At 44.8% G+C, this 71,875-nt stretch overlaps 2 protein-coding genes and 2 pseudogenes across 3 annotated transcripts in view; all 4 read right to left on the reverse strand.

Annotated features, from left to right (window-relative positions):
- Positions 1 to 10,860: 10,860 nt before the first annotated feature.
- On the reverse strand, positions 10,861 to 11,514 carry LOC114202968 (large ribosomal subunit protein uL1 pseudogene; annotated as a pseudogene).
- A 3,262-nt stretch (positions 11,515 to 14,776) lies between these two features.
- Positions 14,777 to 39,073, reverse strand: TBX19 (T-box transcription factor 19). 2 transcript variants are annotated; one of them, XM_088016803.1, is made up of 8 exons: positions 38,871 to 39,073; positions 28,461 to 28,725; positions 27,029 to 27,163; positions 24,001 to 24,062; positions 22,712 to 22,773; positions 20,877 to 21,065; positions 18,988 to 19,123; positions 14,777 to 15,585 (listed from the first exon to the last, which is right to left on the reverse strand). In XM_088016803.1, exons 1-8 carry the CDS (start codon positions 39,071 to 39,073, stop codon positions 15,300 to 15,302), a joined length of 1,338 nt encoding a protein of 445 aa, XP_087872929.1. In that variant the 3' UTR covers positions 14,777 to 15,299. The 2 variants fall into 2 exon arrangements, with proteins under 2 accessions (XP_087872929.1, XP_087872928.1); XM_088016802.1 differs by having other exon boundaries at positions 20,877 to 21,100; positions 22,708 to 22,773; positions 38,871 to 39,067.
- On the reverse strand, positions 23,377 to 23,534 carry LOC114203753 (U2 spliceosomal RNA; annotated as a pseudogene).
- A 31,236-nt stretch (positions 39,074 to 70,309) lies between the features above and the next one.
- The window catches only part of SFT2D2 (SFT2 domain containing 2), a 15,138-nt gene continuing 13,572 nt past the window's right edge, over positions 70,310 to 71,875 (reverse strand). The window contains exon 8 of the mRNA XM_028111620.2: positions 70,310 to 70,660. Coding sequence (XP_027967421.1) covers positions 70,621 to 70,660 — 40 coding nt within the window. The 3' untranslated portion in view covers positions 70,310 to 70,620. The remainder of the gene's footprint in view (positions 70,661 to 71,875) is intronic.

The following is a 71,875-nucleotide window of genomic DNA, read 5'->3' on the forward strand; positions in this document are numbered from 1 at the left end:
ACTGGTCCTCAGCAAGAAGATTGTTTCTTCAAGTGCAATTGGCTCAGCTGAAACAGGCTGGCTTCTTGGGGTGCCCGGGTGGCTCAGTCGCTTGAGCGGTGGACTCTTGGTTTCAGCTTGGGTCACGGTCATGGTCTCAGGGTGGCAGGATCGAGCCCCACATCCAGCTCCATGCTCAGCACAGAGTCGGCTTGGGATTCTTTCCCTCTTCCTCTCCCTCCTGCTCTGCCTTCCTGCATGCTTGGTCTCTCTTTTTCAAATAAATAGAATCTTAAAGAAAGGAAATAGGCTGGCTCCTTAAAAAAATCCTGTTGAAGTAGTAGTAGTACGTGTGAGAGTGGGGAGCAGGGATGAAGGGGGTGGGTTTACTAATTTCTAAGAACCATTTGGCCTTTGGGAGACAGAACTCAGGTGTTCTGGGCCCTAGCAGAGCACTTGTTTTCACACACACCCCTGCGCACCCCCCTTTGGTCCTTTTCCTTCCTCTGGGATGCAGCTTGATGCGATGGGGTCAATCATCTACTCTCTGAAGGCTCTGCCTTAGGAGTAGATGGATTCTTCCTCCTGAGCTAATCCTTGTCAACTAGAAAACCCATCTTGACATCTGTCTGGGGTCCATATATTATCTACAAGATGCCCATTAATACTGCAGGGCCTGCGGTCATGGATCAGAAGGCGGACATCACTAAAGCATGCAGAACGACCTCCTCTACAGCCGACTAATTATCATGAAACTTTCACATTTAACTGCCAAGCTGCCAGAAGAAAGGGCCTCAGAAAATCACAAGTTCTGCCTCCTTGCCACCTCCAATATCAAATGGTCAGCTCCGGAGCATCAGGACCAAAATTGTATTGTATGGTCCTCAGAGGTGTTTCATAAACAATGGCCTGTTTGGGGTCTTGTTTGTTTTGTTTGCCTATCCTATTCAGAAGGCAGCTTTTGTCCTGACAACGTTTCACTTATGGCTATTGCTGTCTTTAGAGCTGCTCATCTTGCATGGGTAGGTCTCTCTCTACAAGGAAAATCTGCAATAACACTTTTTTTTTTCTTAAGCTCTGCGGCAGAGGACTGCCGGGCGCAATAGGGTCGGCGCTTTGCTGCCACCTAGTGTCAGACCTCGAGGTTGCAGCGGGAAAGAGGCAGGGGCCGCTGGAGATTGGGATCCGCAGACCCTCACAGCCCGTGGTGGTCCCAAGTGAGGCCCGGCAGGCTCCCGGGCCCAATGCTGCATGGAGACAGGGGTGAGGGATTGTGCAGAGTTCTGGGTCACGACTGATTTCAGGAGGCTGACCATACATACCCAGAGGCAGAAAACCCAAGCCTGCCCCCCAAGTCCTCACCAGGGCAAAGTCGTTGTGGCCACCACTCTCCCACTCCCCGGAGACCTTTCCTTTTTTTTAATACTGTGACTTTTTTTAAGATTTTATTTTATTTATTTGACAGAGAGAGAGAGAGCACAAGCAGGGGGAGCGGCAGACAGAGGGAGAGGGAGGAGCAGGCTCTCCGCTGAGCAGGGAGCCCGACAGAGGGCTCGATCCCAGGACCCTGGGATCATGACCTGAGCTGAAGGCAGACGCTTAACCAACTGAGCCACTCTCACCCACAGACTTTTCCAACTGGCCTCGGTGATTTTTTCCGCCTGAATCCCACGCCCCTCCGCCATTGGTGAATAAACGGATAAAGGCAGAGGAGAGAGGGAAAGGTTAGCAGTGTGATATTTGGGCTCCGCAAGCCCCTACAGAAAGTTTGAGCACTAAAACCAAGACTGCTGAGGGAGAGAACACAATCTTAATTAAATCCGTGCCCAGAAATCTCCAGGACACACCAGCCATTAAGGTGATGTGCGTGGTTTCTAGGAAAGGCTGGACAGGACCCCGTGACCCAACTACAAACAAGCACTCAAGGAAAGAAGCTAAAGCTAATTTAACTAAACATATGTCTGATGGTTGTTTGTGGTCCGCCTGCAAGTCCAAAGCCCCAGGAGCACCTGATGTGTATTCTGTATGGGAAAAAATGGAGAACACTCACACAAGATTTCCTCGAACCTTTAGTAATAATGCTATGAACTTCACTTAATCAGAAGGATGGGGGTCGGGAAGGTTTAATTATGTTTTCTAGTGAACTGAGAGTAAAGACAGAAATTGTCTCTTATCCAAGAAAGTGGTTTCTGGTAGTTACAATGCCCACAGTCTGTGTCCTATGAATATTTCTGTTAATACATGGGAAGAAGACTCTGAGATGTGCTGATCAAATTTCATACTGCGTAGGCTGGGGAAGATTGATAATGTGCTAGGCGGCAGAATTTCATTCAAAAATCGTTCAACAGGCGAAAATTCAACAGACTTCTAAGAGATGAGACTAAAGCCTGCAAATAGCTTTTTGTTTCACAAATTTGATCACACAAATAAAGGATGTGCAAACTTGGCTCGATAGCAGCGGATATGGGTTGCTACCCGCAGGTGACCTGGCACTGCTGCTGAAAATGCCAAAACAGTCTTTGGCGACACCCACAGAGACAGTTGTCAAAGGTGAACAGAGGCAGATGCTAGTTAAAGTAGTCAGGACGGATTGAATCAGGAAGAGGGAAGAGTCTGGCATGAACTGAACTGCACTTCAGCTTGCACAGAGGTAACTGGGTGTCTGAGGGAATGCGGGAGTAGAGTTGGGGAAGGAAAAATGATGAAAGGGGGAGGGGGTTGGTCCGTGTGACACCCCCGTCTGGGGGTCTGTGTGACACTCCCACCTGGGTTTGCAAACTGGCACTTCCTGAAGTTAGGCTCCTACCTCTCAGAGGCTGGGAGACGGAGTATTGCTGGAAAAACAGGAAATTCCTTTGAGAGCCTTGGGTTTCCTAGCACTCCATCTCCTATCTCATCCTCTCTCTGTTGCTCTGCTTCTCTCCCAACTGCCTGGATTTCTCTGCCTCGCCAACAGCAGGGGAGAGAGGGTGAATGGAGGACCCAAGGGCAGAAGGTGGCCCCTCCTCAGCAACTTGGGTCATCGCTCTTCCATTGTAGACTAGCTGAAATTGAACTGGAATCTGAAGACTAATGCCAGATTCCTGGGAAAGAGAGGGCAAAGAGCCTGGTTTGGGTCAGGAGGAACAGGGGAGGCAGAGGGGTTAAATGTAAGATATTACTAACACTGCTTCAAGGTTTTCAGCTCCCCCGGGGGGTGAAGGAGTCCAGAGCTATGTGATTCACCCACACTGAGTGAAGAGCGTGATTTCAGCGATTTCACCCGCAAAGGGGGTGGGTTTACCAGGCCCTTTACCAGCCTCCTGCAGGACGGTCAGGACCAAGGACACCTGATGCCATCTCAGGGAGAGTAGTTCACTGGCTCACATGCTAATCAGGTTCCTATTTCCTAGAACTTATTTGGGGAGTTCTAAAAACCCCTCCTCAGAGTTTCAGCGCTAGGCGAGGGCCAGTATGTGCTGGCTCTCAGAGATCCCCACCGTGGTTCTTTTCTCCCCAGCCAACATTCATTCAACCTGAGAGCACTCGTCTGCTCTAAATCTGTGTCCTCACCTGGCTTTCCTGTCTCCTCTTTATTACACAGACGGTGATGCCCTGGTTGTTTTGGTCTTTCCAAGTCCAATACCTTTTTCTCTCAAAAATACTAACTTTTTACAAGTCGTGAGAGCCTATTTTGGATCACAAAAGCTGATGTGTGCCGAGTGCTTGCGACAGGGGTCAGTAATGCACGCCGACAGGGAAGGTTCAGGTAGTGACTTCAGGGGCTGTGGAGAATCTCAGTTTTATTCTGCTTCATGTTAGAGATAATTTAGAAATAAGGGAGCTATGATGTATATGACCAGTGCTCCTTCCTCAGAGACCAGAGATACAGGAATCCCAGAGACCTTTTAAAAGGGGGGAGTGGGCAGCAGAGGGGGAAGAAAATAGATGGTGTGACCATAGCCAACTCTGGCATTCCCACAGGGCACGGCTAAACGTGAGAACATTCAGCATCAAGGTTGCACAAAAGGTAACTCTACCCTGCCCTTCCCCACAGGCTCAGGAATTAAAGGTGTGAAATATGGTCAAGCCCAATTTCACCTTATCAATCACCCTAGATTCACATAGCTCCTTCCCTCTCGTTACCCAACTACCAGCCCGTGTTATATTCCCCTTAGAATCTTGCCCATGCAGTCTCTGGGCCCATTTGCTGGATACCTGCCTTGGCTTCAGTCTTGAATTTGCCTACAGAGATCCCACTTGGGAGCAGGGGACCGGGGCTGTCTTTCCTTTGGAACACTGGAGTGCCATATGTTAAGTTGACCCTTTGCCCCATGCTAAGAGGATCCATCCTGGATCATGGAAGAGCCTCAGCCAAATGAGCAGCAGGCTCACATAGCCCAAAGCCTGGCAGCTGAGGGGAGCTGGGACCATCCCAAAGCCCCATGGCACTGAGGCTAGAGCAACTGCCCAATGACACGAAGCTCACTGGCAGACAGCAAATCTGGGGAAAGTGCCTGGTTCTCCAGCAGAGGGTTCTCCTACCAAGAAGTGCCTTTCCAGCTGGATCCAGAGGCCCCAAGTGTTTAAACTTTCTATGAGCAAGGCATGCTGATGGGCCACTTGAAACACAAAGAGACATGATCCCTATCTATAAAGAGATTACAGAGCAGTCCAAGAGACATGGTGTACTCATTAAGGGGTGAATAACAATCTAAGGTAGCAAATAGAATAAGTGAAAAAATGTCTGTTGATCACAGATCACTTCACATAGATTACCTGATTGGGTTCTTGCTGCAGTTAAGTCCTTAAAGGATTGCTCAGGGACAGCACTGGCCCAGATCTCATTCCCTTTCTAACTCCTCTGATCCTGCTGTTAGAAGTTCCGTTCCCTTCTCAGAGATTCCTTGAGGAGTCCAGTCTGCCCTTGGGCAAGGCTTTGCTCTTTGGGACACACTCTCAGCTTCTCCAAAGATAAGAATGTATGACTGGCATGATGGTTGATATCCAGGCTAAGATGTCCATCTAGTGGCTAGAGAAATAGGGATGAATCTTACCATCAGACACAGAATCAGCTCCTGCGTGGATGAAGGTTTCCAGATCTGCCCCAGAAGTCATCGCCGCGGCCTCCATGCTCACCACGTTGTGCACAGCACCACTGCAGGGTATGCCCGGCCTGTTCACAGTGCACCTGTCTCCCTCTGTGTGAACGGGAATCGGGTTTATTTCAGCTCAGAGTCACCAGCACCCATGCCTGGCAGGGCCAGTGCTCAGTGAGCATTTAGTGCACCGTACTGTGTTTAGTTGAAATCAGAGGTATTTGTAGGTATTTCACCTTCCTTTCCTTTTAGTTTGTATCTACTTTAGAATTTTGTACAGCTTACCTAAAGAGATGTCTTCTGTTGTTGACCAGTGCTACCAGATCCATTTGTTCAGTCCTTCTTCCATTCAGATGCCCCTGATTTGGCACAGAGTCAATATTCAATGTCTGTGATGTACCATGAGAACAACCTGCCTACAACCCCACAGCATGAGAGGATGAAGACCTAAGACTGTCCACACTCACCTGACTTTACTATTCCAGGATATTCTTTCCCAGGAAGATGAAGTAGCAAATTACATTACTGTTTGCTTCAGAAATGTCCTAGGGTGCCCGGGTGGCTCAGTTGGTTAAGCATCTGCCTTCAGCTCAGGTCATGATCCCAGGGTTCTGGGATCAAGCCCCACATCGGGCTCGCTGCTCAGTGAAGAGCCTGCTTCTCCCTCTCCCTCTGCTGCTCCCACTGCTCGTGCTCTCTCTCTCTCTCTCTCTTTCTCTCAAATGAATAAATAAAATATTTAAAAAAAAAAAACACAGAAATGTCCTAAAAATCCATACATCGAATAACACATCATTCAAATAGTCCCTTTCTGAGGCAACTAGACAACTAGCAACTAGACAAACTTGCTTATTAAACTATTTATTCATCAAGACCTGCTTCAAAAGCCTCATGTCACTGTTGCTGCCAAACTTAAACTGTTATATCATGGGCTTTGTCCAGTCCAAAATATCATCATTGAGACGCCCACTGTAAATCAGACCCTCAAATTCTATAAACATCCATCCTTGATCTTTCTCTTCTGAGACCATGAAGACTCTGTCAAGGTGGTGTGTACTCCTTTACTGCCATAAGTAATAAACTCAATTTTGCTTTGTCAGCAAGTTTTCCTGGTGGTCTTTTGGGGGGTTGGCACACTGTGTTTTGTTCAACTGAATCCTGTCCCAGGCCTGGCCCTGAAGCTGTCCTCAATTCAAGATCAAAAAGCCCCAATCTTCTGTTGGGTTCCTGCCAATTAAGGTGCATCTGAAGTCCACAAGCCAATGAATTGGCACATAAATAATATTCTTCCCAGTAACACAGGGCATTTGTAATGGATTGGGGTTAAATTATCAAGATTGAACTGTTAATAGATTCTAGTTGCTACAAGAGAGAGGGCCAGATGTCTCTAGGGGAGCCGATTATGGTTGTCACTCGGATGCATCAAGATGACATAACTCTTGCCAGTCCCGAGAGGCCTGACAAGAACGCCAGCCATCTCTGTCATAGGGTTTAAGGGCCTGCAAGCAGAGGTGTCACAAGCCACCTCTAAGCACCTGAATTGCCACAGTGTGAGCCCCATTCTTTTCATTTCCAGGACTTTATTTTTTTAAGCAGAGTTAACATCTTATCATCATTTTAGCCATGTCCTATGAAAACCTGCAGTCGGAAGTAGCTGCCATGTTGTTGAGAGCAAAGCCCTTCCTTGGAACAGAGAAGATAGTATCCCAAGAGCAAGAGATGAAGCCTCAGTGGCAAAATGCCAAGGTGTTGGACGTTCCTTGTTCCTAAATCTCTTGACGTGGAAGACTCTGCAGTAAGAGTGAGTACAAAAATGACCCGCATTTAACACTCCTCTCTGTATCTACACCTCTCATGAAGCAAAATGGCTTCTTCTCGCCAGGAAGCCATGTGGGAGGGTTACATGAGTGATCGCTACAGTCTTGTTGTATAAAACCACCGAGACTCAGGGTTTTACCCGCTGCCGCATCCAGGTCCTTAACAAAGACGCAGACCTTCATATGCACTGAAGGGAGGAGGTATGGAATTTGTATTTTCTTTTGAATGTGGGTCGAGCAGAAATAGAAACATCACCCCACAGGAGCACAGAACTAGGGAGATGCTTTTCTACCCTGCTACCTTTTAAGTGCATTGCACTGAAATATTTATGCTTGCTGCTTTGCAAATATACAGAATCGTATAAATGCTAAACTCATAACATTATTAATTTATTGGATATCTACAGGCCTTTAGCTCCAGGAATGTCGGGAGTTGTTAAACGACAAATAACTTTTTAAAAAAAATTCCAAGATAAAATAAGGAAGTTAGCAGGAATGAATGGATACTTAATAAAGGACAGAAGCATGAGGTCAAAATAGAAGAAAGAATTTCACTTCCATTCGGAAACACTAGTTGAGCCTCTACCACAGAACGGGTGTTTGTGTTTATTGTTAGAAATACAAAGATGGAGATATAGCCACCGTTCTGGGGGAGCTCCATCCAGTGTGGGAGAAGGAGGCCTAAAAAAATAAAACAGAGGCAGTTATAAGAACCCTGACCTTCAAAAGGTGACATAGTCCATAAAAGAGTAAACTTGGGAAAGTCCACCAACTGGCATTGGAAGAATTACGTGGAAGATTATCCATCTTTGTCTGGGCTCTGAGTGGGAGAAAAGTTCTCCCTTCATAGTTTTAAAACTTTGAACTGAGACATTGGATTTAGGGTCAGTTAGTCTAAAACCTTGGATCTGAGACTCTGGACTTAGCACTGGCTCAACATTTGGGAACAAGCAAACCCCAAGTTGCAAAAGTAACATTAAAATCAAGACTGGACTACTATGGCAGATAGGTTTTTTCAACAATGGCCACAAGAACATTTCCCATGTCACATTCTTTTCTCCCAGTATGGCTTTGGCATGCCTACTATCAAAAGGTGGAGTTCACATTCCCTCCTCCTTAAATCTGGATTGGTTGGAACTAGGACAGAAGGGATGCCATGACTTTCAAGGCCAGGTCATAAAAGGCAAGATAGTAATTTTTTAGATTTTTTAGATTTTTTTTTTGAAAGACCCGTGGCCCGGGTCCTCTCTGCCACCACCACCAACTGCAGAAGGAGGGGAAACAGAGGCGAGAATGATTGCTACACCACACCTTCCATACCTGTGATTCTCTCCTCACTCTGTGCTCTCTTATGTCTCTTGGCTGCCAAACATCAGCCAAGTTTTATGCAGTCATCAATGATCTCTTCACCTCAACCTGATGTCCTCCTCTCAGGAACTCGTTTAATTACTAGCTAAATAGTAGGATAATTTCTATTGCCCGCAGCATTGTAAGCAATAGAAAATTGACTTAGATATTCACCGCAGATAATATTTACATAATAAAAGAGAGTTTTTGTCTTAACCCAAAAGAAACACAGATTGGGAAAAAAAAAAAAAACCTGGAGTAGGTCAGGCTCCAGAAAATACATACTTTGGGGGTCCTTTTTCTTTGGCTTTCAAATCCTATCACATACTGTGATCAACTCCATTCGTGGGTGATGCTAAACCAATGTTTTCTCATCTGAAAAGAGAATGGACTACAATAAATACATTCTAAAACCCTCGTAACAAAACAATATTGCAACAATCAGAAATGTGCAGGGGTTGAATTTACTATGCTGCGTTGGAATGTGGTTGTCATTCGGGGGGAGGGAGAGAGTAAGCATCTGGGAAAAGAAGATAGACACTCTCTCTGCTAGTGATCCAGAGAGAAGGTGGGAAGCCACAGAAGAAAAATGCTTGCTTTCTTCTGGGCATGTCTTGGTTTGGATATCAAAGAATTTTAATTATCTACTGAGGGTATTTCAACTAATGAATGAAAAGATAACCTTCCAGGACGGAGGGCTAGCTAGACAGGGCACTAAAGACACAGTGTTCAGACACAAAAGGGTCCCTCCCTTTCCATTCCGCTTAGATGAAGGTCAAGAACAGGTGAAACTAATATACACATTGAAGGTGATCACAAGAGTGTTTATCTTGGGGGTGAGCCTTCTGGGATGCTGGAAATGTTCTCGATCTTGTTGGGAGTTTTATAAGTAGATATATTTGTAAACATTCATCAAGCCATACACTTAATATTTGTTTACTTACTGAATGTTACATCTCAATACAAATAAAAATCTTTAAAATAGACTCCAATAAATTGAAGGTGATTGAATGCTACCAAGTTTTCTAGATGTATGTAACCGTCATGTTTAGTTTCCCTCTATAAGCAATAAGCCTTCAGGAAAAAAAAGACGTTTACAGCTTGGTGTGAGTATCACTGCGGAATGGTCACATGTCCACACCGGAGCCAGCCCCAGAGCCCAGTGCAACAGAGGCTCTGGTGATCTGAAAGATTCATCAGGAATCTAAAAGTTGCAAAAGCTAACTGCCCCACCTCACAGAACATTCTCCCTCCATTGCCAACTGACGAGGATCTGGGTTCGCTTCTGCTAATGGGAACAGCGGTTTCCCTTGCAGCCACTTCTGTATACTTGGGTACTCATGATCCAAGACCCTAACAGCAGCCTAAGAACCGAGATGTGTGTGGTATTACCAGGCAGACAAGCTGAGCAGTGGGACAATGAGCGCGTCCCCACTAGGACCCAGCCAAGCATGGGGATAGTCTCCACGAGTCAATCAGCGAGAGATGTTTGTCCATCTAGAGCGTGACTTGTGCTTAGCACGGAATCTAGCCAGTATGTTGGATCCTCCCAACGGGAAAATCTTTGCCTAAAGGGATCATCTCAGTCCCTTTTCTTGGCTAGACTAGTCATGTGTGCTAACAAAGCTGTCTACTTGCCACAGCTTTTAACCATTTGCCTTAATAGGTGTTTCCAATTCCATTTTGTTCACAATAAATGTCAAGTTTCAGCTCCATTTCCTCCATTTTGAAGGCATTTTTGGTGCATCTCCACAGGCCTAACATAGCCTGTAACATAGTGTAACTTGGACTTAATGAGCCTTCTGTGTGTTTGACCGTGTTCGGCTGCTTGTTCTTCCTGTAGTTAATGGGACACCAGTAGTGAGTGTCAGAAACCCCCAAACCAACCAACACAGCAGGATGGAATGTGAGCCTGGTGGCCCCCCACTAAAGACCTACAGGGTGGGAGGAGGGCAGACAGTTCCCCCATGAGTGTGGGGAGGGGGGTGTGGGATTCTTGTCCCAGAAGTTTGGGGTGCTGGGCAGACACAGATGTCTCTAGAACAAGGATAGAAAAGATGTGATATCTCCAGACAACAGAAACTCTTCCCTTAGGCTTTTTTCGGCACCATGTCTCCCCACCCAGACCTCTGTTCCAGGAGGCCCGTGTTTGCTCTGTCTACCAATCTGTCCAGGAGCCACCAAGGGGTTCAGTGAGGTGGGAAAGGGTAAAGAAAATAAAAGGGAGAGGTTGAAACAAGTTATCAGTGGAATGCTTCGTTCTCCAACTTTGACATGCAGTTTATAAAACCGAATTCATATTCTCCAAAATTGTGATATTTTAACTTGCTGATATTCATCCAAATCTATTCCAGTCTTGAGGGAAAGTGGCAAATACCTACTAGGCTTCAAATATCTTTTATTGAGGTTTTTTGAGACATTTTTATTTCCTTCTTTATGAACTCTGCTCATGTCATTGGTGATAACAAAAAGATGATGATGGTGGGTTTTTTCTTATATATTCATAGATACACTTTATATATTAAGGAAAATGCCCACTATATTAGGAAAAGCAATATTTTCCCAGTTGTTAATGGTTGCTTTATATTTTAACTTTTTTGTTTTTTTAAGGGTAGCACTAGGATTTATTGAACTGTGCCTTAGTACAGGCACTGGGGCTTGCCCGTGGTGCTCTTGATGTATAAAGCCTGGATGTTCTGCCAATTCTTCTTGAGGAAGGACACCAGGAAATTGACCGCTAAGTGGATGTTGTACACAAGCTCGTCATCTGTTATCTTCACGTGGCCAACAGCCACTGCTAGACACAGCACCTTCTTCATCTGGAATTTGATGGTGGACTTCACTTCATCCACTTTGGCCACCATGTTTTCATTGTGGGTCAGCAAGGAAGGGAACTTGCAAGCCTTATTCAGGCCTGGGCCCAGGATTCGTGGGATCTGCTTGATCAGAGATTCTGAAGCCAAAAAGGCATCATACTTCTTGGCCAACTTCTTGACTAATTTCTTATTCTTGTTGAGTTTCTTCAGCACCTCAATATCCATGTGGGGAATATCCACTGCCTTGGCCTCATCACAGTGCTGCTGATCCCCCAAAACACATATGGAGAACTTGGGGCGGGGAGTGGACTTAAGCCTGACAGTGCCCGAGAAGCGTTTGTCCTTCTGAGGGTCATAGTTCTTCAGACTGATCTGCAGCTCCACCGTCTCCAAAAACTTCCGGCTCTTGCACTGGTTCCCGTGCAGGACTTCCCGCACGACCTCGTACAGGGTGTCGCAGGAGACTTTTCTGCTCATGGTTCTTCGCGCCGCAGTAACCGGAAAAGCTATTTTAACTTTTTATTGGTGTTCAATATATAGAGAAAAGTTTACAAATCTTACTGTGCAGATAAATAAGTTTTCACAAACTGAACATACATGTAAAACCAATATATAGGTCAAGAAATATAACTGTAGAGGAATCACAAGAGAATCCCTTTTATTCACCTTCCTGTCTCTACTCAGTTCCAAAGATAACCATTATTCTGTTTTCTAATATTATAGAGTAGTATGTAAGTTTTAAGGATTTATGAAATTTAAATCAAACAATATGTAATTTTTGTATCTTGTCTCTTATGTTTGTGATACTACATTTGCGGTATTGTTTATAATATTATGTTTTTAAATTTCCTCCATTCTATTTTGTGTAGCAAGTGATCAATGCATATAATATTGCATTATTTAAATTATACCATATTTATTTATCCATTTTGTTCTTTTTTTATTTAAATTCAATTAATTAACCTTAACCACACAGTTTTTTCACTCTCCTCCTATTACATCCTTCTTCCCAGTCCTATGAGGTGCCCACTGAGTGACAGGAAGCACCTGGAAGCTCCTGGCCTAGGTACAGTGAGCTGAGGTGTTTGGTGACAAGGCTGATTCACCTGGAGCAGGGTGGGCTGGTGAAGTCACACAGACCAAACAAAGGCCCCACAAAGGGAGACACCTTCACAGACCAAGCTTTGCTAAAAGATTTGTATTAACTCTTTATTCCAATGGGATTTTTTTTTTAAGATTTATTTATTTATTTGAGAGAGAGAATGCAGGAGAAAGGGGCAGAGGGAGAGGGAGAGAATCTCCAGCAGACTCCTCGCTGAGCTTAGGGCCTGACGTGGGGCTCAGGCTCACGACCCTGATATCATGACCTGAGTGGAAACCAAGAGTCAGACCCTCAACCAACTGAGCCACCCAGGCAGCCCTATTCTGGTGGGATTTAAGTTTCTCTTAAATTCAGTGTGATGGGCCTAAATCTCTGAAGTGGCATCACTATTGTTTTATAATGAGCTGGGTAAAGAGGGTGCTTGAGCAAGGAAATGGTATTAAAGTCTCCAAAGTTTGTTTGGTACATCAGAGACTCTGTCATTCATTAAAATGACTTAAGCAACCAAGGGTTGTTCTCCCAATCGGAAATTAGACTATCTAGAGAAACCACCAGAAACCATATCACTCTGGCTGCATGGTTGACACCACACAAATGGAGACCCTCAATGCAGAACCAGCTATCGTGTCACCTGTTCAAAAATCATGGCAGGGTCCAGGCTGATGAGACGTAATCACCCCAAACTCAGCTAACGTTTACTCTGTCGCTGTACAGAGGACCCAATCCCCCGAGCAAGATGGATGAAAAAAGAAGAAGGTTATGAGCTTCTTTCTGCTCTCTGACCTGGGCCATGTTTCCCGTCTGCTCCAGGCTGGGGGGAGGGGGACAGAAAGGGCAAGACCAGAGACAGGTTCATGGACCTAATTGTGCTTGCTGAGCTCCAGGTGCATGACCGACGGCTTTGGTGACCAGGGCAGAGCCTGGGGCAGGCCTGCTGGGCAGCTGCAGGCTGCCATAACCTAAACTTCTAACAGAATGAGAAATGGCCACTTTTTAAAACTTACCAAAATAGCATCTTGCAGAGATGCTAATATATTAATATCTTAAAGGCCTCTTACGCTGTCACAGGGGAACTAGGGGGCCAAAAACACTCCTGCCTCAGGGACGTGCTGAGCAGGCAGCTTTTCAAAGAGCAGCCGTGTTGGTACTTGGGGCCTCAGTCACCCATACATCAGTTAGGGACCTGGAGCGCTGGGCAGGCAGCCCCGAGAGCATCAAGTGGCTTCCCAGGACACCATGTGGCTGGAGGAGCATTGTTTCCAGAGAGCGAGTCCAAAAATGGAATGGCACAGAAAGATCGGGCAGTGCTAACCACAGAGTGGTGAAGGTCCCTTCCCTGTGGAAAGAGCCAAGACTCAATAGTGTCATGTCTGGACACCCCAGACTAAGGCTTGGCATGTGGTGGGCTTGCGTGGGCTCAGCTGATGGAACAGAGGTGGGAGCAGGGTCTGAGCAGAACCTTCTTCCACTGCCTCAGGGACGCCCCACGTGAGCACTCCGTTGGCACAGGGTGATTGATAATGGTCTGGGAGAGCGATGCATCGCACCGGTCTGGAAACTTCACTCCTGTAGTTAGCGGCGCATCCCGCAGTGGCAGAAAAGGAAAAAGGCAAAGCAAGGGACCAGCGACTTTGCTCACTGGCTCCATTCTTGCTGTAGCAACAAACTTGGCCGGGGCAGAAGTCGAAACTCTTACCTGAAATGAGGTTCCTGCAAGATTTATCACTCTATTTCTCTATTCTAGGCAAGTCAGTTCCAAACTTGGCTCTGCAACTGTTATCTGGAGCACTTGTTGACATGCAGATTCCTGGGCTCCAGCCCTAAAGATTCTGATCTGGTAGGGATGGAGTGTACCCAGGAATCTGTGTTTCTAACAGGTGCTCCTGGTCATCCTGGCACAGGGGATCCAAGGCCAATATTTGGAAGTAACCGCTCCAGCCCACACTGTCTCCATGGCATCAATCGCTGCAGATGGGCTAGGGCTCAGACAGGGAGCCCAGGGGGAGCACTCAGCATGTTCTGGGCTCCCAACACTGACATACTAGTGTGTCCCAGACACGTGTCTCCAGCTCTGCCTCATAGTGGGCCCCACGGCTCTCGTTTTTAGCACACGTGCACTACACACCAATTGCACTCGGTCCGTTTATTGGGCACCTACTATAGACAAGGCACAGTACCAGGTGCTGTGGGGTACAAAGACAAGGCTGGTCCTCCCCCTCAAGGGGCTCACAGTCTAGTGGGAGAGAGACACACTCACAGGTAAACAAAAATACAAGGCAGAATGGGACGAGCTTTAGCACAGAGGCAAACCCCGTGGGAAGGCAGGTATCGGGGCAAGGTCCCACGTGCCGAGGCCCAACAGGTGTTGGATGCAGGCAATGGCGCTTCGGCCAGTCCCCGGGGGACGGGCAGGATTCACACAGGTGAGACTGACCTGAGAAGGATGTTTCAGGCCCGGGGAAGGCATAGAGGGGGGTCCCCCAAAAGTATGCTGAATGTCTGCCTTGACCGAAACATAGGCTGCTAATGGGATGATGAAGGGAACTGAAGCTGGAAACGTGGTTTGAGGCTAGATGGTAGGCGGTGTCCTTATGGTCAGGATGTCTGACTTCGTTCTGTAGGCAATGGTGAGCCATGGAAGGTTTCTGAGCAAAGAAGGACATGATCTCATTTCCTCAATTCTAGGCACATGGCTGTAATACATGATTAGCTCTACTGTTGATAACTTCATTCTGGGGACTTACACCCTCTCTTGGTCTCAAAGCAGAAGCCCTGTGGCCACAGATACTTTCCATGGCTGCACATGGCTAGGAAGCCTTAGTCCAGGTAAATTCAGAACTCACTTAACAGCTTTGCATCACCTCCACAGAACAGGAAGCGGGGCCTTCTAGAATCATTTGAAAGTAAGGGGCAGGGCCAAGGAAGGTACTCCATGAACCCTGGTGACCTAAGCATGTCATGGATGAGCTGCAGAGAAAATGGGAGTGCGAAAAGAAACCAGGGAGCATCACCAAACTAAACCACCTCCCATTACCCACCCCACCCTCCAGCTCACTGGGTGGGGAGACCCTGCAGTCTAACTCCCTAGAATCAGTAGATAGGGTTTCTAAATGCTCTATACAGACAAGGTTCTCCACTGACACCTTCCCTAGGATCCTGCCTAGCTATCCAGGGAGGAGGGAGAATGGCGCCCTCCCCCACCCGGGCCACCCCAGCCCGAGAAGGGATGTGAGGCCACTGCTGTCCAGGTGGACACGGCGATGCTGGTCAGCGAGGGCTCCCCCAGAACTTCCACACCCGCCGAAGTGGGTGCCTGGGCAGACAGGGGCGAAGTCACAGCTGGACTCCCCAGAAGAAACGCCCCCGGGGAGCTGGTGTGCACATCAGGGCCGGGCCCGGCTGGGCCCCCGCTGCTGTTGCTGATGGTCCACAGGCACGGGTAGGGACTGTAGAGACAGAGACACAGAATGCTTGAGGACGCTTCCAGAAAGGCCAGCCAGCTGCCCAGCACGTACAAGGTGTGAGGAGGCCCAGGTCCAGGAAGAGGGGGCCCAGCCACAGCTTTCTTTCTAGCTCTGACACAGAATAGTCCTGTGTCTGTGGGGAAGTCGAGGCGAGCAGGGAAATGCAGTGCAATAAGCATATAATTAGGCATTCTGACCTAAATTTCCACACTTGGCCCTGCCACTGGCAAGTTTGATTCTGAACACAGCATTTCATTTCTGGGAGGCCTGCCCTGGGGCCGCATGGATGGGCAGGAGAGCAACAGGGCAGTGGGGAGCAGGGGGGATCTGGACGGCAAGGCCTGCAGGGAGGGCCGCTCACTGGCAAGAGAACTGACGTGGTGGAGCAGCCAGGACACACAGGTGTCGGGAAAAGCGGGTTTGCATCCCAGCTCTACCGCTTACTCCTTACCATGACACCTTGGTCCAATTTACACCTCTGAGTCTCAGCTTCCTCATCTTCAAGACTCGGAGTGATAATTATGCACACATTACAGATGTTGTTTGACGACTGAAGAAGATGAGCAGATGATGCCTAGCACACGGCACTCACCAAAGGGTGGTGGTTATAATGAACTCTTCCATTCCTGGTCTCCACCCAACAGCTCTGGTCCCTGGCAGAAAGGTTGGGGAGCGAGACCTCCTTGTTGGACTTCTCTTATTCTAAAGCCCTGGTTCACAAACCTGGCTGCATATTGGAATCCCTTAGCAAGTTCCAAAATAATCCTGATGCCTGGGTCCTGCCGCCACAGATCCTGACTCAACCAGTGTGGCATTTGGCCGCGGGGATCAGGATTTTTAAAAAGCTTTCTAGTGGATCATAATGGGCAGCAATATTTGCACCCAAACACAGACAAAGATGCCTGCTCTTGGAACAGGTGGGATAAACACCCACGCTCTAAGCCTTCGGCCATCCCCAGGTCCTGACATTTTAGAGTCTCTGTATTTTCTCATACTATACTGCGTGCGAATAGGCTCATCACACAGTGACGGCCCTGGGCTATTCTCTAGCAGAATCTTTATGGAGTCAGTAGTGGGTTAAACATGCTACTGAGGGAACGAGAGGGAGAAATACCACCTGCACTCTGTGCCCTAGTCCAGAGACTACAGACCTCACTAGGCCAGAGGAAACCCACAGAAGGCCAGGCTTTGAGCATTTGTTGTGTGTTTGGGTGTTAGCCAGCTCGGCTTGCTGAGATTTGGGGCCTGATCTCCAGAAGAGACGCTTCCACAACATCACTCAGGGCAGGGCCCCTTCCTGATGCCTCCCGGGCCAGTGGGAAAACCATGCACTCAGTTATACCTCTTACTGTGTGAACTTCAGGATGTTTTTAATGCTTCTGAGCTTTAGTCTCTCCAACAGTAAAATAGGAATTTTAACGCCAGCTTTGTGGATGTCTTTGATACTATAAATTACTTCCATAAAGTATCTAGGACAGAACCTGCCACATAATTGTTTAATATCTTCAAGGACTCACTGTCTCCCTTCCTATCACAACCCGAATCCACACTTTTCCCTTAGATAATCCAGTCGAGCACTGTCCGATAGATATAAAATGTGAGCCACAACAGCAAGGCTAAATTTTCTAGTAGCCACGTGAAAGAAAGGAAAGAAAGGAGAGAAGAAAGAAAAGAAAGAAAGAAATGAAAGAAAGAAAGAAAGAAAGAAAGAAAGAAAGAAAGAAAGAAAGAAAGAAAGAAAGAAAAAGAGAGAGAAAGAAAGGAGAGAGAGAAAGAAAGACAGAAAAAGAAAGAAAGGAAGGAAGGAAGGAAGGAAAAAGAGAGAGAAAAAGAAAGAAAAAGAAAAAAGAAAAAAAACGAGACTTAAGGTTAATTATATTTTATGGAACCAAAAATATTTAAAATATCATTTCAACATGCATTTGAGGTTAAAAAAAAAAAGTTGAGATTTTTATTCTTTGTTTCCTGCTACATCTCCAAGCTTGTGTGTGCGCCTCACTTCCAGTACACCGCCACTGGGACCCGCGGCATTTCGAGGGTTCAGTGGCCACCAGCAGCCAGTGGAGGCTGCGTGGGGCAGCACGGCACAAGACCCTGACCGCCACAGCAGCATCAGTACCAAAACCACCAAGGTCAAGCGTACAGTAGCACCCACGAGGAGAATCGCAGGCTCCAACACAGACCTACCTGTTCATCAGATTGTGCATTTTAACAATATCCCAGGTGATTCTAACACACATGTAAGTGTGAGCAGGCCCACTGTAGCCTAAAACGCTATGATCTCCTAACATTTTCTAGACAGGCAGATCACACATCATCGGACATCTCCCAAGACCCCGCTTTTAATTCTGAATCCCTTTTTGGAGCTTCTCAAAATCCTGCATACCTATGTTGAACTTAACAGCTGACGTTTATATAGAACGTTACTGCTCACAAAACATTTTAATGCATTTTCTCCTTCTGGGCTCACCACAACCTACGGAGTAGCTTCTATTATTTCCATTTTTGCAATTAGAAAGCTGGAGCTCAGTGAGGCCAAGAAAACTGCATGAAGGCACAAAGTCAGTAAGAGATAGAACCGGGACTAAAGCCCAGTCCGTCAAACTCCAAGGTCCCTTCCTGTCCTCTCCCCCACACTCATTTCCAGAAGTCAGAACGAAGCGCAGGTCTCTGGTGTGCACATTATGCCATGGGTCCTACACACTACACTCTACTTATTACCTGGGTTGTGGGCCAGGCACCCACAGTCTGTCCCCCTGTTAGGACGGGTGGCTTATGAGAACACGGACAATCCACAATCTTGAATTTTCAATGTCTATTTACACTTATTCCTTCAACCTTCCTATAGTCAGTATCTATCTGCTACCATCACAGTTTACAGTATTTCTGACTGGTTCAGGACAAATGATTCCAGGCCATAATGTCTTTTCCCTTTTAAAAATAGAATACCAAAGCTACGGAAGAAAGAGCATACAGCTGAGCAAGTGCTTTCCCCTCCCTGCTCTCTGGGAGAGAAAAATCCATCCTGGGCGCCTGGGTGGCTCAGTCAGTTAAGCATCTGTTTTTGGCTCAGGTCATGATCCCAGGGTCCTGGGACAGAGCCCTGCATCGGGCTCCCTGCTCAGCGAGAAGCCTGTTTCTCCCTCTTCCTCTGCTGTTCCCCCGACTTGTGCTCTCTCACTCTGTCAAATAAATAAATAAAATCTTAAAAAAAAAAAAAAGAAAGAAAAGTCCATTCTGTTGTTACCCTCACTTCCTGGTGGCTTAGAAGTCAGGACAATAGCTTAACCCAAGCCACTCTAGAGAAAAGAATGAGCTTGAGTCTCCAATGCTCACGTCAACTCCCAAGACCACCAATGAGCAAGTTGCTGGTATTGGTCTTACCTGGGCCCTGGATTGATTGGCCCGCTGGTGTGGGGTACGGACAGGATGCTGGTGTGCGGTGTGGAGGACAAGGAAGTCCAGCTGTCAGCTCCGGAGAAAACTTGCAGGTTATTGCTGGAGCCTTCTATCAAATTCACTTTGGGGAAATAACAACAGCTCAGTTGATGAAGCATGTAGAACATATAAAGACGGTGGCCAATGATACCATTTTATGGCAACATGTACCCACGGTTTGCTAGTACTTTCTGAGGGAAACAGAAAGATGGAGGCTCTCAGATATACTGAATGTCAACCATATGCCACATACCCTCTGTTCCAAATCCGTCCCCCCAGACACCCCAGGTCCTCTCCCCGCTACGCCTTTGCTCACACCACTCTTCCCTGGAGTGCCCTTTGCCTCTCCTGGGTCCCTTGCCATCCACCCTCACTCCTGCCCACTCCCACCTCTGTCCCCTTCTCTTCATCCTGCAAATCTCAACGGAAGCGTCAACCCCCCTGGGCAGCTCAGGCTGTTCTTTTTCCTTCATTCCCACAGCACCTTGACTCGTGTGTTTCATGGAATGTTTCTCAAACTTTAATGTGCATGAGAATCACCTAGGGATCTTGTTAAAATGTGGACTTTTTCTGAAGAAGAACCCGAGAGTCTACATTTCTAACAAGTTCCCAGGTGATGCCGCAGGTCTGAGGACCACAGGAGAGCTCTGGCTACACTGTGTTATGATTCGTTATTTATGTATTCGTGTAGCCCTGAGCTTCCTCAGGGGAGAAACTGTACCTTCCTCACCCTCTATCCCCACCGTCGAGAAGAGGGCCTGGCGCCTAGCAGGGGCTCAGAAGCTGTGTTTTATGTGCTGACCACATGAAGGAACCAGGACACAGTGGGAACGTTGCCCACTTTCTGGTATCATTAAGCTCCATTTTATTCCTTCCTGGCAGAAGCTTCCAAGGTTGCTGGGGGCGGCATGTGAAGGGACACAGACAGGCAGCTGGTGACCCTCTGCAGACAGAGCTCGGGGTGTCCCAAAGGGCGGGATCTTAACACTCTCCTCCATCTCCCATGCCGTGAATCTTACCTCTTTCTTTCATTTAGTGTTGTTCTCCCCACGTGAGACTAGAATCTCTGTCGGGCAGGGTATTTTTCTAATTTGTTCATGGACAGAGCCCAGCACATAGACAGCCCTCAATAAATATCTGTTGCATGAATCATTGAATGAGAAGTCAGTCCTTGGCTTCCCTTCTCCCTCCCTCCCTACAAATCTAACAGGCAGGCGAGGCCTGGGCTTACGCAAGGCCAAGGCAGGCGAGCGGCAGTCAGTGGGGAAGAAAGCACACAACCACCAGCTTCAACTCAGAAAATAAGCAGACGGCAAATGTCACCAAGACTGGCTTCGCATGCCTCCAACTGAACCAAACCAAAGTCTGGTTGCACAGTCACCCAGCTTCCCAGAGATCTTCCTAAAAGCTCTCCAGTACTGGGCCCACTCTCCCCTGGATGGAGCCATGGAATACGAGTGGTAGAAAAGAGCCACAGGAAGACAGTGAACTGAGGATCCCAGAGCCCCCACAACTTGGCTCTTAGAGATGCAGCTTGAAAGGCTGGGTCCACCGGCGCCCCGGGAGGAGGCCCTACACGCCCATTAGAAACCAGGAGACCCCGCCTTACAAAATAATTATAAGACACGAATAATGTCATAATTACAAAATCAACTATTAGTATATAAAACAAAACCTTAAAATAGTAATATACAATACTATTACATGTATTAGATGAAAGGGATGCCATCTTCAGAGACTTGTTTTTACTACTGGCTATTGACCATTTCTCCACATCGCCACCCCCACCACCCCCCACCCACATCCCCAAGGGCTTAATTAGCAAAACCACATACCTGAGGGAGAATGGTTTCTATGCATGTAGGCCGAAGGGTAGGGAGCCTGCCGGTGCCCTCGGAGGCCAGGATAGTGCTCACAGCCATGGTGGGAGTGAGGAGCAGACAGAGGTAAGGGGGTAGCATACTGGTAATTGGCGTTTCCTGCTGTGCACACTCCATCTGGATTGGAAAAGATCCAGCCTCCCACTGGAAAAGACAAGAGGAAGACACAGGGACTGACCCTGAGCTTCCACACCAGACGTCAGGTGTCCAGCCACTTGGCATACCACATCTCTGTGTGAGCGACACTGAACATCTGCCCCTGAGGCCAGCCCCACTGCCACTCCCCTTCCATGTGAGCAGCTTCCCTGGCTGCTTAGGACAAGGATGGCGGTTCCTATCAAAGTTTGGAAAGCCTCTTGAGGAATGCTGAAACAGAGCTATCTAATGAAAGACCCTTTGAATGAGTAAGTTACAGAAATGCAAAAGTTAAGTTGTTTCTGACTTACTTCAGTTAAATTAAGTCAGTCTGAGAAGGGGATGTTGGATGTATGTGTCCTCTCCAGCTACTCGGGAGTGTTTAGTGTGCCTACACGGGAGTGAAGGTCTCTTTCTGCCCAGTGGGAAGGTGTCTGCTTTCTCACTCCCAGCAAGAGGGGCCACGGTGGCTCCCCTCACCACCCCACAGAGGATTCTGGAAGCAAAAAGTGGGGAGCTGGCTGGCACACCCTGACGCAAGAATCATGCAAAACATTCTGGAAGGCTATAAAACATTTCACAGAAATTGGTTTTTGAATGAAAAAGACAGACAAGAAATGGAAAGAAAGAAAAGGCATCCAAATTGGAAAGAAAGAAAGAAAGAAAATGTTCTCGATGCAGGTGTCCAGTGGGCAAAGCCAGGCTTGGGGGCGCCCGGAACCAGGCTTCTGTGCACTTGGCTCACCACAAGTAATGGACACAACGGAAGACGTTCGCTGAGAAGACTGCAACACGTGAGCTTAATAAAGATGCGGTTCTGCCCACGGAGCCTGTACTATTACAAAAGGCTTGTTTCTCCAGCTTGCTTTAAAAAGTGCTTTCCTGCGAGCTGCTCCCTTTCCGCTCCACAGCGGAACATGCACAAAGGCTTAGGGGAAGCAGCCAGGAGAGAACCCCAGAGCCCGACGGCGGCAGAGAGCGCCTGAGCGCACCACTGGGATTCTCAGTCATGTTTCTCCAACTCCGGGGTTAACTTTCCGCCCTGACCTCACTGGCCCGGGGTTTCTGCTGCAGCTTCAGGGGACCTCCTCCCTCACGGGGCCTCCCCTGCCATCCAGACATGGGGCGCCTAGAGCCCTGTTAGGGACACCCAGCACCTGCAGAGTCCCCAGCGGCCTATCACTCACCTCACCTGGGGCTGTCCAGTCAGCCACCCAGACTCCTCCCCATGGGCAAGGCCACAGCCTGCCCGAAGCACTGTGGTGGGAATCTACTCGAAAATGAGCAAACACTAAGAATAGGGGCGACTCAGGCCAGACCTCCAAGAGGGAAGAGCGGAGAGGTAGGGGATACTCCCAGAATGCACTTGGGACAGTCCTTAGCCTCTGGGACAAGAACACGCCAGTCTGAGAAATCCATCACTCCCGTTCCTATCTCCCGCCTGAGATTCCGTCCAGCCCCTCAGGAGCACCAGTTCTCTCTGGGAATTCTGGAAAGGGCATACACTTGTCTCGAGTGGAAGAAATAACCTGTTGAGTCTTGAGAGAAGCTCTGGAACGGGCCATGAGCACTCGCGACAGGTAGTGTCTGAGTGTGGTGGGCGATGGGTCCCAGTGCCCCCCAGGCACGTCCCACCCAGTGTTCACCCAACTCACGGTGAGAGTAGGCCACGTGCTGGCTCTCGGAGACGGCTTCCGGAACGTCTTTGAGGTGATTCCTGAAAGAGAGCGAAAGGGTGCCCTGGCTGTCCAGCATATTATACAAGTCCAGCAGAAAATCTACCCCAAATTCTCTTTGGAAAGCAAACATGTCTTGGAATAAGAAAATCAAACACCTTTTGTCTCAGATCTTTCCCCCCTTCTTCATCCAGGGTACTTTATCTAATGTGCAATTCCTCTTTGAATTGCAACCTAATGTGACTCCAATTTGCCGTATTTACAGCTATCCCTACTTAGTTTGATCTCACTGGTTTGTGGTCATTGGTCCTGCCTGACAAAATTCAAGCAATAACAGCAGCTGGGATTTGCGTAGGACTTTGGGGCATGAGCGCATCTGTGATATGCTAGATCCCCCAATAATCCTGCGAGGAAAATATTGCTATGCCACTTTGCAGATGTTAAAAAGTGGGCTTCAGAGAGGCAACGTGACTTATGTAAGATCCAACAGCCAGAAAATGGCAAAGCCAGGACTCCAAGTCAGGACTACCTACTCAAAGTCCTGTTCATCTCACACATGAGATTTTCCTCAGGCTTTTAGTTATCTGAAATTAAATTAAATCAAATATTAACAGGACAAAGTCTGTCGATTGAAGTCAATTAAGTACCAATGTTCTTTTTTTTCCAAGAATGGAAAAGAAAAACACAAAGATGTAGAATCACTAGCCTCAAGTGGTAGCATTACCATTCACCATCCCAGAAGTCTCTAAACTTATAAGAACGGATACTACACTTGATCTTAGCCAAAAGGCCAAGAAGCGATCCCCAGAAGTCTCTGAATGGTCTTCCCTTGGACCTAAAAGATATGAAGCTCTCACCTTTATGAACTACTCATCGGAATCACTCCCTCTCCTGGACCACATGTAGTTTAGGAAAAAAAACCATTATTGAAACCATACTACTCAGAGAGAATTGAAGAGGAAGGGCAGAGTGAATTATTAAAAATCTAAATCACTTCATTATTTTTTTTGCATGTGCCTGTGTTACTTTCAAGAATCGGTAGTAAAACAGAGCTGAGCAAACATTGCCAGTTAGAGGTTCTCCTGGAGCCCTGTTCTGAGGAACAGACGATTAGGAGTTCGTTGAATTTTGTTGATTTTGTTGAATATGGAATTGAATGTTACCAACCTATTTCTATCAAAGCTAATGCAAGCTCCTTTCAAGATGAGCATAAATTTCACATTTGCAGAAGTCAACTCATAAGATTTTACTGAAATTTCTCTACTCACCTTTCCTTGGCATCCAAGAAGGCTTTGGCAAAAGGGTTGTACTTGATTTTGAGAGCTGTTATCTTACGTTTGCAAAGACAAGAAGCGTTAGTGAAAGTGGAACATGTATGAACAGATAGAGCCCTTTATCTTCGCCTGTGAATTTCTGTAAAGTCAGAATAACCCCCCTCACTTGTTCTCCCTCTCCATGTTTCTTTGCTCAGTTCTGCACAAAATTACCAGTGCGCTGTCTCTGACAAAGAATGTTGTGTTGTGGCCCATGGTGAAAATGGGAAATGCAGTGTGATGTGAGCAAAGAAAGAGCAAAGCATTAGAAATGTGCAAAGCCCAAAGTGCTAAACCCGGCATCCTTTCTTTTATTTATTCATCCTTTTTTTTTTTAAACATAATGAACACCCCCCTCACATCAGTTACTCTTCTTGTCCCCGGGAACACAGTCAGAGTGATGCAGGTGTGAATCCACATCTCCCAGACCACGGTCCAGCATCACTCCCTGAGTTTAAATGATCACTTACTCAGTGATTCAGATCACAAAAACACAGTTTATCACTCCCACCCACTGCCACTCCATCCCATGGCCTTCGCCGACTTCATTCTTCAGAGCCACCAACATCATATACACATATATGATGTATATTTGCTCATGGCCTCTCCCCGCAGGATGTACAGACGTGAGGGCAGCACACATCTGTGATGCCCACCGCGACATTCCCAGCAGACGGTCACAGTCGACAGATCTTTGCTCGATAAAGAAAGCATTGAAAAGAATGTTTATTTCAGCAAGGGCCTGGCAGAAGGAAGAAAAGTTAAATGAAAGCACCACTCTTTCTGACCCAGGAATGGGGGAGAAGTCAGAAGAGGGAGGGGAACCACAGGGTCTGATGTCCAGGTCTTTCTCCTGGTCTAAACCTGGAGGGGTCAAGGTGCATAGTGAGACCAGCATCTACCCATGGGCCCACTCGCCTCTCAGGGTGCACCAACATCGACTCGGCAGGAAAGTGCTGACAGCAGAGGGAGGCTCTGAGGTTGGATTTCCCTGGGCTTGATTCCCATGGGGCATAATCAAGGCTGAAATACGGCATCAGGCGGCTAGGGTAGAGTCCCCAACACCCCGCAACATACACAAACACACACTCTCGAGAGTTGCAAAAGCCACACCCTCCCCTCAAAGACCCAGACTCCATCTGAGGAAGAGAAGCAGGTGAGGGCTGGCCATCTTGAACACAGCATGATTTCGCCTACGAAGACAGTACCTGTTGAAATGATCAAATATTTAACCTCTGTTCCCACCGGACTGTCAGAGGGGCTCAGCCAAGAGGCCAGACTACTTGTAGAAAAGAAGTTACATTTTTCTCTGCACATCTGTGATGCGAGTTCAGTCGACAGCTCAATGTTACCTGTAGCCACTAAGGTAGTATTTCCAAGCCCGGATGCTCATCAGAATCCCTTAGGGAGACTTTAGAAACTACAGATTCTGGGTACCATCCCTGGAGATTCAGACTCAGTTGGCTGGGAGGGTGCCCAAATTCTTTAAGAGCTTCCAAATAAAGAAATGCAGATGAAAGCAGTAATAAGATACCTGTTGGGGTTTGTTTGGTTTGGGGTCTTTTTTTTTGGTTTTGGGGTTTTTTGTTTGTTTGTTTTTTCAACCTATCAGGTTATCAATGCTGCAAAAGGCTGATAATCCCCACTGTCAGGAATGGTATGGGGACTGAAATGAGTATGCTTTGAGGGAGGCAATTTGGTGATATTTCAGGATTCTAAACCCACGCTCTCCTTGATAGAGCAATGTCATTGCTAGGTGTTCATCCATGTAAGCAAACAACAGTGGATGTGGATGTTCCGGGATATTCTTTGCAGCATTATTTATGATAGCAAATAAAACGACTATAAACAACCTAATGTCCATCAGTGGGGAGCTGATTGCCTGAAATACGGTATATCCTCTGCAGGCACTTCAGAAAAAGAGATAAACCTGAAAAAAAAAAAAGAAATTTGCAGACTAATACGTACGACATGAGCCAACCTATGTGAGGAAGCCCGTATTCTCATATATATTTATATATACACAGAATATGTGTGGGGAAAAAACACACTTGAAGATATTATTTGTAGTGTCCTTGGGGAGTGGGATTCAAAAGGCAGGAGAGAAAGAGATCATTTTTACCTTTTCTTCTTCATTTTCCCTGAACATACTTCTGTACTATTTATTTATTATGTGGGGGTGTCTTTAATGAACATGTATTACTTTATTTTTTTTTAAAGATTTTATTTATTTATTTGAGAGAGAGAATGAGATAGAGAGACAGCATGAGAGGGGAGAGGGTCAGAGGGAGAAGCAGACTCCCTGCCAAGCAGGGAGCCCGATGTGGGACCCGATCCCGGGACTCCAGGATCATGACCTGAGCCGAAGGCAGTCGCTTAACCAACTGAGCCACCCAGGCGCCCCTGAACATGTATTACTTAAAAAAAAAAAATTTTTTTTTAAGTTTACTCAGAAAGAATCCAACCCTCCCCCAGCGCTTCTGATGACGAGCAGACCTGGGAAGCTCTTGAGTGTGCAGATGGACCCAAACATCGTGCCCACAGCTAAGCCACAGAGGTCAGATTCTGGCTCCTCGGCTCTAAGGGCCAGTGGCTTCCTTCAGGCAGGAAAGACCTAAGCATGCTCAGAAGATCTAGCAAACAGGATGGATAGCATAACACAACCCAGAGGACTGCAGGCACGGCTCAAGTCTCACAGACCTGCTCCTTGGAGCGGGAGCTCACCCAGCTCTGTGTGGGCCAAGGGCCCACGGAGCCCTGATCCACGCAATGCACAACCTCCCCTTCTTGGCACCCAGAGATGAAGCTCTGGCAGGCCGTTGGCAAATAGGCAAGAGAGAGTGGAAAGGGCTACCCCACTGTTTAACTTCATCTCTACTGAGATCACTGAGATCCCGGAAACCCAGCTTTCATCCACACGTGGCCCCCATCCTCCCACACCCTTCCAGGGGACATTTCTGCACACGCGCCCACACACACTTACCTCCTCGTTTTGATAGGCCGTCACAGCTATGAACTGGGTTTCAGGGAAGGAGCAGTTCATCACCATTCGATGGGCACCTCCAACACGCACTATGTGAACCTGGGGCTCATATTTATGCAGAGAATTCAACATTATCTGTGGAAGCGGGAGAAGGAGAGAAAGAGAAGCCTTGCAGAGCGTGCAGCTCGACGGTCCGCCTGGCCAGGGCCACCATACCATTCCCCTCGCCTGAGAACTGAGGGGGGGGGGCAGTTTTCCAGAAGCTTCCAGGGAGCCTAACATCAGCACTTATGCCAGGCTTGCCAGAAAGTTTTTCTAAAGAGTGTCAGTTCTCTGCCCAAATCCTTCATCCATTTTTTTCCTCTCTCCCTATTTTCAGAACAACGATGTGGATTTTGATCCATTAATTGTTGTTCTTCATAGGAGGAAACCTGAGATCTCAAAACACTGGCATGGCTGCATTTCGCAAGCGACTACCTGAAGGGTAATGACATCGGACACCTGCCGGTCACACTGCGTCCACTCTCTGTGACAAACACGGAGGTTTACTGCAAGTCTTATGCTGTGAAACGGGGGAGGCAAGAACCGTATACTTTTCAATTTCCTGTTTTAATAAACACCTGGAACCTTCTGAACACTGCCAGAACTTGGGTGGCTCACCTCCTCCTGCTAAAACCTGAGCTCCCAAGTCCCCGCAGGCTAAGCACGGGGGTCAGAGGAGTCATGAAGACCCAGGGCTGAGAGGCTCACAACACGAAATAGCAGGGTCGGCAAACCTCTCCCCCAGGCACGGCGCTGCCCCCGAAACCGTCCACATTTTCTAACATAAATCACAACCCTACCCAATACCCTAGTATTCACAGCCCTCCCAGAGAAAACAAAAGAGGAAAAAGCCCCAAATTCTTGTTCCCTCTAATTGGAGACCTTAAATAAAACCTTCCTTATTTAAGGTTTGTTTGTTTTTCTGAAAACCCAAAGCCGCTTCACTATTCTATTGACAATTATCATAATGTCCCAGCAGAGACAGCAATTATTTCATTTAGGAGCAGCTTTTTATTAAGGCATTTGTCTATTGCCAACATGCCACTTACACCAAAAAAGAGGAGAGAGAAAAACAGAACCCTGGTACCCACAAACATCTCCTCCCCAGGGCTGGGTAAAAAGCACCATACACAAGACAAAACTATGAAAGGACCCTTGATGATTAAGTAAACGGCAGCACTCTCTCACTCTCTTAACATCAGGAAGTCCATTAAAAACCGAAAGCACCAATTAAGAGCTGTTTATTCCTGTTCACATTTGGACTCCAGGGAATAATTGGCTTCCGTGGGAGAAGAGGCCGGTGAGGACCCCTCTAATTGCCTAAATGCACCCTTGATATTTCTTGATTGGTGTTGCGGGGCGGCCGGGTGGCCAGGCAACCCGATCGTACCTGCCCACCTCCGTTGAGCTTGTTCGTCAGCTTGACTTTGCTGAAGGAGATGGGAGCTTTCATCCAGTGGGCCCCGAAGTTGGGGGAGTCCGGGTGGATGTAGACGCAGCTGTGGCCGGAGACCTCTGGCTTGCCTGCGGGCACCCATTCCCCATTGACGTACTTCCAGCGGTGACTGTCCGTGGGGACGAAGTCCAGCAGGAGGGAGTACATGGCATTGGGGTCCAGCCCCGTGACACTAATCTTGAGGACGGGGAACATCCGTCTAAAAGAAAAGGCAGAAACTGAGGCACAGGAGGGACATTAGTGTGTGCGGGACACCTTGCGCCTTGTCCAGCCGTCTCTCCGCTCTCAGGAGACCTGCCGTGGAGCGCCTCGGGGTGCAGAGAATGCCCCAGGGCAGCACCCCCAGTTCCAACAGAGCCTCTTTTTACAAACGCATGTTATATTGGGCTTTTTACTTCAAACCATTGTGCTCCATTTTAAAGTCTGAAAACCACTGTTGTAGTCATTTGACAGAGGAACCTAAAGCCCAAAGTGCTTCAATCAGATGCCACATTCTCACAGAGAGCTTTCTTCAGACTTCCTCCTGGGGTACGTCAGTTTTCACACTAATGCCACAAGCCAGTCCTTCCCCCTCTCACAAAGAACACCAGCTCAGAATGACAGTGATGGCATGAACAGTGAAAACATGGGTTCATGGTAAAGCAAGTGAGGGAATGCTTGGCTCTACAGTTAGACCAGTTCCTTCCCTGCATGACTTCTCAGAGCCTTTAATATACTAATGTGCGCTATAAACCTCTGCAAAGATAGGGTCTGTGCACATACTGAATTTACATGACTGTGGAACCATCCCTTCACTGAGCATTTTGTGGGAATTTGTGCTCAAGACGCACCGACCTGGATTCCTCGGTCCTTCTGCCATCCTCGAGAACAGTACCAGCAAGTTTGCTCTCACATATTTGCAGAGGCCCCTCACCTGTCTTCTCATTCCCGCTGGTTTGTTTTTCCTTCACCAAATGTACTAAGTTGTTCCAGATTATCCTTAAAAGATCTGGTTTCTAGACATGCCCCCCCCCACCACCACCTGATTGCCCCAGACACTGTCTTATTTGTCAGTACCTCTTTTAAAATCTGAATCCCCAAAATGAGAAGCTAACAATCCAGAGTCTAGACACTTGCTGCTCAGAGCAGTCCCTGAACCAGCAGCATCGGGATCAGGTGGAAGGTCATTCGAAATGCAGAACCCCAGACCTCACTCTAGACCTACTTGTCAGAAGCTGTGCTTTTCCAAAATCCCCAGGTGAGTCACAGGAACATTAAAGCTTAAGATGTGCCGGTATAGAGCATCTTTAGCTTTTGAGAAAATAACTCAGGAGATGTGCGAGGGAATGAGGGCAGGGGGAGTCAGAGGACTGTGCTCTACGAGGCTGGGAGGAGAACAGGGCAGGTGGCCCGGAGCGGGAAGCCGGGATGGACCGGACCAGCTGCTACTGAGAGCAGGGGTCCGCGGATGCCAGGAATGGGGTGTTGAAAGCAGGGAGTGGTGCACACGAGGATCTGGAAGGTCACCAAGGACATCCTACTATGGCCAGAGGTGTCCAGCATTGAGAGGAGGTAGAATGGAATTGATACGTATGGAAAATGAAGGAACTGACAGACAGATGACAAGGACAGACCTAGAGACAGACTCGAGCCACGCAGGCTCCCGGTCTCCTGAGCTGAAATTACGTGGGCTTCCTGAGCAATCTGGACATAGATGGGAATCGTTTTCCCTTGGCGCATCCCACCTCACTGATATTTCCTTTCCTGGCTCCTCTTCCAACTTAGTCCTCCCGTTGCATGGAGGGGTTCTGTTTTTGCCCCCCCCCCCCCCCGCCCCGCAGTCCCCTCTTCTAAATGCCCTGCCTTCGAGACCACTTCCCATCTCTTTGCGCAGAATACAGAGCCTGGTCCATGTCTCTGGTCCGTGTCTCTGGTCCGGCACTTGGCAAGGATTCGACAGTTCCTCTGAGAGGCCAGATAGAAGGGTGATTTTGAGTGAAGGTACTGGCTCCATCTCCTGCCCTTCCTGAAGCTGCCCTCCAAGCTTCCAAGTCATGGTCTCGCTCACCCAGCCTCATTGAGTTGTGGCAAGAACTCCATGAGCTCTTCATTAAAGTGCTTATTCCAATGCCTGCCACCTAACAAGGTCTTTTTGCAAGTGTTGGCTATCCTGTCATCACAACCAAGCCCTTCAGCTGGCCCCACTCTCCTTCTGTTCCAGAATCCGACCATGGGGCAGTGACTTCAGAAGTTGGAAACACGAAGGACATCAGCTTCACCTCCCTCCCGCCTGGCTGACAGGTACCACTTCCCTCCACTTTTCTCTCTGGAGAGAAGTCTAGGCAGAAAGGGGAGTGACTGCTAATGGCTTTGGGTTTCTTTTTTTTTTTTTTTTTTTTAAAGATTTTATTTATTTATTTGAGAGAGAGAATGAGAGATAGAAAGCACGAGAAGGAAGAGAGTCAGAGGGAGAAGCAGACTCCCTGCTGAGCAGGGAGCCCGATGCGGGACTCGATCCCGGGACTCCAGGATCATGACCTGAGCCGAAGGCAGTCGCTTAACCAACTGAGCCACCCAGGCGCCCGCTTTGGGTTTCTTTTTAAGGGTGATGCAAATGTTCTGGAATTAGCTAGTGGTGATGGTTGCACAACTTTGTGACCATTCTAAAATCTACTGAACTGTATACTTACGAAGGGTGAATTTGATGGCATATGAATTATTTTTCAAAAACAGTGAATCAATAACTTATACCACCTCAACTTTTATTCTCCAGCTGGCTCACAGTCATTTGCAAGGAGACCCTGGTCTTGGGGCACATGGGTGGCTCAGTCGGTTAAGTGTCTGCCTTCAGCTTGGGTCATGATCCCAGAGTCCTGGGATCGAGTCCCACATAGGGCTCCCTGCTCAGCAGGGAGTCTGCTTCTCCCTCTGCCCCTCCCCCCGGCTCGTTCTTTCTCTCGCTCTCTCTCAAAAATAAATAAATAAAATCTTTAAAGATTTTATTTATTTATTCATGAGAGACAGAGAGAGAGAGAGAAGCAGAGGGAGAAACAGGCTCCCAAGGAGCAGGGAGCCCAATGCGGGACTCGATGCCAGGACCCTGGGATCATGACCTGAGCCAAAGGCAGAGGCTTAACCATCTGAGCCACCCAGGCGCCCTAAATAAAATCTTAAAAAAAAAAAAAAGGAGACCCTGGCTTTGGGATTATGTGTGGGAAATGCTGAAGGCTCCCTCCCTCCCTCTGCTCCCAGCAGAGCTGTCTCTCCCCTCCCTCGGTCTTGGTGGGCTCAAGGAGAGAAAATCTAAATAGGAGGTTAGGACAAGTATATGAATTAAATGAAACTCCTAGGGGAAAACCTGCATCAGATGATGCATCTCGAGTCCAGGTCCTGCCTGAGCGCTGCGTGACTCACCTCGTCACTCCTGTCCCTTAATGACATGATGATAACTTTCATGTGAAGGAAAATGATGGTCCTCCCCTCGGGAGCTTCCTGTGGCATCGAAATTCGTCCACTTGCATATTCTTTTGCTTTTTCTTCAACAGAAGGATTTCATCTATTCTTTTCTCTTCATATCAGAGGAAACTATTCCCTTCCACAACATATTTTAACGTTTTCAATTATTTTAATAATATTGGAAGTATAGAAAGCAGAAGCCCCCTGAAAGGCACAAATGCCATTTGCCAAGAATCACTGAAGTGGACATCAGAAATGATCCCAGGGGCCACGCTGGGTCACTGTCAAGAGCCTGGCTTGTTTCTGTGAGCTACACAGAGAGATTATCTGATATCCGGTCCATTGCTTTTTCTGAAATGCTAAAGTTGTCTGGTTTGGTCTTATTTTAAGAACACACAGGAATGAGGGGCACCTGGGTGGCTCAGTCGGTTGAGCAGCTGCCTTCAGCTCAGGTCATGATCCCAGGGTCCTGGGATCGAGCCCCGCGTCGGGCTCCCTGCTCCGTGGGAAGCCTGCTTCTCCCTCTCCTACTCCCCCTGCTTGTGTTCCCTCTCTCGCTGTGTCTCTCTCTGTCAAATAAATAAATAAAGTCTTTAAAAAAAACTGAAGTATAACTCACACACAATGTTACATTAGTTTCAGGTATAGAACATGGTGTCTCTCCTTTTTGATTTTTCTAGAAAATAAGTATGGGTAACAAAGAAGGGAAAAGTCCCCTCAATGTTTTCCCAAATCTTAATACCTAATTAGAGGTTTATTCACTCATTGAAAGAATGATTTTTGAGTGCCTGCTCTATGGCAGGAACTGTCCTAGGTGAGGGTTCACTGGCTAAAAAAAAAAAAAAATACGGACCCAGTGTTTTGTTCATGAAGCTTACCTCGAAACACCAGAAGTCAGGCAACAAAAAATGTAAACAGGCTTCTTTTTTTAAATATAGAAGATAATTTTCAACTGCAAGAGTGCTATGAAGGAACAAAAGTAGGTGATGTCACATAGGGAAATTAAGAGTGAGAAACTACTCTAGATAGATCTTAGTAGGTCCGGGGGACAGTAAGCTAAGACCCAAATAAGGAGAAGAAATGAGTCCCATAGACATCAGAAATGACTCCTATAAATGCAACTACACACAAAAGAAGTAGCAAGTAAATGGCCCTGGGGTCCAAATAAGCCTGGACCTTTGAGGACTACTGAGGAAAGAGAAAACCAGTGTGACTAAGGCAAAATGAGGAGGGGGGATCTAATTTTCATTTCTGCTCTCCCTCCTAACTGTATCACGCTAGGTCTCACAGAGAACATAGCATGACCTTTAGTTCCAGAGTAAGGGACTGTGTAATGGCTTTTCTCCTTTCCTGCTATGTTCGGGAGCTACACCTGATGTTCTAAAGAACCCACGACCACATGAAAAGGTTCTCAACAACATCAGCCAGCAGAGAAATGCAAATCAAAAGTGCAGGGAGGGATCATTTCCCATTCACTAGGATGACTGTGATTAAAAAGTGGACAATGACAAGTGTTGAGGAGGTAGAGAAACTGGAACCCTCGTACATTGCTGGTGGGGATGTAAAACGGTGGAACCACTTTGGAAAACAGTCTGGTCATTGCTCCACCAGTTAAAGACCGAGCTGCCATATGACCCAGCAATTCCGTTCCGAGACGTACATGTAAGAGACATGAAAACACACATTTACACAAAAACTTGTATCCAAATGTGCACAGCAGCATTATTATAATAGCAAAGAAAGCAGACACAGCCCACATGCCCATCAACTGATGAATGGATAAAAAAAATAGGGCTCATGTATACAGGGGAATATTACTTGGCAAGAAAAAGTGCTACAACAAGGATGAACCTTGAAGTCATTACGCTAAGTGAAAGAAGCCAGTTGCATATTGTATGATTCCATTCATACGAAATGTCCAAAGTAGGCAAATCCATACAGATTGAAATAAGATTAGTGGTTGCCAGGGCTGAGTAGGATGGGGGACTACGGGGGTGATGGCTAAGAGATGCAGGATTTCTTTTGGGGATAATGAAAATGTTCAAAAATTATTTGAGGGAATATATGTATAACTCTGTGAATATACCAAAAACCACCGAATCGTACACTTTCAGTGGGTGAATTGTATGGTATGTGAATGATCACAATAAAGCTCTTTTTAAAAGTAAAGAAAAAAAAGTAAAGAAGCCATAGTGCCCTGGCTCTTAGAAGGACACAGCTAAAAAGTTACAGAATGGGGGCAGCTGGGTGGCTCAGCTGGCTAAGTGTCTGACTCTTGATCTCAGCTCAGGTCTTGATCTCAGGGTTGTGAGTTCAAGCCCTGCACGGGGCTCCATGCTGGGTGTGGAGTCTACTTAAAGGGGGAAAAAAAAAAACCTTTGCGAAAAGTTACATAATGGTGTATTGCTTTATTCTCTTTAGTACTTCATCTGCCAAGACTTTTATAATTATTTTTATTTTGTTACACAGCTACACTTGTGGTAAGCCTAGCATAATGTACAAACTTGCCAAATCACTATGTTGTACACCTGAAAATAATGCAACACCGTGTCAATATACTCAAATAAAAAAAAACTTATTTTAAAAATGCTTTTATTCTTTTATCACCACACGAATGAACTAAGGGATGCTATGTATTTTTTAAACTCCGTTATCCCAGTGAGGAATAAATAAGTCAGTCCCCTTGCCACAAGTCTTGTAACCAGGACTGGAACTCATCCTAACTCTAGGCCAAGTTCAGCTCCTGTGCCTCACCTCCACCTCTCCTTCCACTTCACAATGAGCAGGATGCATTGTCTGGGGATACTCTATGTATTTACCTGTGGGCAGCATGCACGCCCAGGCTTTGTTTTCCAGGATGAACTGCACTTCTAATCCAGTTAACCTTTCCTCCTTTTCTTTCCAAGGTATGGCTAACCACAGAGAAGCCCCAGAGTCTTAGAGGAGCTGAGAAACATGTAAATTGGTCCCTAATTCAGAAGCGGGGGAAAAGGAGAGAGGGGGAGAGAGAGAGAGAGGGAGAAGGAACAGGAAAGCAAACATGGCAGGATGAACAAGCACTCCCCCAAACCACGCTGAAGAACCATAGGTGGTTTGGCTTTGCCCGTGAGCTCCATGCTCCTTTGCCAGGAGGCCAGTTTCTCAGTTTCTATTTTCCTAACAGGTGATCTCGAGAGCCAGTGCCGCTGAAGGAGGCTATGAGGAGTAAGGTTTGCAGGAAGAAAGGGGTCAGCTTTTGTAGGTGGGGGAACAGCAGAGATGGTTAAAGATAAAATTCACTCGCACCTGTGAACACCTTCCTCTATCTCCTCACAGAACTATAATATTCATGAAATGCTCATCGGAGCATTTGGAGTGGGGGGGGGGCGGCGCGTATGCCCATGTGTATATTGAAGCTTGCGTGACCTGGTTAGAGGCAGATTACACAAACACATACGATCCTCATCAATCGTAATTGTAAACTTGGGAGAAAAATGTCTGTGGGCTACAGGCACGGAAATTTATTTGCCTGATGCACAACCTCCATTTTCTCCCCTCCTGCACAGTCCTCACATCAGCTCGCTGCCCTGAATCACTGGCAAATTTAACTTAATGATTCCCAACACTTATTTCCTGACAACAAATGGACGCATCAGTTACATTCGAAATGCGTCCAATTTCTGGAAACCTGTTCAAGGCCAATCTAATCAGAACTGAGTCAAAATTAGTCAACTGTATGGAAATATATATGAAATATAGCATCGTCCCCTAAAGTGAAGATGTTCTAGTAAAGAGATATCATAATTGTTGTTATATCTGAAAGACAACTGAGTATGGAAAACTAAAAGTTATACTTAAAAAGAGGGAAGGAAAAAAGCAGGGGAAGAAAAGGAGGGAGAGAGAGGGAGGCAGGAGAGACGGAGGGAGGAATGAAGGTCGTCAGGATCCCAGTTTCTGGGGATAATCCAGAGGAAAATCCTCTACTACTTCTGATCCATGTCAGAGGCAAGCCTATTTATATATACAAATGGGTCTCCGTTTGAAAATGAGACTGAATTCTTTCATCAGTCCATCCTATGTTATTTCAAAACTTTCTTTTTTTAATTTTATTTAAAATCAATTAATTAACAGAGTGTATTATTAGTTTGAGAGGTAGAGTTCTGTGATTCATCAGTTGCATATAACACCCAGTGCTCATCACATCACGTGCCCTCTTTAATGCCCAGTGCCCCCTACCCACCTCCCCTCCAGCAACCCTCGGTTTGTTTCCCAGAGTTAAGACTCTTATAGTGGATAGGAACTGTCTGATGACCCCCACTAATGCTTCTAGAAATCCAGAAGTCTGCCCACAGGGGCTGGCAGGTTATGTGAATGAAAGGGGCTGGAGCTGGGTGTAAAATAACAGAAATTATCTTCTCCACAGAGAACAGCCACAGGGGCAAGTGCCCCGGGCTCAGGAGTTGGTGTGAAAGGCAGGGGTGAAGCATCCGGAGGAGACGGGCTGGGTCTGCAGGCAGAGGACAGTGGGTACAAGGGAGATTCACAGGAACAGATAGATTAAGAGAAGAGGGGACAGGTAACAAGATCTTTCTGTATCAAGAACAATAGGGTGTCGCTAACAACTTAATCTGTGAAAATAAAAAAGATTGAGAGTAATTCCAGGCCAAGCTCGTTCATTACCAACACATCAATTTCTTAGACGTGTGCCTTCCCTTCTTTATCCGAAGTGTAAAGGGAACTGTCTCTCTCCTGGCAAAATCTTTTTTTTTTTTTTTAAAGATTTTATTTATTTATTTGACAGAGAGAGAGAGATCGCGAGAGCAGGAACACAAGCAGGGGAGTGGGAGAGGGAGAAGCAGGCTTCCCGCGGAGCAGGGAGCCTGATGCGGGGCTCGCTCGATCCAGGACCCTGGGATCATGACCTGAGCCGAAGGCAGACGCTTAACGACTGAGCCACCCAGGCGCCCCTCTCCTGGCAAAATCTTGACCCTAAGGGGTTCAGAGACCATAAGAGAACCCAAGAGAAGATTCAGTTCACTGGAAAACGGGAAAGGGCAGCAGGACCTCCAGAGATAAGAATAACCAAGTTGATTGTAATGAGACTTTTCTACAAAGAATATTTTTCACATATTTAATATGAAAGGACATTAAACATGGGAAGGATTTTACATTTTAAATATGCAGAAAAATATCATATAGGTGAACACAGGCAAAAGGAAGCTCTTCCTAAATTGTAAAAGTACATGCCAATATATCATATTATAAAATAAAATCTGAAATGGTTTCAGAAACTGTAATTTCTTCCTCATAGGAATAGACGAACTGTATTTTTACTTGGTGACTGTGCTTATTTTACTTTCATAGATGGCCCCTTTGACAGCCAAATAGATAGCGTGAGGCTAAATATTAGCACAACCACTACCCACTGCATACAAGGAATAATAAACAGTTCCACCTATTACTGGACATCACAAAACTTTTACAATTGCATCATCATTCAGCTGTGAAAGGAAAGAAAGTAAATCCAACTAGAAATTTGGGGGTGATTCTCTGAAATTAAAAACATATTTTCTATTTCTTTCTACCAAAAATAATGGATAAATATAGATCAAGAGTAGGAACGGACGTCGTTACAACTGCAAATATTAAAAGTAACAAATCCTATATATGAAATAAGTAGGGAACCCATTTAGAGACAGCAAATAGAAATATCAAGCTTGTTTGGTTGGTATTCCAAGCAAGATTAATATTCCTTCTACTAGGAGTGATCACAATTTATTGAAATGCCCTTATTTCTGGCACACCTTCCCCTTACAGAGCACTTTAATGCCATGCAGCAGCGTCGGAGTTCATAATTCTCCCAGAGAGACAAGGGATGGTTCGTTTTCTATAGTGTGCATTTTATTCAAAAATAGGAAAGCAAGACATCAGGAAAGGAAGCATTTTGCACAAGGACAAAAGCCTGCCAGAAGTCCTGTTGGCCTCAACTTTTCTCTCTTAGCAGAATTTCTCCTGAGGGCCACGATCGGAGTCCTGTTGAAACTAACCATACTGAAAATGTCTTCTGACTTTTGTGCTTCTTGACCTTGTGAAGCAAAGGATCTGTGAGCATCAGCTGAATGTTGGGAGCCAGTCTGGCCAAGCTGGGAGCAGAGAGATTTTCTTTCCAAATATTTGCGTTTCCTCTACTAAGAGAAAGCTCCCACTGTTACCTTTGACAGCCACTTAGCCGGGCTGGATTTAATAGAATCCAAGAAATGCCAACAGAGATCAGTTTCTGTTCATCTCTAATTTGCTGCAGTGAGAAAAAGGAAGGTATCTTCTCTTTTCTCAGGCAGTGCATTACGGCTTCGGGATGGTATTATCACTTCCACAGCTCTCACGTCATCACAAACATACACAATATCAAATGAACACTCACCACAAACCCACACCGGGAAGCAGAGGTAGCGAGCGATTAGCAATGAGATTACATTTGCCCTTTGACTCCCGATCTTCAGCTGGTCCAGAATTTCCGGCAAGTTTGCTATACTTAAGAGGAAAGATTCAGCTTCCAAATAAAGTTGACTTTCACCTTATCTGAACTGAGTTGGAGCTCAGGTCTGCCCCAGGATAGGCAGTCAGTCAAAAAGTAATATTCTCTTCGGACTAATTTCCCTAACGCATAGGGCAGGCCCCCACTTCTGGTACCTTCCCAGAATTTCTCCGTTGAAAATGCATGCAAGGTGGCTTCGTCCTCTACTTCTCTGTTGATCTCGGGAAATTAATTAAGTTGGCTGGGGGAGAGCCGAGGGAGACTGTCCTTCTCCTGAGCATTTTAATCAACCCCGACTGCCTCTGAGTGAAGAAGGGCAGCCTCTTCGATAATTCAGGGGACTCACCACCCTTGCCAAGCCCTCCCAGCCCAAGCAGGGCCGTGGAGAAACTCACCTGCCATTCTTGGTCACGATCATTTCGTTAGTGACTTCCTTGAATCTCTGCCAGAGAGGGGCATCCTCCAGGATGATCTGAAGTTGCTTCTCCGTAGGGTCACCTTTCTCCCTCCCTGCCTGCAGCTCACTTTCTACCACGTTGAGCAGGCGAGAAACAGCGCCATCGCTGCCCTTCTGGGTGCCCAGCTCACTCATGGCCATAGGCCCCTCTCAAACTTGGTTGAGAAGCGTCACCTATCTCGCCTGCTACCACCTCCTTCCTCCTCTCACTTGCCTGCTTTGCAAACCCAGCTGGGCAGTGCCTAGGGAGCTGGAGAGAAGATGCCCTGGCTCTTGCCTAAGCTCCTAGCATGACACCCCTTAAAGTCTCCAAATTATACCACCAACCTGTTAAGCTTTAGTGGGGAGGGGGAGGGAGGGGAGAGGTAGGAAGAAAAAGCCCTCTCTTAATTACTCATTGGATCAGGTGGGAGAGAGCCTGGCTCTCCCATTGGCTGCTGTGCATAGAATGGACGTTTAAGAAGAGTACTCCATCCAAATTATCAGGCTTTTATCTTGTTGTACCTGAAGAGGTCTAATCACTGTTTTGAGGACCATTTTCCCATTAATTAAAATTGTTCCAGGCCCAGACTGCCAACAATCAGGCAAATCATGTTTGTGTATAAATCGTGGCATGTGGCACCTATAGGAAAAGAAGTCCTGGGGAGGATTGGAACTTGATGCCAAAGCAGGCTTTCCAGACACAGTCAAGAACCCAAATCCCACAGCTATCTACTAGCCCTGGATAGAATAGCATACATGGAAGGCCAAAGGCACTGTGCCAGGAACATGAAAGTTGTACCAGAGAGTGAAGGAAGATGCTCTGTGCACCACCCACTCAAGGGTCAAGGTCCAGAGGAAAGGAAAGAGCTAAGATCTCCTTTCTCCCCGGGCACCCCCACCTGCTCCTCTCCCTCCTAAGGGATCCTATCACATGCATGCCCTGCTCATCCCAGGGGCCCTCAGTGCCTCCGGCAAACGGAAGGGCTCTGAACCTTGTCCTGCCTCCCTTAGAACTCAAAGCCCCAATTTGTTTTTGTCCAGCCCTCGCCAGAGGGACAAAAAAACTCATTTAGCATCATATTACTCTCTCTCTACGGAGGCACTCTGCCCTCAGTGACTGAAAATAAGCTGTTGACATTATGATGCAGAGCGACTTTGATCCAGAAGGATCCAGAAGGATCCAGAAGGGCTCCCTGGCTTTTCTGTTAGACAGTCCATGACCTATCTGGCATTCCGGGGTGAATGCCCACATGCCCTGGTAATATACTACAAGTGGAAAATGCTTCTCTTACCCATGACACACAGTACAAATTGGGGAGGTGAGGGAAAGGACAGAGGCAGCTAGCTCTACCTTCCCAACCTGGAGTAGATCCTGGGGGTTATGAGTTTTTCTCTCACTACAACCAAAACAGGATCAAAACAAAAGGAAAAATAAAAGCAAAAATGATAAGATAAAGTCAGGGTAAAGATAATACTTAAAATGCACTCAGGGCAGGGGCGCCTGGGTAGATCAGTGGGTTAAGCTTCCGGCTCTTGGTTTTGGCTCAGGTCGTGATCTCAGCTTCGTGGGATCAAGCCCCGTGTTGACGTTGGGCTCCATGCTCAGCAGGGAGCCTGCTTGAGATTCTCCCTCTGCCCCTCCCCCCACCCCTGCTCACACTCTCTCTAAAAAAATAAATAAATAAATCTTTAAAAAAAAAAAACTAAACTAAATATACTCTTACTGTATGATCCAGCAATCACTTTCCTTGGTGTTTATCCAAAGTTGTTGAAAATTTATGCCCATACAAAACCTGCACACAGAGGTTTTTAGCAGCTTTATTCATAATTGCCAAAAGTTGGAAGCCACCAAGATGTTTTCTAATAGGTGAATGGGTAAATAAACTGTGGTACATCCAGACAATGGAATATTATTCAACACTAAAAAGAAATGAGCTATCAAATGTGAAAAAACATGGAAAAACCTTACATTCATACTATTAAGTGAAAGAAGCCCATTTGAAAAGGCTACATACTAGAGTCTGTGACATTTTAGAAAAGGCAAAACTATGGAGACGGTGAAAAGACTGGTAGTTGACAGGGGTTGGGGAGAAAGAGGGATGAATAGGTAGAACAGAGAGGATTTTTAAGGTAGAGAAAAGGTATCTCTGTGAAATACCATAACGATGGACACATGTCATTATACATTTGTCCAAAACCACAGAATGTATAACACCAAGAAAGAACCCTAATGAAAACCCTGGGGGGTGCCTGGGGGAGCTCAGTCAGTTAAGCATCTGCCTTCAGCTCAGGTCATGATCCCAGGGTCTTGGGATTGAGACTCAGGTCAATATCTCAGAGTTCGAGCCCCATGTCAGACTCCCTGCTCAGCGGGGAGCCTGCTTCTCCCTCTCCCTCTGCTGCTCCCCCTGCTTGTGCTCTCTGTCAAAATCTTTTTAAAATTTTTTTTAAAATTAATAAAAATAAGTAAACTTTGCTTTGAAAAAAAGAAAGCAAGCAAGCAAGCCCCGGACTTGGGGTCATGATGATGTGTCAATGTAGTTCATCAATTGTAATAAATTTACCATTCTGGTGCAGGATGTTGATAGCAGAGCAAGGGGCAGAAGGTATATGGGAAATCTGTATACTTTCAGCTCAATATTGCTGCAAAATTAAAACTGCTCTAAAAACTAAAATCTATTAAGGGCAGAGAGTGGAAGGGCACTCTGCATATGTGACTAAATTAAGGATCTGGAGATGGGGAGATTATCCAGAATTATCAGGGAGAGCCCAGTGTAATCACAGAGGTCTTTATATGAAGGAGCAAAAGGATCACAGTCAAACAGCGGTGTAAGGGAGGAAAGCAGCTGTCAGAGAAGAGCGAGGATGCCACACTGCTGGCTTTGAAAATGGAGGAAGGAGTCACAAGCCGAGGAATGTAAGAAGCCCCCAAAAGATGGAAAGACAAGGAAATGGATCCTCCCCTAGAGCTTCTGGAAGGAACATCTGCCAACACCTGGATTTTAGCCCAATGAAACTGATTTAAGACTTTGGACCTCCAGAACTAGAAGATAAATCTGTGTTGTATGAAGACACTAAGGCTGTGGTACTTTGTTTCAGCAACAATAAGAAACTAATACAAAGACCACAACACATCCATCCAAGTGGAGATTTCAAGAAGGTACGGCTTAGAACCATGGCCTAAGTGTGGCTCTGAGCTTTCTCTTCCAAAGAGGGGGGATCAAATCTGGCATAATTACACTGTGTTCCTAAAATAAAAACAAGCCATTTGTCTGGGAGAAAATTTTCCCATGAATCTTTATAAAGAAAACACTGAGTGATACAGTGAACAGTGTTTCCCCAAATAGTCCATAATATCACCAAAATGAGGATCCCTGCCTTCAAAGAATTTAACAACCTAAGAGGGAGAAAAAGGCATCGGGCCAGAGAACTCTAATACAGAGTGTGCAAAGTGTTTTGGAAGTACCAATAAGGGAGAAAAGTAGGAAGTAATAGTGTTTGTTTCTTGTCAATTACATCCCAAATCGTCAGCTCCTGAAAACTAGGTTAGCAGGTTAGCTCATGAGTCTCCTCAACCTGGGGGCCCAGGAGGGTACGGCTCTTAGGGAATAGCACATGCAATGGCCAACCCCAAGTGAGGGTCCCCTCACAATAAAAAAATGGTGTACACTCTCTTGGCTTTCAGTCTGGCCTCTCTAGACAGCTACTCCACTTTCTAGGCTGTCTCCTCTGAGATCTGTATTATATTAGATTTTTTTTTAATTTATGAGATCTTTATAAAAATATTCTATTTTCTTTTTTTTATTGTATTATATTAGATTTTAGATGGAACCACATGAAAGTCCTGATACTCAACCTCTGTTTTACCTGAAAAAAAAAAAAACAGCAATTTCATATGGCTCAACCTAATTCTTGGATTTGAAACTAATATAAAATGCCTGATTGATACATCTATATAGTAATACCATTTTACTTGGATAATTGTTTTCTAGTTACTAAGTTATCTTATCATAGATGACTTTGAGAAACATAAGAAAATAAAAACTAGGGCGCCTGGGTGGCTCAGTTGGTTAAGCGACTGCCTTCGGCTCAGGTCATGATCCTAGAGTCCCCGGGATCGAGTCCCACATCGGGCTCCCTGCTCAGCGGGGAGTCTGCTTCTCCCTCTGACCCTCTTTCCTCTTGTGCTCTCTGTCTCTCAGTCTCTCTCTCTCAAATAAATAAATAAAATCTTGAAAAGAAAAACTACACATAATTTTGACACCCAGATTTGACTTCTCTTAACAAGTCTGGCATAGATATTTTTTACCTACAAATATACACATACTTTCTGCTTTAAAAAACGGGATTTAAAAACAGCATGGCAGCTTGAACACATGCTTTTATATCTGCTTCCCACCAAGCCCCTCTAAAATGGCACTAAGGAAATATAAAATGTGAACCCACAAAGTTGAAGCATACCGAAGAGGAAATGGGGGCAGATAAGAGATGTCAACCAATGCTGGAAACTGACAAAAAACATGGCTGAGTGGTGACTACTGGAGCAGATCTGAGAACGCTGAAATCTAAGCTTTGCAGGCAGAAGCCAGTAAGAAGCAAGCCAATGTGTGCCACAGAACTCTGAAATATCTCAGGCATTGGATACATCACATACCTCTGAAATGGAGCGGGTAGGTGCTTCTGGCTAGGACCAAATGGGAAGAGTTCTTGAAATTTTATAGAAGAAACAGTTACCTTTTGAGATCCCCACCCCTCAGCCAGGCCCCCATTGCAGCAAAAAACAAGAGACTGACTTTCAGAAGAGAGAGAGTTTGAGAAGATTTGTACTCAGAGACAGCAGTCACTGTTGGGGGGCAGGGGTGAGGACCATATTGAAAACAGAGGATTAAGACACACTCCTCAGGTAACAGATTTGATGAGTCCTCAGTGAGACAACCCATCCCCAATTACCACTGACACCAATCAAATGCAGAAAGCCAACATTTGTAAAGCCCTTCCCAGGCACACAGGCATTCCGTCAGCATTTATGTACCTCACCCTTAAATATAACCACATATATCATCAGATATCAGACATGCCAGTCAGACCAAAGGAAAAAAATAAGTTAAAAAAGGAATTCTGAGAAAACAGAGACCATTCTGTAATCTCGCCTAAGATTTGGGAGTCCTTTTCCAACCTTATTCAGGTTGTTGGCAGAATTCTGTTCCTTCTGGTTGAAGGACTGAGGCCTGCAGCTCCTAGGAGCCACCCCTCTCCATTACCATTTCAGAACTTGGCTGTTTGTTTTTTCCCTCCAGGCCAGCAGGAGAACATCTGCTGTGCTGCTGCTTCATTTTGCTTTTAAGAGCTGATATGATTAGGTCAGACCCACCCAAGATGCTCTCCCTTATATTAAACCACAGCCAAATAATTAGGAATCTTAATTACATCTGCAAAGTTCTTTTTGCCATACAAGGTAACATAATCACAGGAGAGATATCTCATCATCTTCAGAGGTCCTGCAAAGACTCAAAGGGAGGGGATTATAATGGGGCATGTCCACCAGGGACAGAAATCTTGGCAGCCATCTTCAAATTCTGCCTACCAGAGTACATTAAAAATAAACAAGTGGAGGGCGCCTGGGTGGCTCAGTTGGTTAAGCGACTGCCTTCGGCTCAGGTCATGATCCTGGAGTCCCTAGATCGAGTCCCGCATCGGGCTCCCTGCTCAGCAGGGAGTCTGCTTCTCCCTCTGATCCTCCCCCCATCTCATGTGCTTTCTCTCTCATTCTCTCTGTCTCTCAAATAAATAAATAAAATCTTTAAAAATAAATAAATAAAAAAAATAAATAAAAAAAATAAACAAGTGGAAAACCTGAAGCAACTACGAACTACAAGGGAAAAAACAAGTTGTCCAAAAAATGTAATCACAGTATACTGTGGCTTAACTGGAAACACAATTGTAAAAACATAAATATTAAATGTTGATTTAAACAAAAGTCATGATATAAGATGAGAGAAGGAGAAATTTATACTGCAAGGAAAAGGGGGTGCTAAATTCTCATCTCCTATAGTGGGAAGATAGTAAATAATGTCTAAAATTGAAAAAGCAAGAAACAGCAGTATGGACATAATGCCTAGAAATCTGGAGAAAACTGACAGAAGTAACAGCAAAAAGAGAGGAAAGTGATCGCCTCTAGAAAGAGAGAAACAGATAAATGCTGTTTTTTTCTTATAATAAGTTTTTAATCTTATGAGTAAATAAAACACTAATAAAATTTATTTTATAATCCAATTTTTTTAAGATCTTATTTATTTGACAGTGAGAGACACAGCAAGAGAGGGAACACAAGCAGGGGGAGTGGGAGACTGAGCCACCCAGGCATCCCATATTGGAAAATATTCTTATAAACTGTTAAATTTTTAAAAATTGGCTTATGAGGTGCCTGGGTGGCTCAGTCGTTAAGTGTCTGTCTTCAGCTCGGGTCATGATCCCAGGGTCCTGGGATCGAGCCTCGCATTGGGCTCCCTGCTCCACGGGAAGCCTGCTTCTTCCTCTCCCACTCCCCCTGCTTGTGTTCCCTCTCTTGCTGTGTCTCTGTCAAATAAATAAATAAAATCTTAAAAAAAAAAAAGAATATTTTCCAATGCTATCAAATAATAGCCTACATTATTATTTTAATGTTTATAAATCATTCCATCTTATGAATGTTTTATTTAACCTATCTTCTATTCTTAAATATTTACTGGTTCTCTTCTGGTTTTTTTTTAAAAATTTTAAACAATTTGACAAAAATTCTAGACAATAAATATTTGGGAACATCCATGATTATTTTCTTACACTGTATTTTCAGAAATAATGCTAGTTGATGAGAACAAAACATGCTAAGCACTTCATATGCATTATCTCATTTAATCCTTATCACAATCCCATAAGGTCAGTGCTCTGATTATAACCAATCCATTTTTAGGTGAGAAAAAAACATTGAAACTCAGAGTGGTTTTAAGTAATTTGCCCACAGGCATCTAGCCAACAAATAGTAAGGCCAGTATTTGAGCCCAAGGAGTAGTTTATTCTTTTAACCATTATGTTCTAAGTACTTAGTAAATAAGCACTGCTTATATACATGATCTCATATAATATTCATAACCTGGTAAAGAATCATTGCCACCACCACCACCCTTTCATTTTTAAATACAGGGAGGGCACTCAGGCTCTGAGGAATTAGACATCCTGCTCATGTCACATACCAAGTAAATTGCAAAGCCATTTCAGTCTGGGTTATTCTCATTCCAAAGGCTATTACTAGTATTTTATGTACTAGCAAGGGATCAATCACTGTATATATTTAAGAAAAAAAAAGGCTCAGAACCCCTCATGGAGCACTTGTCTTGCTCAGAGATAATATGCTACTCCGGCTTTCCATTACAGCAGGTTGCTGCTTTCTGAATTACTCTCTAAGAGCCTCTCTTTTGCATCCCTAGCAAAACTAGGGGTTCTGGTCAAGCTTCTTTGAAAATAAGTCACTCGGGGTGCCTGTGTATCTCAGTCTGTTGAGCATCTGCCTTCGGCTCAGGTCATGATCCCAGGGTCCTGGGACCTAGCCCCCGCATCAGGTCCCTGCTCAGCGGGGAGTCTGCCTCTCCCCCTACTCTAATACTCTCCCCCCACTAGTGCTCTCTCTCGCTCTCTCTCAAATAAATAAAATCTTAAAAAAAGAAAGAAAGAAAGAAAAAGAAAGAAAGAAAGAAGAGAGAGAGAGAGAGAGAGAGAGAGAGAGAGAGAGAAGAAAGAAAGAAAGAAAGAAAGAAAGAAAGAAAGAAAGAAAGAAAGAAAGAAAGAAAGAAAGAAAGAAAGAAAGAAAGAAAGAAAGAAAAAGAAAGGAAGGAAGGAAGGAAGGAAGGAAGGAAGGAAGGAAGGAAGGAAGGAAGGAAGGGAAAGAAAGAAAGAAAGAAAGAAAACAAGTCACTCATCTGTTCTCTCTTCAGGTGTCTTTGTAGCACAATGCTTTCCTAAAATGCAGAGTTTAGTCTTAGATAATACATGATTTAATGTCATATCTTCATCATTTAAAAATGGAACTTCAAACCTGCATCTTAGGGCTAAATCACTAAACTGTTTTGCCTCCAGTATCATATGCCATATTACTTTTAACCTAAAACCTAGCAGCTAGCTAGAAGGCCCTCTATAATTACTGTTTATTGTTTTAATACATCAAGATGCAATGAGGTAGAAACTGCTATTTAAGAAAAATCACTGTTTTTGTTTAATTATATGCTTTTAGAGGCACTATAATATTTTTTTAAAGATTTTATTTATTTATTTGACAGAGAGAGACACAGCGAGAGAGGGAACACAAGCAGGGGGAGTGGGAGAGGGAGAAGCAGTCTTCCCACCGAGCAGGGAGCCGATGTGGGGCTCGATCCCAGGACCCTGAGATCATGACCTGAACCGAAGGCAGACACTTAACGACTGAGCCACCCAGGTGCCCCGGCATTATAATATTTATTGAGACATTTTTAAGAGACTACTAATATTTCATAAGCATTTTTTAAAGAATATTTTTGTTTTTAAAACATATTGCTAAAACATAAAATAAAACATATTGCTATCTTTGAGATAACCTAAAGGTATTTTGATGAAAAACATTGAAAGATAATATTCCATTAAGAAAGCTAAAAATAGTTTTAAAGGAAAATAATGAATAATAAAACTAGTAGGTTTTAAGTCAAATATTACATGGTTCTTCCTAGACTGGGGAATGCTGCACTTTCAACAAAGTGTAAAACACACACACACACAACGAAAAAAACTCAACACAACTAAAAATATATATACTATTCCTAATCTGTGAAGAAGCTATGCCCTGGTGATTTAATATCAGAATGGAGATGAGGGGGCGCCTGGGTGGCTCAGTCGGTTAAGCACCTTGCCTTCAACTCAGGTCATGATCCCAGGGTCCTGGGATCGAGTCCCACGTCTGCCCCCCCAACCCATGCTCTCTCTATAAAATAAAATAACGAAATGAAATGAAATGAAATGAAATGAAATGAAATGAAATGAAATGAAATGAAATGAAATAGAATGGAGATGAGGAACTGAGATATCACACAAAACACTAAGCACCTAAAATCCTGGCCCCTTGCGAGCTGCAGAGACAAGCAACACTCTGGGGTGCTCAGCCACACACCATGTCTCATCCACAATCCACCAGTGTAATTGCTGCTCCAGCTTCTCACCAACACTTCCCAACAGGCACGAGTGGTGTACAGGGCCTGCCCCACATTCCTCATGAAGAAACAGATACACAACTACACAACCCATGTGCCAAAATCCTCTTTACAGAGCATTTGAAGCATAACGAGGAAACTTGCTGTGTAAGTAATTCTATTGTGAATTCTATAAGAAAGCAAAGACCTTCTTCTGTAAAAATCCACCCACCTAAGAATTTCGTGTGGATCTGGATTTTCACTTATGGGCCTACTTCGAAGAGGGCTTGGTGCTTACTCTGTGCTAGGCACCACGTGTGACCGCAAGGAGCTTGGGATTGGAGGAGACTGACGAGTTACCTGCAATGCAAGTTTGGCAGGGAGTTCCCCCAAGGAGGAAGAACAGGAAAGGGAGAACCAGGGACTCCTTCACAGAGCAGGGGACACTTAAGCTGAGTTTTGAAAGAATAGTGGTTTGCCTTGGGCACAGAAGGAACTATATTCCAGGAAGAGAGAATATGCAATAAAAAGGTCAGAGGACTAAAAACACTGAGCATTTAAATAATATCAAGGAGGTCAGCCCATGGAATACTGGACCACATGACAGTGGGCTTTGGATGTTCGGTGTTGGCACAAGTAAACGATTTTAGGTAGCACGTGGACTCACGTTGGTTATTATCATAGAGAAATGTAACCAGCATGTGAAACCCATGCCTCTAAGGATAATATTTCTTAGGCCAAGTAAAAAGTAAAACTAGAAAAGAGATGTACTTTAAATTAAAATGTTAATAAGGCAATAGTGAAGGTAAAACTCGAAACTCGAACCTCACAAAGGCAGTGAGATGACCAGTGCTTAGCAAAAGCTGCCGTGCGTGATGAGGAGTTGCAGGGTGATTTGAGGTGAGTAGACACACTGAGGAGAATAGCATTTTAGGGTGAGTGCTTCAGGTGGTGTAGGAGCTCAGTGGGGAAGCAGGCAGGCAGGGGAGCCCTGGCGGGGGTGAAGGAGAGCAAGGAGGGCCAACGGGGAAGGAGGACTCTGCAGGGGTGAGTGCTCCTGAGAAGGCACGGTCCACGGAAGCTGTTGCCCCTGGTATGGCGGTCAAAAGAGAAGGCACGTGCGGTCACACTCAAGTGTCTAGCTGGACAGCCAGGTGGGGGACAGGACAGTTCCCCAGGACAGAACACGGAGAAGAGCTGGGAGGAACAGTTTCCATGTTCCCCACGGGCAGGGCCATTCACTTCCAGGAAGAGTCAGCACAGCCTGGCTGTGAACACACCCTTGGACACCACCTCAATGTTCGGAACTGGGAGCTGGGCCAAGTAGATGCCCGGTTCTGTGACCTCTGGCCTTGAATGCTGCTGAAGGGATTAAGAGGGTATAAATGTTCCTCTCCTGCCTGATGATTCAATAAAGTTCTACCTCTCGGGCCCAGCAGCTGCGCTGCTGCTGGGGGAGGGGGGGGTGTATTAATTAGGGTGTGCAGTCTAGCTGACACCTGATAGCACTGCTGTGTCCTCTGGCACACAGCGGCCCGTGTCTTGGACTTAAAGGGCAGGAATCGAAAGCCAGGCAACCTGAGCTCATGGGCTGGAGCGCCCCTGAACACTGCCCGGATCGCCGAGCACAGCCACAGAATCCACGTCTGCACATTGGGGGCCCACAGCCTGCGGAAACCTAACACCTCTCTCCACCCGCCTCCAGTGACACCAGGAAATTAACACTCGCCCAGGTACTGGTCAGAATTAAACTGAACCAAAAGACAGCTGCTCCTACCTTTCTTTTTTAATCACCAACATGCAGCCCTGGGGATTACTAGCTTTGGGGGGACTTAGGGAGGATTACTCTTTCATTAGTGTTTGGGGTCAGTTCCAATACAATGTCATCAGAGCCTTTTAAGATACCCTCCAAGGCCAACAGCCCATCCCTTTCCATGTCTAAAAGGTTAGATTTTAGAAAGTCACTGGCAACCTACTATTTGTCAGACCCCCGAATAGCCACAATTTTTCATCAGAAAGATCACTCAAAAATGAATTCTGCTCAGAGTTTCTAGGTATCTATGCGAATGTCATTCTAAATCCCCAATTCAGTCCCTGACAGTGATAGGAAGGCACAGCACAGGGACAGGAATACGACCGTCCTCCATGTGGACAAAGTTGAAAGATGGGTGCCTTCCCTATATTACTACCCACCATACATCCACCACCCCCTGCAGCTAAACTGGGGACACGGACACACGGACAATGCACGCGAAGGGTGAGCACATCAGAGAGCGGGGAAGTAGAAAGACACATACGTGTAGCCAACGGTGTCCAAAGACATCTTAAATACTGTGTGGCAGATAAACAAAATGTGTCCACAGACTCACTCTACCTGCCTGCTTGTAACCTCATTTCCCTATTTATACTTTCATTTATTCAGAATATATTTCTCAAGTGCCTATTCTCCGTCAGGCACTGTGCGAAGGGCCAGGGGTAGAGCAGTTGGCAAGAACAGACACAGCCCACGCCCTCATGGAACAGAGTCTGCTAAGGGCAGGGGCACAAGTCAGGGAGGTGAGGGTAGGTCTCCCAGAGGAAGCGAGGCTTATGCTGAAATCTGAAGGGCAAGTAGGAGAAACACAAGCAAAATGGAGAAATACGGGAAGATGAAACCGCATACACCAGGGCCCACATGGCCAGAGAGCATGACGGGGAAGAGACTAACGAAGGAAAGTGGGCAGGGAGGTAGGGGCCAGACCAGGCGAGGCCGTTCAGTCTTGTGCGTCAGGGTGTGAGACATTGCCTCATCCTAAAAGCAATGCATTTCGAAACCATTCTGGTTACAATGAAGGGAATGTACTGGAGGAGTGGACAAATTAGGGGCATTTTCTATCTCCAACAAGTGACAGTGGTGACTTGGACCACCCCCCACACCCCCGCACTATCTCTCAGAATCACAAGGTCCCATCGCTCCCCCACTGTACAGCAGTAACTTGAATCTAAAATGGCCTCCGTTAGTTCTCAAGGAACAGCTCCAGTTCTTGGATCAAGAATCTGGGGCACCAGCCTGTGTTTGCTTTCTTGTAGGACACCCATCCTCTCCATACCCAATGTCCTCTTATAGACTGTCAGCCAGCTGCGGTTTTCTGTCATGAAGACCGCAAACCTTTCTCTTCTGACCCTTTCTCTTCACAAAACCTTTCTCTTCACAAACCCTGGGAATTTGTGAACAAGCTCCAGCTCAATCACAGATTTCTCGAGGTGGGCCATCATAATTATTCCCAGGGTTTTGGTTCAAAAATGCCGCAGAAGGATTTTCTGCTCTGTTGACAATACCTTCCCACCATATCCATATGAATGTCCGAAGACCTTCATGGCAAGTTGGAGCCCCCCGCTCCACACACACACACACAGTTTGAGCTGTTTTTCACTGTGCGCTTAGTCAATCACCACTTTTCTGCCCAGTCCTAAGAATTGCTTGGATATTCCTGCATTTTTATATCAGCTGCAGAATTTTTATTTTCAGTTGAACTTTGTACTGTCTATAAATTTCTCAATTTCACCTTGTACTTCCTCTTGAGGAATGTTTATGAAAACATTAAAATAGAAGCAATTTCAATTTTGATCCTCAGTGGACCTCACTACCTGACATATTCCCTTCTTATTTTAATCCCCTCAACCCCATGATAATTTAATAATCACTACAGTCTTGTCTGTTCCGGCCCCTACCTCCCTGCCCACCTTCCTTCTTTAGTCTCTTCCCTCCTCATTCTCTGGCCGTGTGGGCCTTGCATATACAGTTTCATCTTCCTGTATTTCTCCTTTTTGCCAAGTCCCTCCCTACTTGCTCTTCAGATTTCAGCATAAGCCTTGCTTCCTCTGGGAGACCTACCCTCACCTCCCTGACTTGTGCCCCTGGTCCAAAATCATTTCTATATACAAACTTGTGATTTTTTTTTTTTTAGACATTGTCCATTGGTTGATTATCTTATCTACCTCAAATCAAGTTCTTTGACTTTCTAAATAGAAGCTAACATTTCCTCCTTCGTGAGTTAGCTTAAGGATAAACATGACTCCAGAAAACAGAATCATGAGTTTTATCCAACAGTTCAGAAGAAAATAAGTTGAAAGTAATTTTTGGGAGTCGGGGGGATGGGCAAAATAGGTGAAGGAGATTAAGAGGTACAAACTTCTAGTTACAAGGATATAAGGATACAGCATAAGGAATATGGTCAAGATGTTATAAGAACTTTGTATGGTGACAAATGGTAACTATTTACCATGTAAGCATTTCCTAATGTATATAATTGTCAAAGCACTCTATTGTACACCTGAAACTAATATTGTGTCAGCTATACTTCAACTGAAATGAATGAATGAATGAATGAATGAATGAATGAATTTAAATAAAAAAGTTTTAAAAAAGAGACTTTGGGGGGTGCGCATGGGTGGTTAAGCCTCTGACACTTGATCTTGGCTAAGGTCATGATCTCAGGGTCGTGAGATCAAGCCCCTCATCAGGTTCCGCTCAGCGGGGAATCTGCTTCTCTCTCTCTCTCTCTCTCTCCCCCCCCTCCTATGCCCCTCCTCTTGCTTGTGTTCTCTAATAAATGAATCTTTATTTCTTTACTAAAGGGGGGAGGGGCAAGGAGAGAGGGAGAGAGAAATTCTAAGCAGACTTCATGCTGAATATGGATCCCAACACAGGGCTTGGTCTCACAACCCTGAGATCAGGACATGAGCCAAAACCAAGAGTCTGATGGATGGTTAACGGACTGCACCACCCAGGTGCCCCCAAAAAGAGGCTTTTAATTACCCACTATGTATATATATCTATCTAAATCTAATGAGAAATGTCTTTTATAATAAAAAACATATATACATATATATGAGGAACCAAATGAACAGGTTTTTTTAATGTACAACTGAAACATTTTACCTAAATTAAATGTAATCTTCTAAAACTAAATGCTGAAGCACAAAAATTCTAAGGCAGCCCAACAAACTACTCTGGTTATGAGGAAAGTAGGAAGAATGAAATCAGATTTCACCCTGCCTACACAGACATAGTCACAATACTTAACTATTCTTTTGTTTTGTTTTGCATCTGCTTTGATAGAACTTGAAAGAAGATGGCAAATAAAGGAAAATGTGAGAGCTGAGCAAAAAAAAAAAAAAATACAAAAAAAAAAAGCCAGGAAGGGAACTAAAATGGTCATTACCCTTATTGGTCAATTAGTCAAAAGCTCAAGAATTATAAAAAAGCATAAAAAGGCCATTTGAGGCTATGACAGAATCTCAAAAGTTAATAGGAGGGTATTTTTGTTTCCACTAATGGCAAACTAAATAATCCGGAACAAGTCCTCATGCTGAGGACAAAGAGGTAATCTGAACAAAACAGAATCATCTCCTTGAAGTCATCAGAGAACCAATGAGATGGAAAATTACAAGGTCAGGACACAGAGGAAGGTAGAGGCCAGGGAAGTGATCTGGGTCTTCGCAGTGCTTTTCCTGGGAAGATTTTTGCTGATTTCAAAAGAGGCGGCTAACAATCTGACGAGCACTTTTAAGGCCTGCTGAGTCTGGGGGTCAGGGAGACTAGGGTGCAAAGAGGTCGAATAACTGATACATCCTATCTTTGGATTTGGCCTTGAAGAGCTGTGCCCCAGGTGAATAAACCAAGCATAATTTAGCTACTAATCCCCTTGAATTTACCCTGAGGGCTGGTACCACCCCCCTCCCCAGTCAGTTGCCAGAGCAAGTATAAATTGTCTCTGAAGATCCCAGGCTCCAAATGATTTCAACTAAGCATTCTGCAAATGCAACACCAATGCCCATAAGAAAAAGAGGCAAACAAGGAAAAAAGACAATATGAAGGAACACCAGAAAAACCAAAGGACACTAGAAACAGAACTATAAGGGCTTCAGATAATGAATTTGACAGATACATGCTGACCATTATCAGGGAGGTAAAAGTGTAGGGATTTTTCCACAGGAAACTGAAAACTATTCTTAAAAGAACTAAATGGAAATTCTAGAACTAAATGGAAATTCTAGAATTAAAAATACAACTGAAAATAAGAATTCAGTGTGGATAGGTTCAACAATCTATTAGACACAGCTGAAGACCACCTAAACTAGAAGGCCAGGATTTCTAGAATGAAGTCTGAAGAAAACAAGAGAACTAAAGCACACAGAGGAGAGGGAGAGAGAGATCATATTAGAGTCCCAGAAGGAGAAAAACAATGAAGCAGTAGTTGAAGAGATAAAGGCTAAGACCTTCCCAAAACGAATGAAAGACATGGAGCTAAATGTTCATGAAGCCCATCTTAAGAAGATGCTGAAAAGAAATTGGCACCCAAGTACATCACAGTAAAATACTGAAAACTAAGTACAAAGATGGCAAACGGCAGACTTTCTTCAAAGACACACCTATTATCATAAAGCAGACTTCCTAACAGAAACAATGGAAGTAAAAGGACAACAGACTGCTGAGGAGGATTCTGGAAAGATGGCACACTAGAAGAACCTGAAATCTGTCTTCCCACCTAGGTAACAACTGCACTGGCGGAATCCGAGAGAGCTATGTTGGAACTCTGGAATCTGTTGAAGGCTTGCAACTTCCAAGGGAAGGCTTGGACAGTAAACTGCAGGGTATTTCAGTGAATTTCAACTCTTAGAACAGGAAGAGCCACCCGTCCCCAACCCCTGGGCACCTGACAGGCAGCTGTGCACTGGTTCCTGGGGCAGCTACACACAGCTTGCAAAAGCGAGGGTAAAAGGGACCCTGACCTCTAAATGTCGGAGATCTGTGCTCTGGTGGCTGACTGCTGCTCCTCATCACAGAGATGCACACAAAGAGGCAAGGAGCCATTGTTGTTGCACCCCGACCCTTAATGCAAGCTCCACCCCCTCCAGCTGAAATCACTTCCAGGAGATTTAAAGGGCCAGCACCCTCTCCCCACCCACCTTCATTCTTTTCTTTTCCCCTTTGAGAGCCATACTTTAAAGACTAAGATATTCAAAAACAAGACATATACTGGGAAGAATAGGAAGTGCATGTCCAAGAAAAGGCTCAGAAATGACTACACCTCAGGCTTATCCTTAGCACAGAGACAGCCTACAACAATCAAAAAAACAAAAACAAGGGGTGCCTGAGTGGTTCAGTGTCAGTTGAGCATCCAGCTCTTGATCTTGGCGCAGGTCTTGATCTCAGGGTCATGGATTTGAGCCCCTTTGGGCTCTATGCTGGGCATGGAGCCTGCATAAAAACAAACAAACAAACAACAACAACACAACAGCAAACCCTGGAGAAGAGAGAAAACCTGATTCCCAGAGTTACCACGTTACTATATTCAAATGTCCACTATTTGACAAAAAAAAAAAAAAAAGTCACAAGGCATACAAGGACAGGAAAGTATGGCCCATTCAAAGGAAAGAAATAATTCAACAGCATCTGTCCCTGAAAAAGATTTAATGACAGATAGATTAGCAAAGACTTTAAAACAACAGTCCTAAAGAGGCTTAAAGAACCAAAAGAAGATGTGGGGAAAGTCAAGAAAATGATGTGTGATCAAAATGGAAATAGCAATAAGGAGATAGAAAGCCTAAAAAAAAGAAGAAATTCTGGCACTGAAAAGTATAATAACTGAAATGAAAAATTCACTAGAGAGATTCAAAGGCAGATTTGAGCAGGCATGAGGAAGAATTTACTAAACTTGAAGGTAGAACAATGGAAATTATCAAGACTGAGAAACAGAAAAGACCAAAAGAAAGTGAAGAGAGCCTAAGGGACCACTGGGATACTGTCAACTGGACCAACACATGCACTGCGGGTGTCCCTGAAGGAGAAAGGGACAGAGAGAATATCTGAAGAAATGACTGAAAACGTCCCAAATTTGATGAGAAGATGTGAATATAAACATCCAAGAAGCTCAACAAACTCCAAGTAAAATGAACTCTGAGACCCACACCAAGACACATTACAGTCAAACTTTCGAAAGACAAAGACAAAGAAGTGAATCTTGACAGCAGCAAGAGAAAAGTGAATCATCACATACAAGGGAACCTCAGTAAAATTATCTGCAGATTTCTCATCAGAAACTTTGGAGGCTGAAAGACAGGAAGCCAATATATTCAAAGCGCTAAAAGAAAAAAGAAACTGTCAACAAAGAATTCTATATCCAACAAAACTGCCCTTCAAAAGTGAGAGAGAACTCCAGACAATCGCAGAGTAACAAAAACTGAAGGATTTCATGACTACTAGACCTGCCCAGCAAGAATGCCCAGGAGCTCTGCAAGGTGAAATGAAAGCACACTAGCCAATACCTTGAAACCATATGGAGAAGTAAGATCTCAATAAATGAAAACACATAAGCAATAATGAAAGCTAATTTTGTTCTAAGAATGGTTTGTAATGGTATTCTTGTTTTCCACATGATTTTAGAGACAATATACTTTAATACATTTAAAGCAAAAAAAGGATTACTGTAAAAGCTAGTATTATTGTAACCTTGGTTTGTAACTCCAAATCCTGTTTTCCACATAATTCAGGAGCCTAATGCATTTAAAGATAATTATTAGTTTGTGTTTGGGGGCACACAACGTATACAGAGGTGTAATTCTGTGACATCAACAACCAGAAGTGGTAGGTACACAGCTGTAAAGGAGCAGTTTTAGTGTGTTATTGAAATTAGGCTGCTATACATTCAAATTATAATGTGACAACTTTAGGATGTTAAATGTAATCCCCAGGGGCGCCTGGGTGGCTCAGTTGTTAAACATCGGCCTTCGGCTCAGGTCATGATCCCAGGGTCCTGGGATCGAGCCCCACATCAGGCTCCCTGCTCCATGGGAAGCCTGCTTCTCCCTCTCCCATTCCTCCTGCTTGTGTTCCCTCTCTCACTGTGTCTCTCTGTCAAATAAGTAAATTTTTTTTAAAGTTTAAAAAAAATAATAAAAATAAATGTAATCCCCATGGTAACCACAAAGAAATCACTACAGAATATACACAAAAGGAAATTAAAAAGGAATTTAAACATTTCACTACATAAAAAACCAACCAAATATAAAAAAAGACAGGAGTGTAAGAAATCAGGGGCAAAAAAAGCCATGGAGCCTACAAAAGAACAAATAACACAGTAACAGAAGTAAGTCCCCTCTGATCAGTAATTACTTTTAATATAAGTGCATTAAACTCTCTGATCAAAAGACAGATTGGCAGAATGAATAAAAAACACACGATCCAATTGTATGTTGTCTCTAAGACACTCATCTGAGATCACACATAAACAGGTTGAAAATGAAAGGATGGAAAAAGATACTCCATGCAAATAGTAACCAAAAACGAGTAGGAGTATCTATTCTCATAACAGAAAAATAGACTGTAAATCAAAAAAGTTTACAAGAGATGAAAAGAACACTATATATTATAGATTTTTTTTAAAGATTTTTTTTTTATTTATTTGAGAGAGAATGAGAGATAGAGAGCACGAGAGGGAAGAGGGTCAGAGGGAGAAGCAGACTCCCTGCTGAGCAGGGAGCCCGATGCGGGACTCGATCCCGGGACTCCAGGATCATGACCTGAGCCGAAGGCAGTCGCTTAACCAACTGAGCCACCCAGGCGCCCAAGAACACTATATATTAATAAAAGGTTCAATACGGCAAGAATATTTAACAATTATAAACATTTACACACCCAAAGACAGGCCATCGAAATATAAGAAACAAAAACTGACAGAATTGATGAGAGAAATAGTTCTACAAGAATCGTTGGAGATATCAATACCCCACTTGGAATAATGGATGGAGCAACCAAACAGCAGTTAGGAAAGCAAAGACAAAACATAATAACTCAACTTAATCTAATAGACAAATCTAGAACACTCTACCCAAAAACAACAGCATAAACATTCTTCTCAAGTACACATGGGAAATTTTTCAGGACAGAAGATATGTTAGGCCATGAATTAAGTCTCAAAAGATTTTAAAACACAGATGGCACACAAGATATCTTCTCTCACCACAGCGAATGAAATTAGAAATCAATAACATAAAGAAAACTGGAAAATTCCAAAATTGTGAAAATTAAACAACACACTTTATTTTTTTTTAAGATTTTATTTATTTGAGAGAGAGCAAGCCCAAGCAGGGGGAGCAGCAGAGGCAGAGGGAGAAGCAGGCTGCCCGCTGAGCAGGGAGCCTGATGCAGAACTCGATCCCAGGACCCTGGGATCATGACCTGAGCCGAAGGCAGACACTTAACCAACTGAGCCACCCAGCCGTTTGGATCAAAGAATAAATCACAAAGGAAATTAGAAAATACTCAGAGATGAATGAAAACAAAAACACAATATGCCAAAATTCATGGGATGCAGCAAAAGCAGTGCTAAGGGGGAAATCTATAACTATAAATGTTTACATTAAAAAACAAGATCTCAAATCAACAACCTAACTTTACAACTTAAGGAACTAGAAAAAGATCAACCTAAACCCGAGACTAGGAAAAGGAAGGAAATAAAGATTAGAACAGAGATAAATGAAATAAAGAGAAAAAATAAATGAAACAAAAAGTTGGTTCTTTGAAAAGATCAACAAAATTGACAAACCTTTCACCAGATGAAATAAAAAAAAAGACATAAGATTTAAATTACTAAGAGCAGAAATCAAAATGGGGACATTACTACCAATCCCACAGAAATAAAAAGGATTATGAGTATACTATGCACAAGTATACGCCAAAAAATAGGAAAACCTAAAAAAAAAAAAAAAACAGGAAAACCTAGTTGAAGTGGACAAATTTCTAAGAACACAAAACCTACCAACACTAAATCATGAAGAAATAAAAAATCTGAATAGACTTATAACTAATAAAATAGAATCAATCGGTACTCAAAAATCTCCTACTGTGGGTGCCTGGGTGGCTCAGTCGGTTGAGCGTCCGACTCTTGACTTCCGCTCCAGTCATGATCTTGGGGTCAGGGATCAAGCCCTGCGTCAGGCACCCCAACTCAGCCTTCCCTCCCTCACCCTCTCCTTCTGCCCCTTCTCTCGCTCTCTTTCTCTATCTAAAATAAATAAATCTTAAAAAAAAAAAAAAGAATCTCCTGCCAAAGTAAAGTCCTGGACCTAATGACTTCACTGGTGAGTTCTATGAAACATTTAAAGTACTAATTGTTAGAAATTTTTCCAAAAACTTGAAGAGAAGGGAAGACTTCCTAATTCATTCTGTAAGGCCAAAGACACTATGAGAGGAAACTACAGACCAATATCCCTTACGAACATCAATGCAAAAAAAAGCTCCACAAAATACTAACAAACTGAATTTAGCAGCATACTAAAAGGAGTGTAAACCATAACCAAGTGGGATTATTCCTTGGTTCAGAATGGTTCAACATAGGAATATCAATCAATACAATACACCCCATTAACAGAATGGAGGGAAAAAAAACACATGATCATCACAATTGATGCAGACAAGGCATTTGACAAAATTCAACATCCTTTCATGATAAAAACACTCAACAAACTAGAAATAGAAGGAAACCATCTCAGCATAATAAAAGTTGCATATGAAAAATCCACAGCTAACATCATACTCAATGGTACAAAACTGAAAGCATTTCCTCTAAGATCATGAACAAGGGAAGGATGCCCACTTCTGCCACTCCTATTCAACACAGTACTATAAGTTCTGTCCAGAGCAATTAGACAAGGAAGAGAAATAAAAGGCATCCAAACTGGAAAGGAGGAAGTAAAACTGTCTTTGTTTGCAGGTATGATCTTACACGTAGAAAACCCTAAAGATTTCACACACACAAAACCTATTACAGCTAATAAATGAATTCAAGAAATTAACAGGATACAAAGTCAACACACAAAAATCAGTCACATTTCTATACAAGAAAAATGAACATTGTGAAAAGGAAATTACAAAAGCAATTCCATTTATAATAGTATCCAAAAGAATAAAATATTTTAAAAATTAACTTAACTAAGGAGGTGAGAGACTTGTACAATGAAAACGACAAAACATTGCTGAAAGAAATTAAAGATATAAATGAATGTAAATATATCCCATGTACACTGATTATAAGACTTAATAAGATGTTCATACTTCTCAAAAGCAATTTACAAGATTCAGTTCAATCCCTATCAAAATCCCAGTGATATTTTTTGCAGAGATTAAAAAAAAAAAATCCTAAAATTCATATGTAATCTCAAAGGAACTGAGTACCAAAACAATCTTGAAGAAGAACAAAACTGGAGGATTCATTTCCTGATTTAAAAGCTTACTACAAACTATAGTGATCAAGAGAGTAAAGACAAAGACAGATACATAAACCAATGGAATGGCATAAAGATCCCAGAGATAAAACCTCACATATGTGGTCAAATGATCTTTGACAAGGCTGCCAAGACCATTCAATAGTGAAAGGACAGTCTCTTCAACAAATGGTGCTAAGAAAGCCAGATAACCAAATGCAAAAGAATGAAGTTGAATCTTCATTTAACACAATATATTATTAAACTAAAAATGGATCAAAGACCTAATTACAAGACCCCAAAACTGGGGTGCCTGGGTGGCTCAGTCAGTTAAGCATCTGCCTTCAGCTCAGGTCATGATCCCAGGGTCCTGGGATCAAGCCCCACATCATGCTCCCTGCTCAGTGGGAAGTCTGCTTCTCCCTCTCCCTCTGCCTCTCCCCCGAGCTTGTGCTCTCTCTCGCTCACTCTCTCTCTCTCAAATAAAGAAATAAAATCTTAAAAAAAAAAAAAAAAGACCTGAAACTATAAAATTCCTGGAAGAAAACACAGGGAAAATTTCACAATATTAGGTCAGGTAATGATATAAACATATTTAAAACCACTGAACTATAGAGTAAAAAATGGTTAAGATGGTAAATCTTTAAATGATGCTGAGAAAATTGGATATTTACATGAAAAAGAATGAAACTAGGCCCCTATCTTAACCATACACTACTCACAAAAATTAACTTGAAATGGATTAAAGAGTTAAATATAAGATCTGAACACAGGAAAAAAGCTCCCTGACATAGTCTTGGCAATGACTTTTCAGGCATGACACCTAAACCACAAGCTGACAAAATCAAAAATAAACAGGGAGGACTACATCAAACTAAACCACAGGGGAAAAAAATCAACAAAATGAAAAGGCAACCTATGGAATGGGAGAAAATATTTGCAAATCGTATGATAAAGGGTTAAAAGCCAAAATCTATAAAGAACTCAACTCAATAGCAAAACCACAAGTAATCCAAATAAAAATCCAATTAAAAAGTAACCTAATTAAAAATCCAATTAAAAATTTAAAAAATCCAATAAAAAGATTCAAATGGCCAACAGGTGCATAAAAAGATGTTCAACATCATTAATCGTTAGGGAAATGCAAATCAAAACCACAATGAGATATCACTGCACATCTATTAAAATGGCTATGATCAAAAAGAAAAGAAATACCAAGTGCTGGCATGGATGTGGAAAATGGGGAAACTTGTGCACTGTAGATGGGAATGTGAACTCGTGCAGCCACAGCGGAAAACAGTATGGCGTTTCCTCAAAAAACTAAACACGGAATTACCACATGATCCAGTAATTCCACTTCTGAGAATTAAAACCCCAGGAAACAAAAGCCCTGTCAGAGAAGTATCTGCACACCCATGTCCATTACAGCATTATTCACAACAGCCAAGACATGGAAACAACCGAAGTGTCTATCGATGGGTGAACAGAGAAAGAAAACATGGTATGTAGACGCAAGAGAATACTACTCAGCCATAAGAAAGAAAATCATGCCATTTGCAACATGAATGGACCTTGAAGACACCATGCTAAGCAAAACAAGTCAAAGACAAATGCTGTATGTCACACATATATGTGGAATCTAAAAATAAACAAATTCATAGAGATCAGATTTGTGGTTGCCAGAGGTGGGTGCAGGAGGTGAGAGAAGGAAGGCTGTCAGAAGCGACCACCTTTCTTTTCTTTTTTTTTTTATTAAAAGATTTTATTTATTTATTCATGAGAGACAGAGAGGGAGAGAGAAGCAGAGCGAGAAGCAGGCTCCCAAGGAGCAGGGAGCCCGACGCAGGACTCGATCCCAGGACCCTGGGATCATGACCTGAGCTGAAGGCAGACGCTTAACAATCTGAGCCACCCAGGCACCCAGAATCGACCACTTTTCAATTATAAGTACGGAGGACGTAATGCACAGCATGACTGCAGTTCACACTGCTGGGTGGTATATGTGAAAGGTGCTGAGAGAGTAGATCCTGAAAGTTCTCATCACAAGGATAAAAAAAAATTTTTACTGGTTTTTTTTTTTTTTTGGTATCTACATGAGATGATGGATGTTAACTAAACTTATTGTGGTAATCATTTTGCTATATATATATATGTAAGTCAAATCATGATGCTGTACACCTTAACCTTACACAGTTCTGTATGTCAATTAAAGCTCGATTAAAACTGAAAAGAAAAACAACTCTGAAGAAAAGCAAGGCAGTGGCGTGATAAAGCCAGGATAGTGGTCACTTTGTGAAGGAGGGACCCAGGGGGTAATAACCATACAGGAGCATTCGGGAACCCTGAGATGCTGGTGACGTTCTGGCTCTTGACCTGGGCGGTGGTGATACCATCACCTTGAAATAATTCACTGAGCCGTACATTTTTGTGTTTTGTATTTTATTTTTTTGTTTAAAATCAACAAAAATTTTAAAAATTGAATGGAAAAGTCAGTTAAATCCACATTATAATTCACATGTCTCTCCTCAATAATTGATAGAAGTATACAAACTCAGTATGGTTAGAACCTGAACAACACCGTCAACCAATTTGGTATTTCTAGAACATTCCACTCAACTGCTGAATACACGTCTTTTCAAATACACATGGGACATCTACCAAGATAGACTATATATGCAGGGCCTAAAACAAGTCCTAATAAATGTTAAAGGATTGAAATCATTTAGAGTATGTTCTCTGGAGGCGTCTGGGTGGCTCAGTTGGTTTACGTGTCTGCCTTTGGTTCAGGGTCCTGGGATGGAACCCAGAGTTAGGGCTCCCTGTTCAGTGAGGAGTCCGCTTCTCCCTCTCCCTCTGCCCCATCCCCCCAGCTCATGCTCTCGCCCTCCCTCCCTAATAAATTCTTAAAAAAGAAAAGAATATGTTCTCAGACTACAAAAGAATTAAATTACAAACCAGTAATAGGTATCTGGAAAATCCCCAAATGTTTGAAAATTAAATACACATCTAAGTAATCAATGGGTGGAAGAAGAATCACAAGGAAATCAAGTATTTTGAACTGGGCCATTGGGAGGGTAGGGGGGTGGAGATGGGGTGGGAGGTGGAAGTGGAGGGTGGGGAAAGGCAGGGGAGGAGAGGCAGGGGAGGTGAGGATGCGGTGAAGCCAGAGGCAGGGGGAGAAAGAGGGGAGGGAAGGCAGGGTGGTGAGCTGGGACTGAGGAGGTAGTCCAGAGGTAGATGGTAGTAAATAGTAAAAAGGAAAAAAAGAAAATATTTTGTCCTTTATTAAAATGAAAACAATGTATCAAAATTTGTGAGATGCAACTAAAGTCATGCTCAGAAGGAAATTTATAGTATTAAATTATATTAGAAAAAAAGATCTAGGGGCATCTGGGTGGCTTAGTTGGTTAAGCATCTGCCTTCAGCTCAGGTCATGATCCCAGGGTCCTGGGATTGAGCCCGACGTCAGGCTCCTTCCTCAGGGGGGAGCCTGCTTCTCCCTCTCCCTCTGGCCTGCCACTCCACCTGCTTGTGCTCTCCCTCTATCAAATAGATAAATAAAATCTTAAAAAAAAGAAAAAAAATCTAAAATCAATTCTTTAAGCTCCTACCTTAAAAAGCTACAAGAGTTAAGCTAAACCCAAAGTAAGTATAAGGAAAGAAAGAATAAAGGTAAGAAAAGAAACCAATTAAATTTTAAAAAAAAAAAGACAATTAACAGTGAAAAGGAATGAAACCAAAGCAGGTTTATTATAAAATATAACACATCATAAAAGTACACATACACAAAAAAACATAGTGTAATGATTGACCAGAGTGAACACCTTGTAAGTACCACTTGACGAAGAAATGGGACGGGGCGCCTGGGTGGTTCAGTCAGTGAAGCATCCGACTCTTGATTTCGCCTCAGGTCATAATCTCAGGGTCATGGGATCGAGCCCCGTGTCAGGCTCTGCACTGAGCATGGAGCCTACTTGAGAGTCTCACTCTGTCTCCCTCTGCCCCTCACCATCTGCTCAAGCTCTCTCTCTCTTAAAAAAAAAAAAAAAAAAATAGGACAACCACCACCCAGAGAGCCCCTCCACAGTGTCCCTTCTCAATCACTAAACCTCTCCATACCTCAAAAAGCCATCACTATCCTAACTTTATGCAAATAATGTCCTACTTTTCAATATAATTATACCACCTAAGAATGCAAACTCTGGTCTAGAGTTGGGTTTTACCTGTTTTTTTAACTTACAGGATAACACAGTATATATTACACGTGTATGTTAGCCATTCATATACTTCTTTTGTAAAATGTCCGTTCAAATCTTTTCAATTAGTTTGCCTCTGAAATGATCAATAAAATCATAAACCCCAAACCAGACTGACCAAGATAAAGCAAGGAGATACAAATTACCAGTATCAGCAGAGAAAGAATGGCCTGACTCTAATAAATCTTCGAACATTAAAAGAATATAGAAATCTTATGAACAACTTTATACTAATTTGACAACCCACTTTACGCAGTGATTAAACCAGGTAGGTGTGCAGGAATATTCCAAAATAAAAACATTTGACATTTCTTACCTTCAAAAATCTTCAAAACTTAGACCCTGTTATCCCCACGTCATTGGAAAGAGAGGAGTACATACCAATTAGCTCAAAAACAACTTTAAGTGCTTACAATGCATGCTACATACTATGATTGCAAAATAAGGACATGGTCTTTTCTTGTAGTCATACAACCTTCATTTGGTTTAGTGACTCCTGGGAAAACAAATATGAATAAAAGACAATACCAGATTTATTAAAGATCATAATGCTATCATTTATTGAGAAGGAAACAAAAAGCAAAACAAGAAAAATTAAGAGCAGTTTTATGACGTCTTGGGGGAAAAAACAGCTTAATTACCAGCAAAATTCTTTCTCTTTGAAATGCATCAGTAAAAAGAAAACATTCGTTGTATGAAATAGAATCTCAAGGTAGGAAAAGTAGCACACAAGAACATATTTTTGGATATACAAAATTCAGTTATACAATCACCAGCATTCAAAATTAGTTGAGTATCTCTGTACAATTACAAAAACTGATTCATGTTTTAACAAAGTATTTTTTAAAAGCTCATCATATTAGAACAGGCACAATGTTCTGAAGGCATGTAAATTCTCCATGGGCTTTTGAACATCTTTATCCCCAACTTCACCATCAGAATTTACAAAAGCAGCAAAATAAGAGTTGAGAGGATTTTAAATTTTTCCCTTCCTTGTTCAAAGTGGCTACATCAAGCAAACAGACTGAAAAAAGCAAAATAAACATTCTCATAGCAGAAAGACCGCAAAATTGAATGTAAACCATGCTTCTCCTTTAGAGTATGTTACAAATACAAGTTGCTTGTACTTAGAATTCTAAGGCTCATTACCGGCAGTACGGAAGTTCGACAGAAAACATTCTGCCTAGATACCAATCTTCATTTGGTCATAAAGGATACCTCACAAGGCCCAGGCAGCCCACTTATATCAGGGAATGTTTGTCTGTGATGCATGGGGTTCTTTCGTACTATTTATCACATGTAGTAAACACGTGTTTACAACACATGTCGTAAACACGCACCTCAGCATTAGCTGTTTACTACAATGCTGTGGATGGATTTTTCATTTCAAATAGCCAAGTCTGGTCCACGAGAGGACGATATAGCACCTGCCTAGCGAACTCAATCTTCTCTGCTCTCAGCTCATCCCATCCAGAGAAAAATTTTGTGCATTTCTAAGCCCATTGTTAGTGTATGGGCTCCTGCTCGAAGAATGGAATTTTATGTGGTCAATGTACATTAGCAAAGGGTTGCCTCACTGAGCTATGCTCACAAACTCTAGTGCGAGATCTCTGCCCAAGCTTCGCGAGGCCTTTCTGCGCAACAGAAACCTGAGCACCCCACAACAAAGCTTAAGTGTACCAGGGACCTGGGAGTGTCACCTATGCCTTTGGGGTAGAACTGGAAATAGCCCAAAGTGGAACTAAGTAGCCCATCTTTGAGGGAACTGGGATCAAATGAAGTGCACAACAGTTTTCTCTTTACTTGACTGAAAACGCTCAAGATCACAGAATTTCATAAAATTCATAAACTATGAATTAGAAGGTACTTTAAAGTCACATGATTTAACCTCCCAACTAACTTTTTAAATAAGAATTTCCAAAAAAATAAAATTCTAAATCTAAATTTTTTTATATCTTATCAAGAGTTTCAGATATAAATCTATATTTAACTTCAGTTGTGGGTCTGCTAGCTTTTTAAAAACTGCTATCTGCAAAAAACTACCCCTTAAAACATCCTAAAAAATCTTAAATTTTAAAATTAAAAAAAACTCAAAAATTGAGTTTTTTTCAGTTATTTGCTGAAAATGAGGGTCAACGGTGGGTTGTGAATTTTTAACTAGTTTGTAATCCTGCAGCTGACTCCAGTCAGACATCTGAAGGAAGAGAAGGTAAGGCGGGCCTGGTACGGGCTGCCCCACAGAAAAGGGAACACACGGCCACGGGCTGAGCTCAGTTTCCTAATTCACTGCCCCGAACGTCACACTGCCACACTTGTCACTCTCCTGGAGCTGTCAAAAGCAGAAGCAGCTAAACCAGTACTTCCCACACCCTTTCTTCAAGGTATACCCCACTTCTTAATCATCTTTTCCAATGCAAGTGTCTAAAAGGAATTTATTTAGATGCACTTCATGATTTTATTTCCTGCTCCCTGAGCATACCATTAGGGTAGGAGGGAGGTGGCAGTCGGGGGATGTCCCACCCCCGGAAGTCCCCATACAGAATGATGGAGCACTGAGATCATCAACCCGGTGGAAATGCCCCACGGGGGATGATGTCCCACTTTCCCACGGAACCTCCAGCTGGGCCTGGGCAGCAGCGGCCAGGGGCATGGCCCCACACAGGATGTGGCAGCCAGAGTTGCCCGTGAGCACGGTCAGCAGAAGGGGAACCTCCTAGGTAGGGACATGGGCGGCAGGGAGTCACACAACAGGCTCCAAGGCCCGGGAGATAGCTGTCTGGGCCTGGGGAGAGGCGCAGCGCCCAACGCAGTACCCACAGAGGGAAGCGTGGTGCTTGGGGCACTGCTCACATGCAGCTGGAGGCACCACCTCACCTCCGGGGAGCACACTGCAGTGCAAGAGTCGCCTGAATGATTCCTTCCATTGCAAAAATGCAACGACCTCTCCTTCCCCCAGCAGTGAAGTGGAGGGGGGGGTGTTGCAGGAAACCAAGAAGGGACTGCCAGCCTGCCAGCCGCAGGGTCTGAACCCTAATTCCCCACTCTCTCGCCCACCACGGTGCTTGCAAACTAGCACTGTTGCCTGGTAACAGCTTTCAGCAGCTTTAACATGGATTTCTTCCTCCCACCGTGCAGGAGGCAAAAACAAGTAGGGAAAACCAAAGGGTGAGATGGCAGAAGGGAAATGCAGGGGTCTGGAAGATCCCGAACGGCAGGATCATCCAAAAGCTGCCCAGTGTCCTGACTGGAGCGGTCTGTGCAAACTGGCCACAGGCCGGGCGTTAGGGCAAAGCAGGCACTTTAACGCAAGAACCACCGCCCTCTACTGGTGAGATCTGGAGGGACGCCTACCCTCCCTGAGGCTGTTCGTCTCTTCAGTAAGGGAAACAGGACCACCAGCCTGCAAAGTCACTGTGAATATTAAATGAGACCAGGCATGGCAACGCTACTGTGCTGGACACATAATGCTAGATACATATTTTGTAGATAAGTTAATGGTCAGAGACATTCACCTGTCACCTTCAAAGGTCATCGGTTACTTCTGGGACGTAATAATAATACCTTCCTTTTCCTGAGATATCGTCTGCATTCCCTGGGCTCCAGGCAAAGCACCTGACACACAGCTCACTGATGGACAGTGATCCAGCAGGAGCTGTTACCTCTGTTGTCTTTAAAGGGAGGAGCCAGAGCTTAAGTAACTTGCTCAAACTGACACCAGTATGTGACCGAACCACAACTCACACCCAAACCTGTGTGCCGTCAAAGCCCACACCCACTACCACTATCCTACACAGCCCCGGTGACACCTCAAAAGGCACCTCGACCTCATGTCCCACAATGTCAAGCCCAGACATTGCAAAGGGCCAGAGGGTTCAGCCGTCTAGTTACTCCAGGCTGGCTGGAGCTCATAGAGACAGGCTAGCCCCACACCCGCTCTTAAGAGAGGGCATGATAGACACTCCGGACCTCCTTTGGGCCCCTTTCTAGAGCGCCTCCAAGATCTGAGCTATCTCCTAGGGGCGCCTCAGATGTAAAAGAACTCCACAAAAGCCAGAGGGTAGCACATAATTTCCCTTCCTGGCTGAAGGCAGGTTAGGAACCTCAGGATAAGCCAGGGTGCCCTCCATAGCCTAGAGAGGACCCGGTGAGACTGCCTCCTCACTCTGGCCCTCTCAGACCTGCTCACAGCTCCGCAGCTCAGAGGAAAAGGCTGGCCGGTCAGCTGCAACAGGAGAAAGAACTTAGCAATTGGCCACAAGCAAGGAGACGACACGTGGACCACAGCCTTTGGTGTGGAGGTTCCAGAGCAAGAACCCGAGTGGGCCAGCTAGACCTGGGTAAGGAACAGAAAGGCAACCCCAAAGAGATTTCACTTATGGGGCTGCTTTAGAGGGCCCGCAATGCCAAGAACTCTGGCAATCAAGATAGGGCATTTATGCTGGTCAGGCAGCAAGGAGGAGCTACAAGGGCACACAAATGAACAACGGAGAGCCTACAGAACCAGGAGGAAGCATCCCAAAAGGGAAACTGGGCAGGAGACAGTGCAGCGACGTAAAGAGATTGGGAGCAGAAAAGGCACAGGCTTGGCTGATGAGAACAGGCAGCACAGTTAGAGGAGGCGCCTCCGGAGCCACGCCAGGAAACACGGGGGCACGGAGGGGACTGAAGCTGGGGCGCCCAGACTCCGGGCCCCGTTCTGCCACCAACCGTGGCTTTGAGGGAATCTGCTGACCTCTCTGAGCCTGATCTCTTTGACTGCCCAGTGAGAGAACCATCGCCACTTCGTCACCAGGCTCTCGTGCGCCCAGACAGAATCCCGGGCACAAAGCACCGTATACTGTGAGGCAGGGGCTGCGATGCGCGCCCCCTGCCGCCCACAGCGTCCCGCCCCCGGTGCTGTGGCGTGGGCTCCGCTGGAAACCCTGGCACTGCTGGAAGGTCACCAGGCAGGCGTGCCTCCTTCCCGCGGGCCCCACAACGGGCTCTGCCTTCCCACTCGCTCTACCCTGGCCCTGTTCCAGGGGAGAATGGAAAACAGAATCAGTTTAAAAGCAACATTAATAAATAATGGGGAAAAAAGAGTGGAAAGCAGCAAGACTTTTCCCTCCCATCAGCTCTTGTGCAAAAGCAAAGTGTCTGTTCTGACACCAGTATGTGACCGAACCACAACTCACGCCCAAACCTGTGTGCCATCAAAGCCCACACCCACTACCACTATGCTACACAGCCCCGGTGACATCTCAAAAGGCACCTTGACCTCATGTCCCACAACGTGGGACATGCTTCGTCCCCAGTCCAGTTCCAGGAGGCCATGAGAAAAACTACGTGGAAGGGGAGAAAGAAAGAAAACCCCGAGAGAAAAAGAGTGCATGGAATGTCAGAAGATACATTCCATCGTCAAGTGTGGAATCAGAAGAACAATAAAGCCAACGTGCACATATCCCCAAAAAGTGCTCCTTTCCCAGGTCACTCTACGAGCAGGCTCTCCACGGGCTTGTGTGCAGCTGCCGGGGGGGTGGGGGGGGCAGACCCCAGAGCAGAAGCACGTCCACACTGGGTGAGGCGGGGGAAGGTTCTCCATGCTGAGGGCAAGTCCACAAAGTCTCCGCAGACCCCAAAACCCTGTCCCTTACAGCCATACCCCTGCCAGCTCTGATGGGGCCGCCTGTCACCCCCAGAAGAGCCCTGACTCCCAAGCTGACCTGTGGCTGCTGAACAAGGTTTTTATTTAGAAGATTTCAGTGCAACACTTCATCTAAAGAGGGAACAGGTGCATGAGGAATAATCTACCCCATGAGATACAGAACCCACCTCTCATACCGTGCTATAGACATTTGGGTTTGGGACCACAGCATTGCCTCCAAAAGCAACCCTCAAATGTTCAGATCACAAGCAACACACTGCTGCAAGAGAAAAGGCACGTGTCTGTAAGACAGAGGTTTAGAAGGTATTTACAGAACTGTCCACCAGCTTCCGTCCACAGCGCCTTCCAAAGCCTTGCACAACTGACCACGTGCTATGCAAGACAGGCAGCAAAACACTTCTTCACAGCATCCCTAGGAAGAAAACACACAAACATCAATGAGAGATCATCACCCCCAAAGCCCCCTGTAAGTGGTAAAGACCCTCCTGCAGATATCCTGGGCACCCAGAGTAGCATCCTGCGGGGCAGAGAGCACCTAGACTGTGGGGTCGAGCTCCCTGGCATCAAACATCAGCTTCAACATCAGCGGTATTACTTTGGGCAAGTGATTTGTCTTACTGAGTTCCAAACTCCACATCTGTAAAAGGGGATGTCCCACTTACCCTAAAGACAAACTGCAGAAATTAATACAGTGAATAGAGTAGGTATCAAATGACAGCTATTCATGATAACCAAAGGAAAAGACCAGAAGAAAGTAGAGGTTATCAGAAACCAAGAACAGAGGACTGTGCACTTTAATGTCAACCAGAATCACCAGATGCACTGAAAACATCAGATCCAGTAGTCACTGGGGCATTTCTTCCAAACAGCAGGAAGTTGCTAAGGGACAGCTTGCAGGAGTTCCCAAGCACAGGGGACTCTCTGTAGTGACCGAGTACTTATTAACCTGCTGTTAGGTCTGTCTCAGAAGTCACTGCACAGCATGCAAGGAAAGAGTGGGTGCTCGATCAATTACTGTCCTATTCAAGCAAGCACGGCCATCTGAGGCACCACGTGTGGCTAGTACGAGGGCTCCCCACCCCGACTCTGTTCCTCTGCTCCCAGCTGCACTCGCGCCAAGGATCCTGGCAGTCACGGAGGGAGGGAGAGGTAAATGAATGCATTTGCATGGGTGGGCATGGTGCTTTAATAGTAAGATAATTCTAGAGCAGCATTTCTTAAGATATGCTCTACACTGTAGTCCCAGGAGATGCTTTGCAGAAGAGAGAGTTTTACAACCAAATAAGATTCCTCATGGCAGCTAACAACACACATATCAAAGGACCTAGAAAGCTGCATAACAAGGAACCCATCTAATTTTGCTTAAGCCCTTCCCAAACTTATTTGACCCTGGAACCCTTTTCTACCATGTAACCACTATTCCTGTGGAACACTGTGGGAAAGGCCCAGCTCTATAAATGCCAGTCCAGGTCAAGTCTGCAGCCCTGAAGAATGGCACCAAGCAGGCCCGGCTTCATGAGTCAGAGACGTGTGCAGTTTCATGGGGCCCCATATTTCAAGGGTTCCGCCTCCGGTTTAATGCTCTGAGGCTGCCATCTTGAAATTCTCCATCATTTTTTAACAAGGA

Source organism: Eumetopias jubatus, unplaced genomic scaffold (assembly GCF_037043125.1).
Source record: "Eumetopias jubatus isolate StellerSeaLion01/CBP00866 unplaced genomic scaffold, mEumJub1_p1.0 scaffold_12, whole genome shotgun sequence".
NCBI lineage: Eukaryota > Metazoa > Chordata > Mammalia > Carnivora > Otariidae > Eumetopias > Eumetopias jubatus.

What these genes read in the sequence shown, in the direction of transcription:
- TBX19 (XM_088016802.1), bottom strand. Translation starts at nt 39,067, where the DNA reads ATGAGTGAGCTGGGCACCCAGAAGGGCAGCGATGGCGCTGTTTCTCGC. An exon ending in ATCGTGACCAAGAATGGCAG is followed by an intron (nt 28,726 to 38,870) that starts GTGAGTTTCTCC and finishes CTTTTCTTTTAG; the next exon opens with ACGGATGTTCCCCGTCCTCA. An exon ending in TAGAAACCATTCTCCCTCAG is followed by an intron (nt 19,124 to 20,876) that starts GTATGTGGTTTT and finishes ATTTCCCCAAAG; the next exon opens with TGAATTTGATAGAAGGCTCC.